The following is a 72089-nucleotide window of genomic DNA, read 5'->3' as shown; positions in this document are numbered from 1 at the left end:
GCACAAAACAATCCTATGATGCAAATTTGCAAAGAAAACACCAAGTGCATCAAAATAAACTATTTCCAGCAGTGCAATTCGAGTTCTAAGCATCCCAGAAACTATTGAGAAAAGTCAAACATGACTTATAAAAACACAGTATAGGCTTTTAAGGCCTACAAGTAAAAAACGACATTTTCCGTGAAAATGATGTCACTTCCGGTTTCGGGCAGGAAATGGCGGACATGCGATAGTTCGTGTTTACCTCTGTTTCAATGTGGGAAGTGTTACGAACAGCTGATTGGATCGGCAAAGCGTGTTTCTGGAATATTATGTTTTTGTTCATGCAAGCGCTTTTTATGCAATTTTTGCAAAGCTTTATGTGGAAGGAAACCGTGACCGAGGACAAGCTGATGGCATAAGATGTAAGTACAACTCCTCCAGTTTCATATGCAAAATAAATTATTGCGCTAGCTTACACGGTTCAGGTTCTACAGGGATTTAAAAATAGTTACACAAAACGGAGAGTGCTGCTCTGACCGGCTTTAAAGGGTTAACAATAACAATGTGTTGAATAATGACTTTAAAAAATAATATAAATAGTGTGCAAATACTGATAACAGTGCAAATGTTTGCAATATAAAAAATAAATCAAAAATGTAAACATCTATGTTTAGTGAGCTTTGCAGTGTTGCTCTGTGGTGCAGCTATGACACTGTAGCAAAGTTTACACACTGTGTCTACTTGATCCACGTCTGACTCCGCCAACCCATAATGTTTCCACACCACTGAAGTTTTTTTTTTCCTCTCTTTTCAACCAACGGCAGTCACTCTCCTCTCCAAATAACTTCTGCTTAGCTTTCCGAGCTTCCCTCGGGTCCTCTTAATTGTTGTGATGCGTGTTCGAAATGCAGAGAGGTGCGCTCGATTTGCCACACGGAGCAGCGCGAAAATAAAGCACGGGGGAGGGGTCAATAAACGGCTCAGTCATTTTTAATGATCGTTGAAAGCCCAGATCGTAATCGTGATTAAAATTCAATTAATTGAGCAGCCCTATGTGTGCGTGTCCATAGTTCAGCTGAGACAGTGTCCTTCGCCCTGCCAGGCTAAGTAAACAGTCTTCCAGCCAACCCAGGTGGCCTTGCATGGAATGGGAAGGAACAGACTAAACACAGTCGTTATCAGGGTGTTTTGTTCAGCGCCGGCCTTGCAGCTGGCTTCAAAGGGGTATCCGCATAAGTGATGGTATTTTTTACTTTAGTGCGAACAGCTCATATGAATTTCAAAGCAGTTCTGCAGTCCAACACTGGTCTCTCAATCTCCCGTTGGAGAGCCGCGAGCTTTGCCATACTTGCGTTCTGTGATGTTGTCATTTCTTGTGCTCAAGGAGCCAATTTCTGAGAACTCACGGCAGTGTACCTCTCCGAGATGTCATCCAATTTGCGCCCAGAGATGTTCTTGCCTGGTTTTAGCAGGAGATTAATGTTTGCAGAATTCATATTTGATGGAAGTCTGTGTCATGGTCCGTGGTCCTGTGTCTGTGGAATGCGTGATGCTCGGGTAGCCACACCCCCGGGCTGGGCCATCACCAGCACACCTGCTCTCCATCCCGGTGATTACACGGAGATCCACTTAATCCGGCGCTGACGGATGCTCCACGCCAGTTCGTAGTCATCCCCACAGTGGTAACCAGACTTCCACGAAAAGTGTGCATTCTCTTCTGCTTGGAACTTTGTTTAACCTGCCTACTTCTGTCCAGGTTTCTACTCGGCGTCTGCTACCTGCCTGTCCTCCGGCTCAACTGGATCTCGCGGTGCTCACCTGGCCCACTCGCCATTCCACGGACTTCCTGCCCCCACGGACTGCCACACTTCCCTCCCGAGCTCCCACGGTTCCGTTCTATCGTAAGCCCCTACTCTAACTCAGTCCTGATATGTTCTCCCCGCTTCCTGGCTCCCTAGTAATCATCTCCCCTTTCTATTGCAGCCCCCCGCCGTCCCGATCCCGGCTTCCTCGTGTCATTGTTTCCCCGGATTTTTAGTTTCTGTTTTGCTCTCTACTTTCCCCGGGTCGCCTTTCGTTGTTTTATTAAAGTGTCTTTTTGTTAGCTCGGAGTCTGCGCCTGGATCCTTTCGTGCCCGCGCACCACGGCGCATGACAGTCTGCCCTTTTCTTTGATTTCCAACAACGTTCTGTAGAAAACTGGTGCTAGAAACGTCCAGAATTCTTTGTGGATTTCTGCAGGAAAGCCGTCTGGACCTGGAGCCTTATTATTGGGCATACTTATCAGGGCTTCCTGGAGTTCACCTGATGTCAGTGGTGAATCCAGTGCCATTGCTTGAGTGTCTAATAATTTTGGAAGAGTTATGTTGTCCAAAAACTGATCAATTTCTTTTTTAGATGGGTTTATTTGTGGTGAATACAACGTTTTATAGAAATCCCTGAAAATGTTGTTTATTTGTATCGGTTCATATATTGTGTTCCCAGATGGATCTTGAACAGCACATATAGTTGTTTTTTCTTTATTTATTTTTAGCTGGTTTGCTAGAAATTGACCGGATTTATTACCATGTTCATAATTTTGTAGGCGTAGTTTTTGTACTAAGAATTTTGTTTTTTTTTATCAATTATCTCATTTAATTCTAGTTTTGTTTTGCGTATTTTGTTCAATGTTTCCTGATCTTGGTGGGACGCGTAGGCTTCTTCTAGTTTGTTGTTTTTTTCTAATTCCTGAATATTTTTGTTTTCTTCTTTCTTTTTATGTGATGAGAAAGAAATTATTTTACCTCTCATCACAGCTTTCCCTGCTTCCCATAGAACAGAAGCTGATGTTTCGGGAGTGTCATTATAGTCTAAATATGAAGTCCACTCTTTTTTAAAATATTTAATAAAGTCTTCATCTTTAACTAGTGATGTATTAAATCTCCAGTTTTTTCTTGGTGTAGTATTATTCTTGTGCATTAGTGTTAAAGATACAGGACCATGATCGCTGACAGCTATAGGATGAATCTCAGTGTCTGAAATGTCGTTCAGCAGTGAGCTACTGACCAAAAAATAATCCAGACGAGAGTAGGAGTGATGGACATGTGAGAAAAAAGTATATTCCTTACTGGTGGGCTGAAGGGAGCGCCATGCATCGCAAAGACCAAAGTCGCTCATATACTGTTTGATTATATTTGTGGACTGCCAATTACGCTGAGTTCCCGCTGTATTGAGCCTATCCATTTCTTCATTTAGTCCAAGGTTGAGGTCACCTCCAAGAACAAGTGTGCCATCTAAGTGTTCAGAGAGTGCACTGAAAAAACCGTGAAAGAATGAGGGATCATCAACATTTGGACCATATACACTTGCAATACACAGCTTTTTATCAAGTATAGATAGTTTAATGATTAAGAATCTTCCCTCTGGATCTATAACTGTATCGAGTACTGTGAAATTAATATTTTTATGTATTCAAATTGCTACTCCCCTTTGTCTAGAATTTAAATTAAATTAATTTAAATGTAAATCCTTTTTTAAAATATTTCTTGAGATTGAGACAGGCATTAGAGCCTCTTAATGCGTGTTTTGTTTGGGTTTCCACCGGCGTGGTATTACCAAAAATAGAGAGGGCATAGCCAAACACAGGGGTCAGCAACCTTTAGGACCCAAAGAGCCATTTGGAGCCGGTTCCCACGCAAAAGAAAACTCTGGGAGCCGCAAATACTTTCTGACATCTAAAATGAAGATAACGCTGTATATATTGTTTTTTACCTTTATGCTTTGTGTGAACAACTAAGATGTGTTGCTTATGAAATCCATGAAGTGTACAGAGAAAATTACATTATATTTATGTAATTAACACATTTTGAACTCTTAAAGAAATATAACAAAAGCAAAGACACCCAGCTGACCTAAAATGATCCATGTAGCAAACAAAAACTGCTGTAAGCCACCCTTATATCGCCTTTGGGCTTTTGGAGCCTTGACCTGACTTTTAAAAAATAATAGAAAAAAAGCACTATGCTGCTGAAAAATGAAAAATTGATATTTGCAAAATTCTGCCTAAATATGTATTTTACCTGGTTAATGTGTGTGGCGGGGCGTGGTCTGCAGCGCCGCTGCAGGGGAGGCGGACACACCTGAGCGGCACCCGCAATCACGCCTCGCCGCCTTTACGTCTGTGCCATCTATGCTGTTGTGTTGTGTTGGTATGTGTTGGGCTGTGAGGCTGAAAAGCTACAGCCGGCTGTATGCGTACAGCAACCGTGTTTTAAAAGTGGTCAATAAAGAGATGCTGAAAAGCGTGTTCATGCAAACATCGTCGGGTCTGCCGTGATATCTTTGTAATGGGACTTCTGCTCCTGAACCTCAGGCGCACAGTGTCTGCAAATCAGGGCTGTACGAAGTCACTTTCATCTTTATGCAGGCAGCTTTACATCTGTCATCTTTGAGGCGCGAGCAGTGTTTTTTTTTAACATAGTTCACGGTGGAGAATAGTTGCTGACATAATGTGGATCCGAAGATCCATAATTGGCCTACCTGGGGTTGAAAGTCTCGATAAATGCATGGTGTTTCGGCGAATATATCGGCTTCTTTGAGTGTGACACTTATTTTGAACGATGAAAAAATAATAGAATATAATTGTATTTTTATATTTCAATATCACAATAATCTTCCAATTTAGAACTACAAGTTAAAAAAGAACTAACATAAATAAAATACACTTCAGCTAAATACTTCTAATTTATTTTCCCAAACCACGCGGAGCCACAGTATACGGACTAAAGAGCCGCATGCGGAGCTGCAGCTTGCCGACCCCTGGCCTAACATATGAAGCAGGAAAAGACTGCTGTGTAATCCCTTTATTTCAACAAAGTAACTGTATTCTAAATACCACCTTTTTAAACGGTAACTGTAACGGAATGCAGTTACTCATGTTTTGTATTTTAAATACGTCACGGCGGTACATGTACTCCATTACTCCCCAACACTGGCTGCAGCTCAGGTAAAGCTAGCAGACAGCTAGCAGCTTAAACATGTGAGTTACAACATCATTCCAGCTGGTATGAAGTTTTTTATGAAGGGGGAACTTATCTATATAGATCAGTTTGTGCATCAGGCTGTAAACATGTCGATGCCTCTGCTGGACGGTAGTGAAACTGCAGGGTTTTTTCAGCCTGGATGCTAATGCTCGGTTTTAAGGTGCGATATGATCGAGTCGACAAACCGAACAGAAAATGTGCAGTTTTTTCAGATCACATCTCTATTTCTAAAAGTCACATTTGAAAAGTCAAACGAGCTTCCAGATGCTCCTTGCTGTGAATTATTCTGCTCCGAGTGCTTCCTCTGACCTGCAGATGTAGGAGGAAGATTTTGGCATCGCCACATAACTCACTCGTAATGGCTGCATGAGCGGCCGGTCCCTTTAGCGTGCTGAGGCTGCAGCGGGGTAATACAACGGATAACGCCGGCCCCTCTGAGCGCTGCAGCAGCAGGTGATTTGTAGCTCGGGGAGACTAATGAAGTGGTCGCTCTGCCACCCAGCTTCTTTTGCAAGATCAATTCGGCGTCAGGGCGCGTACGGCCGCCGCGCTTTATGAATGATGGAAACCTCCTCAGGCCATCCATATACCTGCATCACTATGCACTGCCCTGCTCCCCCTCCAGGCCCCCATGCTCCGGGAGGCAGGGATTCAGCAATCTTTCTTGTTTGGAGAAAAATGCATTACCCTTGGTCTGCATGGCTCTGCGGCCTCTGCCCAGCACACACGCGCTCCTCTCACCTGTCAGGGTCGCCACCATCGGCAGGAACGTTTTGATTGACTTGATGCGAGGCTCTCCGCTGTCCTTTGCCCATTTCTATCACAGGAAAGGTGTTCGTGAGCAGCTTTTAAAGCGTTAATGCATTATGCGATAGATGTTTTAATGAAAATGAGCTAAAGCAGTGAGCCGGGGAGCCGCGCTGGCCTTTGATCCCATCCAGTCTGGCTTTTAAAGCATCTGCTTCCGTAATGAGGAAGAGTTTACCGTCGCTGATGCAGATTCAGGAAATGAATTCAAAAGTTAATGGTGTATTTGTCCCGATGATTAAGAGCTGAGCCTCGTTCTTTATGACACTACTGATGAAACAGCCTCTGTGGAAGCAAAAAAGACATTTATCACAAGTTAGAACAATTATCCTAAAATACCCACAGGCTAATTATGCCTGTTTTAGGTGAGGGGATACTCAGAGCAGGCACTTTTAATGTGGTGGGGCTGATCTGTTATATACTAAAAGTAGATGCTTTTAATGTGGTGGAGCCAGTCTGCTACATACTCAGAGTAGGTGCTTTTAATGTGGCAGGCTGATCAGTATTTCAGCTTGGAAACTGAAAGGGAAAACTCTGGGAATGGGAAATTCTCCACGTTTGCTTCCTGTTTGGATTCAGATGAGGAGCAATGAGACAGCGGAGGATCTGGGAGAGAGGATGGCATTTGCTGTTAACTCCTCTGACTGATTGGTTTCCACTGGTTGTAAATCTGCAGTCAACTTCTTTCATAATAATTCGAGTGTCAATGTGAGGAGAGTCATCCAATTGAAGGTGATCGTTTCTCTCCCTCCTCTTCTTCGGGTCCTGGCTGAGAGGAGGAGATGAGCTGGAGGAGAGGTTAATGTTTTCTCTGAAGGTACAGCAGCTCTTCCACCAATCAGGATCCTCTCAGAATACTCCAGACTGTTGGATCGCTCGTGTCCAGCAGGTGTAAGGTTTTTACCTTAAAATACAAAGCACCTTGATGTGACTGTTGTGGTAGACTTTTTGGGACGTTTTCTCTCTGGTTCTGTTTGAATGATTGGTTTTTAATTACAGTCCATAAACACAAACATTGATTGTTGTATTTGAGATTTCACCATTGTTTCACGTTTAGGAAGTTCTGGATTCCTGTTTGCATTTCTTTATTCTGGAAGTCAGTCTGATTGCTAGTTTCCTTTTTGCCTTCATGGGTTTGCTGGTTTGTGATCCTGTGTTTTCATCCATTGTTATTGTAGATGATGTCTTCAGATGGTTTCTGTTCTGGTTCTGACTCCAGCTGTCACACTCATAACTCCTCACCAGCAGTATTTCGCTCTTCTCTCCACTTGTTGCCTGATTTTTAACCTGATCTGTGTGGTAGTGAGCAGCTCAGGCCTGTTTTTTGATGCTTACCTCTTACTAGGCTTTAAAGTCAAGTCATACTCACCTTCTGCCTTCATTGTTAGAAACTTGCCTGTGCCATTCACTTCTGGAGAAAAACACACCTGCACACAAGAAGCATCCAGGGACACCGAGTCACCTGTTGAGCTGTTTGAGCTCAACTGGTCTGACCTTGAAAGAAAAGTTGGGCTGGAGTGTTTGCAGATTCCTGATGTTTGGATTGGCCTTCCTCGGAGGACAGTCTTGTTATGGTGACTCCTCATCAGTTCCCTCATCTCTGTCTTCATGTTGATCACGAGCTTTCTTGTCTCTGTGTTTCACATTAATCTTTTGGTTATTTTCTGTTTTAGTTTGATTTAACTTCTTGTGTTATGATCCCACCTATGTTCCATTCAGTAATTCCCAGTCTCCATCTTTGCTCACTGTCCCTTTGTTGACAGAACATTTATCTGTGCTCCTCACACTTCTCTGATTTCTGTTTGATTCTGGTTTTAATGACTTTGTTTAATTTTTGGATTTTGAAGCAACAAATAAATGTGTTGCTTTTATTCGTGCCCTGCATTTGGGTCCTCCTCTTCATGTTCCACTTCTAATCTACTGAATACTTCTGCTAAATAAAAGTTTTGACCATCCTCCTCATGAGTTAGTCTCCTTTACTGGTTTATTTGTTTATTTGCTGTTTTTGGCTCATGGGTAATGTTTAATAATCCGCCCTGTGACTAAGGGATGTATTAGGGCCCAAGTGCAAACTGGGAGTTGGTTCCACATAACCCTAACCTTAACCCTTTCTTCCATTTGTGCAACATCTCTAAAGTTAGAAATATCCTGTCTCAGAGTGATGCTGAAAAACTAGTTCATGCATTTATTACTTCCAGGCTGGACGACTGTAATTCATTATTATCAGGAAGTCCAAAAAACTCCCTGAAAAGCCTTCAGCTGATCCAAAATGCTGCAGCAAGAGTCCTGACAGGGACTAGAAAGAGAGAGCAGATTTCTCCTGTTTTGTCTTCCTGTTAAATCCAGAATTCAAAATCCTGCTCCTCACATACAAGGTCTTAAATTATCAGGCCCCATCTTATCTTAATGACCTTGTAGTACCATATCACCCTATTAGAGCACTTCGCTCTCACACTGCAGGCCTACTTGTTGTTCCTAGAGTATTTAAAAGTAGAATGGGAGGCAGTAAATAAATGCATGAACTAGTTTTTCAGCGTCACTCTGAGACAGGATGTTTCTAATTTTAGAGATGTTGCACAAATGGAAGAAAGCAGTCTTACATATTTGTTTAATATGTGCACCGAAGGAATAATTTGGTCAGAAGTGGAACTCCATAATTATCCATCCATCCATCCATCCATCCATCTTCATCCGCTTTATCCGGGGTCGGGTCGCGGGGGCAGCAGCCTAAGCAAAGAGGCCCAGACCTCCCTCTCCCCATCCACCTCCTCCAGCTTATCCGGGGGAATACCAAGGTGTTCCCAGGCCAGCTGAGAGATATAATCTCTCCAGCGTGTCCTGGGTCTGCCCCGGGGCCTCCTCCCGGTGGGACATGCCTGGAACACCTCACCCAGGAGGCGCCCAGGGGGCATCCTTGTCAGATGCCCGAACCACCTCAGCTGGCTCCTTTCGATGTGGAGCAGCAGCTGCTCTACTCTGAGCCCCTCCCGGATGGCCGACCTTCTCACCCTATCTCTAAGGGAGAGGCCAGCCACCCTTCGGAGGAAGCTCATTTCTGCCGCTTGTATCCGCGATCTCGTTCTTTCGGTCACTACCCACAGCTCGTGGCCATAGGTGAGGGTAGGGACGTAGATCGACCGGTAAATTGAGAGCTTCGCTTTTACACTCAGCTCCCTCTTCACCACGACGGACCGGTGCAGCATCCGCATTGCTGCAGCTGCAGCCCCAATCCGTCTGTCGATCTCCGGCTCCCTTCCAGTGGCGTGTCTAGAAAATTTTTGTTGGGGGGGCCAGGTAGGGGCACAGATTTGGAGAAGGGTGGCAGATGTAATTGGCAGATAATGTTTAAAAACAATTCTACCAACCGTTCACCATAATTCAATAACCCCATAAACCTAATAACCGAATGCGCTTTTAACTCTTATTAGAATGAGATTTTAACCACTACGGTGCAAAGTTTTTAGATACTGCGTTGATAAAGTACAAGAGATACAATCAGTGCTTTGTCAGTGTTTACTCAGCATTCAAGGACAGCAATATTTGCATAGTATTTTTACTGACATATAGTGCACATATGTTTTGGGCAAAAACATTTTTTTATATTAAAATACGAACATTTGTAACAAACAATTGACAAATTAGCCAATGCCAATGTAAAACTTTATGTGCCTGTTAAAAAAAGAAGATAATCTTCTCACAAACTGGTGTTTGATTTTGAAACAGGAAAAAAGTGGGGAAACAACTGAAAAGACTAACATTTGAATAAAACCTGAAAGCAAGTAAATACTTTCTATGCTGCCTTATGGTAAACTTTGGTAATATTGATAAAGAACAACACTGGCTGATGATGAAATACAGTCAGCTGGCATGGTGACACTGCCAGTATAACCTGCAGGGCTGGACTGGGACAGAAAATCAGGCATTTTGACTACAGACCGGCCCACCAGGTATTAAAGCCATAAAGCCTTTGAATGAAAACAAATGCTGTTGTGACAGTGATGTACAGTCTTGTTGGTATATGTATGATTTCTATACATTTTACGTCAGATAAAAACTTTAGTTGTAAGATTTAGATAATTATTTAATAAAAACTAGATATTTTAAATGAGAATAAGAAAGAAAAGTATTTCTTTGTGCCCCCCTCTCCCTGTTAATGCCCTACCTGCCCCCCTGGCAAAACTTTGCTAGACCCGCCCCTGCACAGTTACCAGCTGTCAGCTACATAAAAAGGATCCTGGTGTTATTTGTCTCTCAGAAACAGTTCATAACTTCAACTCATTCATGTCACCTAAAAGGTAAACCTGTTCCTCCATCACCTGTTCAGCTCTGATGATTCAGTAAGGACATCTCCTGGTTTCATCTTCATGTTTCCCTCTCACCAGATAACCAAACCGATATCATGACCAGCAGGTTTACAGCTGTGGCTCCAGCAAACATCAGCTGATACTAGAAATTAATATTAAATAAATTCTGACAACAGCTGATCAAGCTTAAACGTGCTGCTGTTGTTTAGTGCGACATCCGCTGGTTTCCTGTTTCTGGTGCAAAGTGGGTGATAAATAAACAAGAGAGACGATCAGCTGATCATTGATCAGTTTCATGATTGAAGTAGCAACAGGAGAGGGAGGGGGAGAGAATGAGAGAAGAAGAGGCAGCTGTGCAGCATAACGACAGAATAAATCCAGCTTTGTGTCTTTTTTCCATTCTAGCTAAAGTCCGGGACAAACTGCGTCTCTTCTCAGCTCAATACAAAACGTGTAATATTTTCTCTGAATGAGGGACCATTCCATTTTTTTAAGGAGCCGTTGGCAACTCTACTAACTAACCTTATGAATAAAATAAAGTTCACTATCAGTAACATCATAGCATCCACCCACCTAAAAACTCCATCAAGCTGGCTAGAACGCAGTACGAGTTATTGTAACTGACGGTAAAAAGTCAGCACAACGAAATAAACTCCACCTAAACTTAGTTTATATCTGACCCAGATAGACTGCAGGTCATAACTTCTTACCTGAAGTTCAGTTCACCTGACACTCGGACTGGCGGCTGCCTCGGGGCTCTCCTCCTGCCTCCCCTTGCCTCATCCACCTTCTGGCCTCTGTGGAAGCTCCCCCATAGCCACCACCAAACAACTGAGTAATTTTTACACATCGACCTGCATCTGGCCAATCCACCACCTCTCATTGTTCATGCCATTACAAAAAAAAAATAAAAAAAATAAGTCACCGGGCATATACCCGGTATGCCCGATGGCCAGTCCAGCTATGTTAACCTGCAACCAAATCTGCAGCTCCATACAGCAATGTTACGACTTCGATTATATCTTATAACTCATAACTCTTATGTTAGCTCCCCTCTGTAGCATACTGTCTGAAATATTCCACGGCTGCAATAATTCTTTAAGTGTTATTTTTTTCCTTGGTATTCTAATTTCACCGAAGTTTACTAAACTCAACAAACTTAATATTACTTACCGGGACATTTATTCTGTCCTTATTTTCTTTCACCGAAAAATTGTTTCCTGCAGTGCCGTCTTTCTGCTTGGCTCTCCTACCTTTGCTAACGTGATGCACATAGCGCAGAAGCCGATGCTGCATTCACTTACACTCGGATATCTGAGCTTCACCGTGAAAACATAATCGTACATTTGATATTTGATTGAATTTTATTGTTTTACCTTTGGGGTGGCACCTGGGGTGGCCAGTCTGGTTGGGGGGGTGGCCTGTGCCCCCCCAGGCCACCCCGCTGGACACGCCATTGCTCCCTTCTCCCATCACTCGCGAACAAGACCCCGAGATACTTGAACTCCTCCACTTGGGGCAGGAACTCATCCCCGACCCGGAGTGGGCACTCCACCCTTTTCCATAATTATCAAAATATCAAATAAAATATCATTCAGGTCTTTATGTCTTTAAGCAGTGGCGGTCCTAGCCTGTTTGGCGCCCCGGGCGAACACTCCCTCTGGCACCCCCCCCCCCTCCCCACACACACACACACACACATAAAACATATTAAGGATTATACATTAACATAAAACTGTTGTTGGAACCATACTGAATTTCGCCAGAGAAACACACACACACACATATAAAGAGAGAGAGAGTATACATTGTATGCAAACGGCTACCAAACAGCCATCATAATTCGTCATACAATGAGAACAGGACAAATCAACAACTGACAATGACTAATTAATATTAAAATCTGTAGCATAATGTTTGGAGTTTAGTCTGTTACTGTTACTATTTTTACCATTTCTTCTTGGAGCAACTGTAACCCACATAATTTCCTCAGGGATTAATAAAGTATTCTGATTCTGATTGTTTCAGGATGACCTGCCATCATCCAATCACGCATCTGCTTACCTGCATCTGTTGCCCGTTTCTCCTCCTCTTCTTTTCTCTTTTTTCTAAACTGAGCAACTGATGACTTTGAACTTTTCTTGTCCATCTTCCATTGGTTTTAATTATGCACTCCAGTATGAACACAAATCCCCTAACTCGAGGATCACCACAACATAACCTAACAGACCTACACCTTAGTTCACAGACTCCCTTTGTCTAAGGTTTATTTCTGGGATTTCACACAACCCAGGACTCAAATCATGAATACATAATGGACTTGGATTTACATCATTATGAATGAAATGCGCTCTATTTGGAAGCAGCCGGCCCCTCCCCTTTCGACGGGTTGTGTGTGAGACTTTAAATCATCAAACTGTAAGTTATAAATTTTCAATTGTTATTGATCCTTTACCCCGAGTCCTAAAGTGTAGATTTATTTTCTTACTCTTCTTATATTTATTGTTTGTTTACTTGCACCGCTGTAACTGCAGCCTCGTCGCCTCGTCTCTCTATATGCTGGACTGTATGTAGCGGAGATGACAATAAAGTTTACTTTGACTTCAGCAGCGCGCAGGCGCACCGAGGGCTCTCGCGTTCACTTTTCACGTATAGAATTTCGAAAAAAAACATCGGTGCAAATTATAAGTCTGTATCATGATGTCGGGTGTTTTCGTGTTTGTTGGTTTGTTTTTATTTTGTTTTATTTTGCGAGTTGGTTATTAGATGCTGCTCCAGCCAGCCAGAGAACCCCCGCCGCCACGCCCTCTCCTCCCTGTGCCGCAAGCAGCAGGCGCACCTCGCAAACGGAGGGCGCCCTTACTACCAGCAAATGGGCGATAGAAAACCGATCGGTGACTGTGACATTCCCAATATGCGCTGGCTGATGTCGGGGCAGCATGAGAACGAGCAATTTTTATTTATTTTTTTTTTTTTTTGCTGATGCCCGTGATGCCGCCCCGGGCAACCGCCCATGTCGCCCGTATCAAAAACCGCTACTGTCTTTAAGACATTCCTGCAGTTTAACTAACTGGTGTGTGTTATCTGGCTTCATGGACAGATAGAGCTGGGTGTCATCTGCATAGCAGTGTAAATGTATGCTATGTCTTCTAATGATGCTGCCTAACGGAAGCATGTATGATGTAAACAGAATTGGTCCTAGCACTGAACCCTGTGGAACTCCATAATTAACCTCAGTGTGTGAAGAGGACTCTCCATTTACATGAACAAACTGGAGTCTATCAGATAGATATGATACAAACCACTGCAGCACAGTACCTGTAATACCTACAGCATGTTCTAATCGCTCTAATAGGATATTATGGTCGACAGTATGGAACGCTGCACTGAGGTCTAGCAGGACAAGCACAGAGATGAGTCCACTGTCAGAGGCCATAAGAAGATCATTTGTAACCTTCACTAAAGCTGTTTCTGTGCTGAGGTTTTGTTTCCAAGTCAGCTAGTAGAGAGACTATGTTACTTACCTTCATGTTGACAGATCCACAATCTGTAAATAAAAGACTGAAGTCAGATTTTGGGAACATCAGGGCTGAATTTTATTTCTCAGATTCTCTCGGAATCAGCATCCTTCCTCAGCACCTGGAGGCTCAGCGAAGTAAGTTCTGCCACCTGCATCCTCCACACTGCCAAGCCTCCTGAGGGGGGTTCATCACCACTGTTGGGCCCCTGTGAGATACCGTTGGCCACACGTTTGACCATCAACCACACCTCACCACCGCTGGCCTCGCAGTCGGCCTACAGACCAGTCTCCCCTGTACCACTGACCTCCGAACTGCTGTTGTTGTGTCTCATCTCCCTTCCCTGTTTATATGTTCCCCTCCTTGTGTCCATTGTCTACTTTCATGTATGTTTTTCCCAACCCGTCTGTCTCCCATTCCATTCAGTTTCCCTGAGCATTGGGGGCGATCGTGGCTCAAGAGTTGGGAGTTCGTCTTGTAATCGGAAGGTTGCTGGTTTGAGCCCCGGCTCGGACAGTCTCAGTCGTTGTGTCCTTGGGCAAGACACTTCACCTGTTGCCTGCTGGTGGTGGTCAGAGGGCCCGGTGGCGCCAGTGTCCGGCAGCCTCGCCTCTGTCAGTGCACCCCAGGGTGGCAATGTCCCGAGTTCTCTCTGACTGTCACTTTGGTGCATTTAAACCCCTGTTCCTCCCTGTCCTCTTCGTCTCCGTTATCAGTCATTATAATTTTACCATCTCTGTGCAAGTCTGCAAATTTCTTTATTAAATCAAAAGATTCTTAAATTCATCAAGTCTCTCTGTGCCTGGGTCCTTGTCACAAAACATGACATCACTCTTTTGTACATTTTAACACCATTTAATCCCCACATTTGTGAAAGAAAAGAAAAACACTTTTTTGAAAAGTCTGTAACAAAACCATCAAATAAATAAAGTTTATTTAAATGCTGCAAGAGAAGAATGGATTGGAATAAAAAAATACATATCCTAACCTGAATTACTAATAATGAATGATGCTCATAGTGAGTAAAAAGTAAACTGAGTGCATTTTTTGGACAGAGATTCACTTTGAATGTGTGTGTTTAATATAATACAGATGCATAAAAAACACTCCAAAACAGAATAAATTATTACAAATAAATTATTACAAAATATTTTTTTAAAAATGTAAAAATGGAGGCAACTTTGCCTGTGGTAGAATGTATACCATGCATGAAAACATCTTTACTGCAGAAACTAATTTTGTGTTGTAAGATTTATGAGTTTCATGCTTTCATGGTGGTCCTTAGGAGAGCTTGACATTTTTCTCAGCTGGTCCACACTGTAAAAAGTTTGAGAAACACTGATAAGTGTGTGTGTGCTTTTGGAAAACATTTAAAGCTGCAGTACAGAATCTTTGAAACAAGCTTAAAAATTTTTAGAAACAGTGCATCTGCTTCTCTTTACAGCTCCTCACTCCACCAGGGCTGTTTGGCTCTTTCTGATAGTGAGCACATGTGATGCACGTACTGCAGCAGTCATACAGACAACTGGACGGTCCAAAAGTTGGCCGACCTGTTACTGGCTGAGGTTTTAGTAGAGCTGTGGCTGAACCCCATTAAAATATATCATTAATTTTAATCTCCCCGATCAATGATAATGTTATGTTGGAATGTTGTTAAAGAGGGTCAAAAAGGTTTCAACCCAGTTTGTTTAGCAGATTCTGTTTAGCAGCTTTAATATAGGGAGAACACAACTTCCAGACTGTGAGTAAAATCAGGTTTTTCTCTTTGTCAGTTTAACAGTTTCTGTTGTGCCTGTCACTGCTCCCTGTCTGTTTGCTTACCTGGTTCTTCCTGACCTTGTACTTTCTCCTCACGTTCCCTCTTTCCTCTCTCCCCCTTTGGACTGACAATCATACACAAATAGATTCAATTAGATGAAAAATTACATTAATATGAAAAAATACTATTAAGATCAATAACAAAAAATCCTCTCTCAGTGTACTTTCAGTCAAAAGGAAAATAACCAAACCACATGAACATCTAATAAAAGATATAAATATTGAAACACTGATCCAACATTATTCTTGATTGACGGATCATTTGATTTTACACTCTTACCTGAATGTGGCTCCTTTTTTGAAAAAACGCCCTTATATCCATTATGAACCTGGCTGTCTCTCTGTACACACACACACACACACACACACACACACACACACACACACACACACACACACAACAGGAGTTATAAGGTTAATGGGCATTCAGTCAGTTAGTATTCATTTCAAACAGGACAGTGGTAACAACAGCAGGCTGCGGACAATTTAAAGTTTTAGATTTTAAACAGGCTGTATACATTTCAATGGGAGCAACAGGACAGTCAAATGTCGCTGAATTTACCACAGAGCAGGACGGATTGTAGGGTAGCAAACAATGTTGGAAAACACATTTTCAACACTGCAGGTTACCTAGTGTAATGTTTTTCAGCTAAAAAGAAACATGTTCTGACTCCTACCTAACTATAAAGAGTAACTGAAGGTTAAATGCAGCTAATATGTCCTGTTTTAAGCCAGGCACTTACACCTCCGCTCTGCTGCGTCTCAGCCACCATGGCAGCAACGGTGCTAGAGCCAGAGCAGGGGAGAGGAGAGCTGGAACAAACCATTTTGGGAGGGGGGTTATCTATACTTTTGTTGTTAAAATGTTACGTCTCAAACAAGTACAGTACTGTATGCTTTTTATATCTTTAGTAGTGTGTCACACAAACAGCAAATATTGTCAAAAAAACGTAGGAAATCTTTGGGGGTGCATAGATTCATTTTGGGGGTGCTGAAAATGAATCTAAGCTGCTGAAGCACTCCCAAAAATGGGCTAAAATCGCAACCAACGGAATTGAGTCAGCTCATTTATCTTTGCTGTCTTATCTGAATAAGAGGAGAATATATTCTCCTAAAAACAAAGAGATTTTTGTTTTTACGAAGCAGTTTCTTTGTAACCGACAAGCAGGGTTTCAAAGGATGTGTGCTATGTTGTGTTTAGTGATTGTGGAGGTCAAAAAAGATTTGAAACATCTCCTGCTGATGTATTCCAGGTGTACTGAATGACCATCTGCCGTGTTTGCATATATTTTCTCTTTCACCATAAGTCTGTCTAATGAGAATGAGTAAAGCAAACTAAAGAGGTCAGTGAACCCTTCTTAAGTTGAATTTATTTGATTTGTAATTTAAACCGTTAGTGTTAGTGTGCCTGTGTGGTGTATGGAGCACGCCAACAAACTGAGCTCTGTGAAACTAAATACTGCTAAATGATTAAAATCCAGGCCTTTGCTGACAAAGGTGATAAAAAGTTTTTCTTTGTTTTTGTTTGACAACAGTTTTTTTAAAAAATATCTATTTTTTTTTATAAATTTATGAAAACAGAAACCCTCATAGAGGAGACAGCCATAAACCAATGAGCAACATGAACAAAATGTGTAACACTGATCCTCTGTGAGGCTAAAACACAAAGGAGTGCTTGTTCTGCCTCCATTACAGTACACTTTATGAAGTTTATTGTCTGAAACAGAGACAGCATTTACTCCCCCTCCCCCAGCTGTGGGACAGGGGGCGCCTCCGAGCTGATAAACTTCCATAGAAATCAGACTGGGGTTAATTATTCCGACTGGATACATCCTGAATAAACTCTGTCACAGTTTGTGTGTGAAGCTGCCTTCGGTGTGAATCCTGAACACACACGAGAACAATGTGGAAACACACTGCGAAGGTTATGCAGCCACGCACACACACACACAGGGGAGAATGTGTGCTCTGAAGCCTCTCTGTGTTCGCCCTGAGTGTTGGACATTTATTTTTCCTTTATATATTATTCAAGTTCTGGTAATTAATTCAGGATATCATGTCAAGATGTAGGAAATCAGTCCGAGCTGTTTCTGGTCTGCGTTTGATTAGGCAGCAGCCCGGACCTGGACGGCTCTTCTCTGAAGACAGACTGAAACACTTACGTGGCATCCCGTCGGCTGGAGAGCATCAGCCCGGCTCTGCTCACCATGCTGAAGCACTTAGGCTGCATCCGATTGGCTGGCTGGAATTATTTCTGTTTAGTGCCGATATAAGAATGAACAACATGAACGCGGAGAGAGAAAGTTGATTGTCTCTGGTTTTAGGGAGAACGACTGAGAGAGCCTCACAGAACTCTTCCTTCTGATCAGATGAAGTCAGATGTTGTTGGAGGAATGATCCTAGGTCGCTTTCCGCCAATCAGCGTTCCCCCTCAGCTCTGTGAGGATCAATAACCTCGGTCGCATGATGGCGAGGAGTCATTTCAGCCCCTTTTAGTCAGATCTGCTCCCATCTTCAGGCGACACAATAAAAATGTCAGTCAGAGCGCCGAGTGCAGCGGGAGAGGGCTGCAGGCAGGTAATGACCGTGTGTGTGTGTGTGTGTGTGTAATTTATTGAAGGAAGTGTTTCTGTATCCTCGCAGAGCCGCGGCGAGGCGGAGATCTCCATCGCAGTGATAATTTGTGGTTGTTAAAGTGACACAGTGTTGGAGGATGGAGGAGACGAGGAATGTGGGGGCCAGACCTGACAATTAAAGCTCCGTATATCACCCCCTCCCTCCGAGGAGGGACGGGGGAGAGGCCAGGACGGCTCAGGACACACACACACACATATATACACACAGTCACACACAGATACACACCCCCTCTTTGACAGGTTTATAAAAACACACTCAGTGACAGTGGAGGACGTCCAAGCACACACACGCCAGACACATGACGTCTTGATGCACGCTCAATCATCCAGGTAAGGAAATTCAGTGGGGGAAATGTTTTGTCACTCATCCAAGTGGCTTCTTTACTCTCAGAGGTGCAAAACTACAATGTTGGGCGGTTGAAGGTAAAACAAAACAAAACAAAATAAGAAGAATGTTTAAAAACGACAGAGAAAAAACGATGAATTTGCACAAAAATATTCAAACCTAAGAATTTTTGAAGTAAAAAAAATTGTAATCTGAAAAATTCAAACTTTCTTTCTCTGAGCATTGCACCCCGTGCCACCCATCCCTCCCGACACACACACCATAAAAAATTTGTTTTCTTTTAAGGGCAGTTGAAAACAGGCAAGGGCTGTGTGCTAACTGAAGCTACACATCTGGGATTATTTGCTCCATCCCAGTTACAGTTGTTTGATGAGAGAGGTTCACCAGTTTTGCTCTATGAGTCGGAGAAACGAGTAGATTCAGACTGAAAAAGACAGCTAAATGTTGAATGATTTATAAATAGCAATAGGAATAAATGATTCTTATGTTTAGCTTTCTAAAAGAATCAATACGATTATTAACGACGGTGCCATACCAAGATAAAGACAATGTTGGATAACACCTCCCACCCACTCCATGACATGTTGGTCAGTCACAGGAGCTCGTTCAGTGAGAGACTGAGATTACCGAAAAGCACCACTGAACGACACAGGAAATCATTCCTGCCTGTGGCCATCTCCCTGTACAACGCATCCACTTAACACACTGTTTGCTGCTACAGCTACACATGTTTCTTTTCCAACTATTTATTTATAAGTGACTTATGTATGTATGTATGTATATATATGTATATATTGTACTATTCTTAGTTAGCGTATTGTCTGTCTTGTCTTAATGTTGGTTTAAAATGGAGCACTGTAACAAAAAATAATTTCCCCCAGGGATCAATAAAGTATTCTGATTCTGATTCTGATTCTGATACCAGACAGTGAACGGCATGAAGCAGCAGCTGAGATAAAAGCCTATAATATATAAATATTATATTATATATATTATTATATTATATTATATTATAGTATAAATTCTATTCATATTCTAATATTTACGTCCAACTGGAAAATTACTTATGTGCTGTTATTTTTGTATTTTGTAATTTGGTAATGAAATTATATTTGGTCATTTGTTAATGTGTTTATGTGGCTTCTTTTTGCTCCTTTTTTTAATGATCATGTGCACTGAATTACCCTCTGCCTTGTTTGTGTATATTTCTCTTTTAGCCCAAGAGGCCGGCAGACAGCGCTCACACTGTGAGTTTCATTTTTTCTCCCTGTCATGAAATTTGACTGAAAAGCTTCACATCTGTCGGGAAGACAAATACTTTCCTCTTTTAACTTAAATGGGTTGATTTTGACATTATTGTAGCTGTGTGATGTACAGGACACAAACCGAGATCTCGGACTCACTGAACATTGGGACATTTTGTGAATTTCTTGTATTAGTTGTTTTAAGCCTTTATAGCCAATGGGAGCGCCCGTCTGTGTAACTATTTTTAAATTTCAGTAGAATTGCAACCAAATACATTAGAATAATAATTCCTTTTTGCACACAAAATGGGAGGAGCCGCACTTACATATCACCCGTTCAATAAATCCCAAGTCACTGTTTCCTTCCACTAATGAGTTTGCGTTCATTGACCTCCAAAGCCTGTCACACCTCCACTGGTGCTGTTGAAAAATCACCTTTGACTTTCTGTGAAGCAGTTTTTGAGACACTGAGAATTTAGATTGTATTGTTGGAAATTGTTTGTTTTCAAATTCAAATTCAAATTCAAATTTTATTTGTCACGTACACAGTCATACACAGTACGATATGTAGTGAAATGCTTGGACAACTGCTCGTGACCTAAAGAAAACAAAAAAGGAAAAGGCTATGAATAAGATAGGAAATAAATATGAAAAATTAAAAAGGGTAAATTTAACTAGGAAGGAATAAAATATAAATTAAGGTTAAAAATGAAATAACTGTACAACACAAATTAGAATGAAGGGTAAATTTAACTGGGAAGAATAAGATAAAATATATAAATTAAAGTTGAAAATAAAATAACTACAACAAAATACACAATATAGAACTATATAAGAATGTATGAAGAAATCTAAATATAAATAAATATATACACAATAACAGCAGCTGTACAAGTATTAACCGGAAATGAAGAATATAGTGACCAGTGTTGTGCAAAACCAAAGTCCAGAAAGTCCAGTGTGTGTGTAAGAACTGTATGTGTGGGTCAGTACTGTGTGGTGGTGTGATTGAGAGACCGTATCGCCTGCGGGAAGAAGCTCCTCCTCAGTCTCTCTGTGTTGGTCTTCAGGGAGCGGAATCGCTTTCCTGACCTCAGCAGAGAGAACAGTCTGTTGTTGGGATGGCTGAGGTCCTTCACCATCTTCCTGGCCTTGGTCCAGCACCGCCTGCTGTAGATTGAGTGCAGGTCAGGGAGCTCGGAGCGGATGGTGCGCTCAGCTGACCGCACAACCCTCTGTAGAGCTCGTCTGTCCTGCATGGTGCTGTTCCCGAACCAGGTTAAGATGTTTCCCGCCAGGATGCTCTCTATGGTGCACGAGTAAAAGTTCCTGAGCACCTTGGAGGGCAGTTGGAAGTCTCTCAAGTCTCTCTCAACTACATCAAGTTTTGATGTAGTTGTTGTTGTTTTTTCAAATTGTACACAGTTATACCAATTTTAATTTTTGCTACAGTTTATAAAAATGAGTATTTCTCAAAAAAATGAAAATATAAAAACGCTCAAAATAAATCTCTGATTTAATGCTATCTCGTGCAACCTTTTTTCATACACTTCAGTATTTCCTGTATCTAGAAAAAATATGTGTTAACAAAACAAATAAGATTTTCAGTGCCTTTGTGGTTTATTGCACTTTTAGTCATTTATGTAGTTACTAATGGACTTACATATATATATTAATAAAATCTGGGACATAAAGGTTGTATTGATGCATAGCAAATTGAAAAGCTCCAAAAAAATAAGCTCTGGCAGACTTTGATGGTTTACAGTATTTCTGTATTCTGCCATCTTTATCATATATATGCACATATGTGTCTGAAAATAAGCAAGGTCACATCTCTTAAATTGAAATTACTTAGTTTGTACTGTGTTAGTGTACCAGTATAGTGTATGGGGCACGCCAACAAACTGAGCTCTGTAAAGCTGTAAATACTATTAATTAAATAAAATCTTGGCCATCCTACCATTACATCACTTCTGCTAAACAGAGGTTGTAAAAGGTGCGGTCTAACCTTAAGGACCTTTGCTCCGGTGGGATTTATGTTCGTCAGCAGAGTTTTTACTGCGACGGTTGCCGAGTGCTCAGATCGGCTTCTTTGGGAACATTTTCTCTTTTCATTTCACATGGTAAATTTTTTTTTTGAGACTACGAGTTTGTGCACATTTTCAAGCAAAAGTGTGAATGGTGTGCTCGAGTCATGTGATTAAAGAACAGAATAGGAGGCGGTTCACTCTCGCCTGGTTGCTGAAACCTATTAAATCAATGACCTGCGGGAGGTCGCTCGGACCGGCAGACAGACTCCTCGTTTCTACTGCTGCAGACTTTCTGCATCAGTGTGTGTTTGACTTGTGTTCTGGATGCGTGTTGAGTGTGTCGGTGCGTTCTGCTCATGTGTAACTGCCGCACCTCTGTAACGCACACACCGTCCAGGAGTGTCAACTCAGGAGAGCTGTTGGCTTCCTCTGACCTTTATAGCTTCCCCTGCTGTGTGTGTGTGTGTGCGTGTGTGTGTGTGTGTGTGTGTGTGTGTGTGTGTGTGTGTGTGTGTGTGTGTGTGTGTGTGTGTGTGTGTGTGTGTGTGCAGCTCCAGTCAGATGCAAACATACATGCAGGCATGTGTTCGCAGCGGATTCTCTGTTTCTTTTATTTGCTGTAATTGGAAAATAATTCAGACCATGTCAGCGAGAATCGATTAATGAAAAGACAGAGGGAGTCATTAAAGGCAATAAAGAGGGAGAGGTTATGATGAAGATGGCATCATGGAGAGACACAGAGGAGACTGTGTGTGTGTGTGTTCATGCTACAGTATTTTAATGTGAAAAGATCAAATAAAGCTGAACAGAAGTGATTGTTTCTCTCTCTGGAAGCAAAGAAACAAAATGCATTTTTAAAGCTTTAAAGACTGACAGAAGTATTTTAATATTTCTTTCTCATAATGTTTGGAGTGAAAAGTGCCCGGCGGCGACGCGCTGAATCATTCGGATCATTCAAAGGCTGATTATACGACAGCGCTGCGCTAAAATACCTGCAGTCCTTTAATAGCACAGGAGCCTACCACTCATCTGAGCACCATAAAGCTGCCACGGGAAACAATACTGCTCCTCTCCTCAGCGCCGAGGTTAATGGCAAATGGGGCTATGGCTGCCGGTGATATTGTTGGATAAATGATTATTGATTAGGTAAAGGTTGAGCTAATCATTAGGCTTCATCCATTTTACGGACTCTCTCCATGACCTTTCTACCGGGCCCTCTTGGATCACCGGGATATCTCCATGCAATGATTTGATAGGGCACAGAGGAGGAGGAGAAGGAGGAGCAGCGCTGATCTGATGGAGGACAGTTACTCCACCTGTTCACCAAACATCCAGCTCCTTAAAGACCTGATATATAAATACAGGACAGGAAATGTGATTTTTACGCAGAGCTGATGCACACTCAGGTTAAATTAATTAATTAATAGAGTTTAGTCTTTATTGTCATTGTCACAGGTACAACGAAACTGAAAGTGTTCTCCGATCAGTGCATCATGCATAAAAATATGAAATTTAAATAAAATCAAAATAAAATACTGTACTAATAAGAATACTATACCTAGACAATGGCCTGAGCCCCATGCACAAACAAACATTCACAAACCTTGGTCAGTGCATAGATCATTTCAAGAGCGGCGTAGTGATCAGTATTTTGTAGCAGCACTCAGACGTGTTTTTGCAGTTGAGTAAAAGCTGTGTTTGAGTGTATTTGTCCTTTCACTGATTGCTCTGTACAAACAGGGAGTGGCTGGGTGTGCGGTGTCTTTTGAGACAGCGTGGGGAGAGGGCAGCCAGTGACCCTCTGGGTGGTGTTAATGACCCTCTGGGGTGCTTTCCTCTAACAATCCTAATTTTTTTTACCTTTCAATAAAGAATTAGTTTACAAAACTGGCACGAACAGCTGGATGTTTGTCTGTTTTTAAATTAAGCAGCTCATTTTTTATCTGGTGTACCTGCAGAGGTGGAAACTGTTTCTCTTTTGAGATGTTTTAATACAGAGTAAAAGTAATATTTAAAATAGTTAAGAGCCTTTTTCTTTTTCATTTTATGCCCTTCTTTAATACCTGACTCTTCACAATAATCTAAAGTATTTGTGCCTCGAGTCCTCGTCGGAGCCACATGTGCAGCTGTGAGTCTGCAGCTGTTCTCCAGTGTTTTCTGCAAGCGTGCAGCTGAGGGGAAAACACCCGACGTGAAACATCCGCTCTGAAACCCCGACATGGTGATGAGGAAATGCTTTGCTCCTAACAGCTCTATTTATTGAATTGAAGCAAATATTCCTGGCAGCGGGATGCTAACGAAAGCCAGAGTTGAGCTCACATCTGCAGCCAATCAGAGCCCTGCGTTCCTTCTTCCTTTCATTTGTCCACAGAGCCGAGCGCCGGGAAACACACTGTTTATTTGAAGTAATACTTAACTGCGACTACTGCATGCAGGGTTTCTTCTCCTGCTCTCATGACTACACCCATGCACATTTATGAAAACGTCACTCTGAGACGCAGGGACTCCAGAACATCAGCGAGTAGAAGAAGAACAGCTGGTTTGTCTTTGATGATGTCACTGTGTACGCAGACATTGAGAACATCCACGAAGACTGGGGCAGTGAGTGGAAGTCAGATTAAAGGTTCCTGAATAATGAACTTGAATATTTGAAGGCGGACACCTCAGTCACAGCACACCTGTCTGGATCCATCCATCACAGATTATTCTGGTACCTCCTGCTGAAGTTACCTGAGATCAGGTGTGGTGTCTGTCAGGTGGCTTCAGCTGTTCTGCAGTAACTGAACCTTTTTTTTGTTCCGTCTCCCTCCCTCCCCTCCCTCTGTCAGCGGGTTCTTCATGTTAAATAGGGAGTTCTTCGTTCCCCACTGTTGCTTGCTCACAGGGGGCTGTCTGTTTGTTTCTCTCTATTGTTGTCTTTACCTTACAACATGAAGCACCTTGAGGCGACTGCTGTTCTGATTTGCATGTGAAGTTGAATAAAGTTGAATGAGCTTCGATCTGCAGTCAGATAAGAATCTGTTTCACGTTGTTGGATATTACGCTTCATTCTATCGCTCACCTGCTCACAGAGAGACAAAATCAGCTCAGTAACGAAGACCTGCAGCTGAGGTCACATGACTGCGGCACACTGCTGACTTACGGTGGGATTTTCCTGCTTTGTCTTTGATCCTGGTTTATAATATTTTCACAGCTTTAAGAAAATAAGAAGATATTTAACTGTGTAAAACACACACACACAGTTTTCAGTAAAGAGGTTTCATTTTATTGTTTTTGATTTTTACTATTCCTGCGCTCAGGGCACGCTCACTAACACAGTCCAGCTTCACTTCCTGATTAATAAACAACTATGAATTATTATCAGATTACTGTTTTTCTGATCTCCTTCAGCCTCGGTTGAAGAGCAGCGGGAAACAGATGAATGTAAACTGCAGCTCAGAGAATAAGGACTTTTATTGTGAGATCATCACGTTACCCCTCACAGGTCCTGATCCTGTCCTCTGAGTAAATGTGCAACTTGACATAAAAACATAACTAATATGAAAAATAAAACTGACCTCCTGTATGACTGTTTGAATCAGCCTACAGACACACAGCTGCAGAGGAGGGCTGCGGCCTGCAGTCGCTCACCTCGAGACGACAAGGGGTCGGTGACGGTTCAGGTCAGGCTGTTTGACCCGTGTGTGCTACAGAGGAACAAGCAGATTTTTAACGCTCCCCTTGGTTCTCCTGTAGCACCTCCACCCAGGCGTATGTGGCGCTCGGCTTCACTGTGACTGCAACGGGAGACGAGGCCAGGCCGTCTGCTGAGTAGTTAATGTTGCTGATCAATTTCAATTTTGTTTAATTTTATTTTTCTGAATCAAGTCAGTCAAAAAAATGTTTATAGTGTGAATAAGAATTTATTTTTTTGATTTCAGACAAACTGATGCTCTTTAAGTGTAGTAGTAGTATTTTAGAGAGTTGCAGTACTACTACATGCACTTTAAATCTGTTACAGACTAAAAAACAATCTTTTTTTTTTTTTTTTTTTTTTTTTTTTTTCTTCTAAATGACATCAGAAACAGCAGTATGCGACATTACGTGATGGCAGAGCTTCAGTTCATCCTTTGTCATTTTTTTTATTTTTTATTTATTTATTTTTTTTTAATAAATAGGACAGGGGGAATGAATGAGAGAAAGAGGGGGAGAGAAAGAAAGAAAACCAAAGGGGAGAAGAGACGGTGAGAAGGGGGGGGGAAGAGAGAGAAAAAAAAAAAGAACTCCTGGGTCACCTGTATGGAGAAAAAAAAAAAACAAACAAAAAAAACAAACAGAGGAGACAGCAAACAACAAAGAGCAACATAATAATAGAGAAAACAAAGCACCATCACAATAAACTAGCTAGTCATAGATATCAATAGTTACTAAATAATAAACGATATTGTGCAGCACGCAAGATAGACAGCGCACAGTGTGCTTTGAGGCAGCAGCCAAGAAAGCTTTAGTCCGCGTCTGTGAATACCCATGTGTGCATACCTGTGTGGATCAGCATGCTTGCATTCCAAAGGTTTCTCCATGTAATGATCTGCTAGGGAGTGTGGGGGGGCCACAGCCCCGTCCTCCAGGGCATGAAGCAGGTATGGAGGAGATCAAAACTCCAGACATCCAGAGGCCCCCAGAACACAAGAGACCAAGGAAGACCAACAGAGGGGCAGCCGCGCCACTGTCCCAGTAAGAGCTAAGGAGAGTCCCAGATGAGGGCTCACTCAGCAGCCGCGGAGCAGAAGTCAGGGGGAGTTGCAGTGACGCGCCCGTGAGCTCCGCCGGCCGCCAGCTGTGCCTGAGTGACCGAGCCCCAGGCCGAGAGGCCGGGGGCACCCCACCTCCAAAGGGGCCCGATCGAGCCCCAGGCCCCAGGCCCCGACAAGCGGCCGCCAAGGAGTGAGCCGGTGTGTACCCGGACGCCCACCCCCAGACACAAAGAACCACCAACACACCGACACCTGAGGGAGTCCGCCACCGGCAGGGGAAGTGGTGGTGGGTGGAGATAGGCCTCCAAACCTTGGAGGGCCTGAGGTGTCCCCAGAGAGGTGGCGTCTGATACCCAACCTGACATATAGACACAGACATACAGGCACACACAGACACAAACATCCATTCCCACCCTCATGCTCTCATATGCACTCACTCCACACTCAACCAACGTGGAGACAGACATAAAGAGACGCTGTACACACAATCACACTCCCCAAGCGTACTCTACAAACCGGGTCTAGGTACCCTTGCCCCTGGAGGGGGGAACTGCACCCAGACCCAGGTGGTGTTACCCTTTTCCCTGCGGTGGGGAGAGGCAGACCACTAAAAAACAATCTTAATAAAGTTATTCTTTGTTTTTTGTTTTCTTTAATGTTAATAAGGACACAATGTTATGCAGAGATGCACGTGTAATAACAACTTTATAGACAAATGATACTATTTACAGTCTCAGGGGGAGTGGGGGAGGGGCGTAACAGGAAGTGTCAAAGTAGCGTCACAAAGGAGCAGCAAGCAGGGGCGGGCCTCGGGCGATGCTACCTGTGATTGGCAGATCTCCACCTCACTTGTCTGGTTTCATAAAACTAAGGTTGACACAATGACAGGACTGCACTTAGGCCCCGCCCATCTTTGGTGCCACGCCAGCTTCCGTACAAGCACCGAGCCCGGGGTCAGAGCCGTTATCCGGTCCATCTGGACTGCAGTGCTGCTGCCTGAAGCTGAAGGGTTCAGACTATCCTCTGATCATTCCAGGACACATTAGTGTGAGCTCATACAGTTATACCTGTGTCTTCAGGCTACACCCGGGTCAAAGCCAATTCATCTGCACTTCCCATCACTTCTCCGAGCCAAGAAAAGAAATCCCTGACACTTGGAGTATTGTTCCTCGGCTCGTTTTTTCTTCTATCACTTACTCCTCATCCTTTCTTCACCTCTCATACCCCTGCCATATTTCATTTAAATATTTCATCTAGTTGTCTTGCGGCTTCTGCGGCTTGCCAAGTGTCATCTGGATCGCAGCGACGACATGAAAGTGGAGCAGAGAACTGCGAGAGCGGGAAGAGCGGCGGCTCGGTCGGCTCTGAAACGTCTGCTGGTGATAAGAAGTGAAAAGGTGGAGAAGACGGGGGAGTGATAACTAATGTACTTCCTGTGTACTTCCTCCTCTCTGCTGTCATCTCCACCCAAACACACACACACTCACTCAGACTGAGAGATTTAACGATGTGTGTGTGAGTCTGATGTGAAAGTGGAGTAGTGCGTGATGCGCGAAAATTCTACTCAGCAAGCAGCAGCGTGTCCACTGGCCTTACAGGTTTGCACGTGTGTGTGCCCTCATACCTCCAGCTGAGGTCTCCCAAATCTGTGCACACCACAGAAGAAGAAGCCAGGGCGGTCCTCGTGCTGTAGTTGAACTGCGAGAAAGACAAACACGCTTCAGCTTTTAACGCCTTTCTCCGCGCTGGCGTGTAGCTTGCCGGACGCCTCGACATGCACCGCCTCCCTTTACAGCGCCATAAAGCGAGGTGTAACAGGGCAGCAGCTGTGTTCCTACAGAGTGTGAATGAAATTCATGTTGCTGCTGCAAGGTGTGTTTCATACACAAGGAAGCAGAACGTGTGTTCAAAGGCAGACGCCCCCTTTATCACCCAAACATGTATTTGTATCAAATAAACGTAGAACAGCTCAAACTGACGTCTTGAGCTTTGACCGAACCGGCGTGCCACTGCCTCCTGAAAACCTGATGATCCAGAATCTCTTTGTTCCTTTTGTTGTTCAGAAACGTCAGGACCAGCTCATTATTGCTTCAGTTTTGTCACAGTGAAGAATTTTCTGCAACATTTCCCGTGAGCATATACGTAAAACCAGTTTGTATCTGAAAAATAAAGTTTTAGATCCAAGGAGACATCAGCTCGTCACTGATGTTTGATTTATAACACACAAGCTGATGTGTCATCCTTACAGAGAAATCATGTTTTCTAATGGTAATATAACAGTAATACCACGCTGTGTGTGTGTGTGTGTGTGTGTGTGTGTGTGTGTGTGTGTGTGTGTGTGTGTGTGTGTGTGTGTGTGTGTGTGTGTGTGTGTGTGTGTGTGGCAAATATAAACACACACACTGTGAGGTTTCTGTTCCGCTTGCCAGGCTGCTCGCTGACCCCCCACAAGTGTGTTTGGCCTTTCAACTTTGCACTTCCCCCTCAGGAGAAAAGCTCTGCTCTCTGCAGAAGCTCTGAACATCCCGACACACACACACACACACTGATCTGGCCTTTGAGTGAGTGGATTTAGCTTTGCGGGGTGACTGCAGTCAGACTTGTGGTCACCGGAGTTACAGATAAAGGGATGTGTCACTGCCTCCGTGTGTGTGTGTGTGCGCGCGCTACTGGACGGACACGTGCACAGAGCTGGCACTGAGCTCCTGAGTCCTCAGCTTAGCACTTGATCCTCTCTCTGGGAGGCTGACACCTCAGACAGAAAGCCTTTACAAACTCCTCTGGACTACACACACACACACACACACACACACACACACACACACACACACACACTGACACACACACACACTGACACACACACACACTGACACACACACACACACACACACACACACACACACTGACACACACACACACTGACACACACACACACTGACACACACACACTCACACACACTCACACACACACACACTCACACACACTCACACACACTCACACACAGCACATCACTGAGCGTGGTCAGAGGCATGATGATGGCGATCTGCTGGTCAGCACATGTCTGCCGTCTCCGCGCTTCGTCGCCGTCTGTCCGCGCAGATCAAACTCAACCTCTGAGCGTTTGAGGAGCAGGCGGCGTACGGAAGCCTCCGCGTTCCTGAACGTGCCAGAGCTACGAGTCCTTGCTCTGTGCTGAAGTGGAAAATCATTTGAGCAGATTGACCTCTCGTCTTCTGGCCCCGGGGCAGGGCACACCGCTGGCCGTTTCAGCCCCAGCGCCAAAGCACTAATTCAGGCAGGCGTGGAGCAGCCGTGACACCGACGTAGATGTCAAAGCAGATAGAAAGCGCAGAGGCCCGAGGGCCCCAGCTGCCCGTCACTGAGGAGAAAGTGTGGCCGGTGCACCCCGGGGTGCCTGCATTTAACACAGAGACAGGGTATCACTTCAGAGTGTGTGTGTGTGTGGGGGGGGGGGGGGGGGGGGGGCAGCAGGCTGACGTGCAGCAGAAGATTTTCTCACTGGCTGAGAAACGCTGTTGATAAATGTGAGGCTGGATTCACTCGGTCTCTTTAAACCTGTCGATATTTATCAGAGGCACCGTGATGAGTCCGTGTCTCACAGCTGTGCTCAGCAGTATTCATAGTTTCCAGTCGTAGATTTCAATCTTGACTTTTTCAAATTTGTGGCATTAAACTGAATTTAAAAAAAACTTTTGTGGGAGCTATATTGCAACCAGTGGTAATTTAACCAGAACTGGGTTTTTTCCCCAATTTATTCTGATCATGTAAAAAATACAGAACAAAAAAGGTTTAAAAACCTTAAACACACTCAGCTGTCTTCAGAGACAGAGCAGAACCTAACACCGTCAGGTGGAGGGAGGAGCGCCGATGTGTTAGGAGCGGAGCGCTCTGCAGTGTTTCAGGTTTTCAGACACATTTCTACAAAATTCATATATTGAAAGATCATCAGTGTTTCCTTCATAATATTGACATTTGTGTCAAAACGAAGCCATTAATATGCCTCAGATCTGCGGGAACACAGTCCCAGCTTACAGCAGTGATTTTTCCTCCATTTACACAAGTTGTAAACACAAGAAAAGTCACCTCTGGATTTAAAGCACGAGTCCCTTCTGAACTCTGTACTGCACTTCACTGGACTCCATTTTCATTATGCTGTAATGATGCTGTCTTCCCTTCAGGAAGTGACTGGTGCCTCTAAACGAGGAGGGAGGGCTGGCTGAGAGTGGCACCACCACCGTCTCATTGAACATAATTAATAAAAGCAGCCTGTTCCAGTTTAAGAGGCTGATTAATGCCACAGTTACACGACAGCACAGAGTGCACACACAGTATGTGCCTTAACTGCCATAATGTAATAATAAGAATAACTGTATTTGTACAGCACTGTTACAAAGTGTTTCACAGTTTGACAAAAATTACACATTAAAATTAAGCGTACACAATCAAACATACAACACACATGGTCTAATACACATTCTCATGCACACACACACACAAACATTAGAAGAGCCAAAAAGCTAAGAAGCTAATGTAAGAATAGGTTTTCAGAGGTCGTTTAAAAGATTCGACCTGAATGGGGTGAGGAAGGCTGCTCTAAGGATCAGGAGCTACAGACTGAAAGTGTGATCACCTCTGGATTTAAAACCACAGTGCGAGACAGTCAGGAGACCTGATCAGAAGATCGGAGAGGCCCGCTGGTGTTTAATGACATACAAAGTCCATGAAGAGCTTGTTATGTCATTAATAACAGTGTGACACGATCGTGCAGGGAGGTGAAGAAAGAGGAGGGGCGATGCCATGAAGGCCAGAATTCTGTGATGTTTCTTGAATGATATGAAAAAAAGACTGGATGAGCTTTGAGATGTGAGATTTCAGACGCTGGTCAGAAATAATGCTGAGGTTCTGCGCAGATGATCAGTCCTGACTGACCTCCTTGGAGAAGCTCTGAGGGCTGAGTACAAGAACTTCAGCTTACCAGGACTGAGATGGAGGAAATCTCCAGGCAGACCCGGACCACCGGCACAGAGGTCAGAGGTCACTGTCACAGTCCTTTCGGAGACCCAAAGAGTAGCCAGGTGTCATGTTCCTGGGTCATGCGACCCAGTGTTTCTGAGTTTCATGTTGTGTTGTTATTTCATCTGTATTCCAGTTTCTTTTCAGTTATCTAGTTATTCAGCCATGTTTAGTTTGCAGTTTAGTTCATGGTTTATCAGGTTCCCCTGTGTGTCATGTCTACGTCTCCATGTTTCCTGTTTTACTTTGAAAGAATCCAGTATGTTCTTTGTTCATTGTATTTAGTTTCCCTTCCCCTGCCCTGTCATTAGGTTCATGTGTGTCAGTGGTGTTCCCGTGTGTTAAAGTTCCCATTGTTGTTTATTGTGTCTTGTGCAGTGTTGGTCAAGTTACTTGAAAAAAGTAATCAGTAACTAATTACTGATTACTTCCCCAAAAAGTAATCCCGTTACTTTAATGATTACTTATTTTCAAAAGTAATTAATTACTTAGTTACTTAGTTACTTTTTAAAAACACGATTTACAACCTGAATAGGTGATAAAGCGATAGATCTTTCAGCCCAATTCTACTTTTTCTACATAATCCATCATACTAGGGCTGCTCGATTATGGCAAAAATGATAATCACGATTATTTTCACTGAAATTGAGATGACGATTATTTGATGATATTTATTTAACCCTTTAGGACCTACTATACAAACAAGTCCGCCAGAGCTTATATTATTTTTTTACATGTTGTAGTGCCATTTGTGGGAGCATTTCAAGTTGCTATACATCAATACAACTTTTATAGCCCATATTTTAATAATATGTATGCATTAAGTCCATAGTAACTACATTAATTGCAAAAAAGTGCAATAAACTACAAAAAAATTAAAAATTGTTTTGTTTTTTTTTTTACATATATCTCTACTTGGAGAAATTTAAGAGGTTTATCCCTCAACACTTTAAATACAAAAAAGTTGCAAAAAATAGTTTACAACAACAGGAAATTTATTTTGAGTGTCTTCATAGTTTTATTTTGGAGATACAGCAATTTTTATATACTGCAGGAAAAACAAAAAACAATCCTATGATGCAAATTTGCAAAGAAAACAGTAGGTGCATCAAAATAAACTATTTCCAGCAGTGCAATTTGAGTTCTAAGCATCCCAGAAACTATTGAGAAAAGTCAAACATGACTTATAAAAGCACCAGTATAGGCTTTTAAGGCCTACAAGTAAAAAACTACATTTTCCGCGAAAATGACGTCACTTCCGGTTTCGGGCAGGAAATGGCGGACATGTGCGAAGTGTTACGAACAGCTGATCGGATCGGCAAAACGTGTTTCTGGAATATTATGTTTTTGTTCATGCAAGCGCTTTTTATGCAATTTTTGCAAAGCTATATGTGGAAGGAAACCATGACCTAGGACAAGCTGATGGCATAAGATGTAAGTACAACTCCTCCAGTTTCATATGCAAAAAAAATATTGCGCTAGCTTACGCGGTTCAGGTTCTACAGGGATTTAAAAATAGTTACACAAAACGGAGAGTGCTGCTCTGACCGGCTTTAAAGGGTTAATAATAACAATGTATTGAATAATGACTTTTAAAAATAATATAAAATAGTGTGCAACACCACTGAAGTTTTTTTTTACCTCTCTTTTCAACCAACGGCAGTCACTCTCCTCTCCAAATAACTTCTGCTTAACTTTCCGAGCTTCCCTTGGGTCCTCTTAATCAGCGGTCTCCAACCTTTTTTGTGCCACGGACCGGTTTATGCCCGACAATATTTTCACGGACCGGCCTTTAAGGTGTCGCGGATAAATACAACAAAATAAAACTAGTACCGGTACCGTAAAAAAGAAGATTTGTTCATAACACAGGTGAAAAGACCCAGGAAAACCGACTTAACAATCAAAACGATAACAAAATAACGCTGAAAACCGATAAAAACCCTGAAAACCAGACATTTCATACCTGAGCCTCAACTCTCGCGGCCCGATACCAAACGACTCACGGACTGGTACCGGTCCAAGGCCCGGGGATTGGGGACCGCTGCTCTTAATTGTTGTGACACGTGTTCGAAATGCAGAGAGGTGCGCTCGATTTGCCACACGAAGCAGCGCGAGAGTAAAGCATGAGGGAGGGGCTAATAATCGGCTCTGTCATTTTTAATGATCGTTGAAAGCCCAGATTGTAACCGTGATTAAAATTCGATTAATTGAGCAGCCCTAATGTGTGTATGTGTTAGTCCCCATAGGGAAATAGTTCCTCTGCATTTAACCCATTCACCCAGTGAAGCAGTGGGCAGCCATCAATGCAGCGCCCGGGGAGCAGTGTGTAGGGACGGTACCCTGCTCAGGGGCACCTCAGGGTAGCCATTCAGTGGAGTCGAACCCCCGACCTTCCGATCATGGGGCCACCACGCTTCCTACGGAGCTATCCGTCATGCTGGCCTCCACCAGCATGATGGGCAGCATCATGCTGGTGGAGGCCAGCATGACTGTTGGCTTCACCCTCAACTCTTCAACCACCCTCGTCTTTTCTCCCCTTTTCTTTTTCTATTCCTCTGCTTTTTTGCATAATGCAGGTAATAATGTGAATAAACAAATAAATAAATACAGTGCTCATACTGTCAAAGCTGATGTGCTTGGCACAACAAAGCATGCGGACCATGATTCTGCTTCCAAACGTGCCGGACAAAAAGAGATGACATTTGGATGACATCATTATGTCGTTAGATGCTTTATGAAGCAATCTGTGGTATCTTAGGTCTTCTGTATCTGTTTGTATCACCCAATATGTGCAGAGATGATCGTTATATCATACTTAATATTAGCGATGGCTAGGGATGGGTACCGGTATCCGTTGCCATTATGGCACTGGTTCTGACATAAACGGTAGTAACCAGACCGAAAAGCAGCGCACATTTCGGTGCTTTATTTCGGTGCTTTTTTTTTCCAGTGATGTCATACACTTTGGATTCTAGCCAATCATTTTACCTTTTCAAGGATAGTAGGCGGGCCCAGGTACGTACGTTCTTTTAGAGCAGAGCTACAGATTAAAAATGCCCAAAGCGAAGCGGTCAAAGTCTGGCTGTACTTCACAGCAAAAGATGCAAACTCAGCAGCAACAAGTGCTTTAAGGTGATACTGTGCAAAGGAGGTAACTCCTTGAATATGATGAAACACCTGGCGACGCATAGCGTTTTTTTAAAAGCCAAGAAATACACCGTATGTGATAGCTTGCTGCGAGACCTCACACCGTGCACATCTACTGCGCTTGTGGTGCCTGTTATTGGACCCGGAGTTAGCAACATCTCCCAAGAACCCAAAGAGGAGAGTCCTTGCCCCTAGCCCTGCCAGTGTAGCAGAAATGATGAGGATGATGATGCAGCAGCAGCCGTTCCTCTCTGCGTGAGTAGCTTAATGTTGTTTGTGTGTAATTTACGTTGAGTAGGCTAACCACGTTATTACATTAATGCATGTAAGGTGAACTAGCAAACATCATCATAGCTACATGCGGCTGTCTTCTTGTTTGATGGCAGATACTCCCTTCACCCTGGCCAAAAAGGCTAAAATGACCAAAGAAAAAGTGGAAAAAAGCTAAATATGAGAGGTTTTTGGACAAAGTTTGTGTTTTTTCCATTGATTAAGCACTGCTTCCAGCCAAGAGTGATACTATATAACCCCTATAGCTGCAGAAAAGGCTAACATTATTATCTTTTTACAAAAAAACAGCTACACATGAGAGGTTTTTGGACAAAGTTTGTGTTCTCCATTCTTTAAGCACCGGTTCGAGCACCATTTAAGCACCGACACCATTTCAAAAGTACCGGTTTGGCACTGGTATCAGATAAAACCTAAACAATACCCATCCCTAGAGATGGCTGGTGAATATTAAGTATGACAGTGGGAATAGTGCACTCAGTGTTGTCGAAGGCTGCACCAGCTGTAAGCAGTTGATGGGCCACAGTTTTCTCTGGGATTTAAGAAACGAGTTGAAGTTTGCAAAAGGACCTGCAATTAGTAATGATCTAAACCAGCGGATCACCCAGATGATCGTGACTGACTGATAACGGAGAAGTCAGGGGAGATGACCAGTAGAAACTCATGAAGAGCTCTGGGAGGAATAGTGTCCAAGGGGCAGGAAACAAGCAGAGTAGGTTGAGCCACACTGAACCTGTACGCACTGAGGAATGTAAACTCAAAATAAATAAGTATCTTACGTCTGCCTTTAAAGCCCTTAAAATGAATCAAATCTAAGTGTGTGCGGATGGTCAATGGATGTTTGATAGTTGGTCAATGGATGTTCGATAGTTGGTCAATGGATGGTCGATAGATGGTAGATGGACAGTCGATGGATGGTCGATGTATGTTCAATAGATGGTTGATGGACGGTCAATGGATGGTTGATGGATGATGGACAGTTGATGAATGGTAGATGGACGGTTGATGGTAGATAGATGGATGAGTGATGGATGGTTGATGGATGATGTATGTTCAATAGATGGTAGATGGACGGTCAATGGATGGTTGATGGATGTTCAATGGATGGTTGATGGATGCTCGATGGATGGTCAATGGATGGGCGATGTATGTTCAATAGATGGTTGATGGACGGTCAATGGATGGTTGATGGATGGTCGATGGACGAGTGATGGATGGTTGATGGACAGTCAATGGATGGTCGATGTATGTATGTACATCTTTCAGAGCAGTTTTTAAAACCTTAAACCTGGTCTCGTGGTTTGCCCAGACACTGAACGTTTTAGGGAAGAATGCTTCTTCTCATTTCATTTTCAAACACTTAAAATGAAACGAGAAAAATTTTGACGTAGACATGGCTAACCCACATCAGATCTAAGAGGCAGACAGTGTTTGATGGGAGGCGTTTGGGAGGAAGAGATTTCCTTTCACCTGTCAGCCACACTGGGTATTTGAGTTTTTCATTAAATTGAAAATTGAAACATTCAGCTGGAAAAGTTTAATCAGGGAGGGACGCTGCAGTATCTGAACATCTCTTCATCGCATGTATGAAAAATAATCTCTCTGCATTGAACTCCTAACATCCACCTGGTCAGCAAATGGAAAGACTGTGTACAGGTGTACGAGAAACAGTAAATGGTTTTTAAATAATCTGCTTGTTTAGTGAGCGGACAAAACCAGCCAAACCAAATGGTTACTGAAAGCTGGAGTAAGTTATTGTGTTACACTCACTCAAAAAATTATTATATATTTTTACCCCTCAGTAAACATGTGAGTAAAATGCAACTGAAATATATAATATCAAAGTTTATTTATTCCAGTAATTAATCATTAAAGTTTATTTGATATAAACTGACTGCACACTAGTCAAGGAAATTTATTTTACCACGATTCATTCAAAGGAAATTTTTTCTCAGTACTTTTACATGTAATTAAATTACCAAAAGCCAGGGTTTTGGGCAGATTTTTTTGTGCTGTGGCCTAAATCACCCTGATATATTAGAATTAGAGAAAGACCTGAACTGTTTTAGCAAACATCTGAGCTTTTTTTGACGCATGTGAGACAGAGTGAATATTTCCTGTTTTGCAAAATGAATATATTTAATAATAAAAATGAATTATCCGGGTTAGTCTTCGGATTTTGGTCGTGTTGTGTCTAACGGCGACTGAGACCTCAGGGGGTTCATTTAGGCCTGTGATGGAGCCCCGGTGGTCCCTGAGCATGGCTTTGAGAAACCCCCCATGTTTGCAAGCGGCTCAGTAATGGAGCGCAGTGGCCTGAAGTCTGTCCTAATGACTGTAACACATGTGCGTCTGGCTCTCAGCCCTCTCATTAACGTCACTGGACACTGTATACTCTGACTGTGTGTGGATGATCTCATCTCCTCTCAGAGTGCTCCGCCCGTGGCTGTGGATGTGTCTGTATTTACGTGCGCACCCACTCACGGCACTGGTGCGGACGCTGTGTCGAGGAGGCCGCTCGTACCCGGAGACAGCGATCGCGTCTCCTGCAGGAGCTCCATTCATGTTTTAATGTTTTTCTCAGTGTTCCACTCCACAGTGAAAGGAAACAGAAATGTTTCTGTTTCCTTTTGTTTTGCTTACAGATGTTGAAGCTCCACTTTATGAATATGTGTGTGTGTGTGTGTGTGTGTGTGTGTGTGTGTGTGTGTGTGTGTGTGTGTGTGTGTGTGTGTGTGTGTGTGTGTGTGTGGTAAACAGGGTGGCTTGCTCTGTGGAAGAAGGAATTTCCCCCAGCAGTCCCCATCAGTAATAGTGCCTGTAATGAGCTGCAGCTGTCAGCCTGGTTTCTGCACACACACACACTTCCACAGAAAACACACACTCGCAGTGAGGAGGAAGCAGTGAGTCACTCAGCGGTGCGCCGTCTTACTGTACGCTGATAAAAACAAAGTCATCAGACACACAAACACTTCCTGAGAAATACCTGCAGCCAAAAATATCCTCACCGCACTGCCGTAAAAACACACATTTTCCTGCCTGTTCTCCATTGTGTGTGTTTGTGTGTTAAATGTTTTAACGTCGCTTCATTTTTTTACCTTTTAGCGTGAGCGTTAGAGGAGTCAGAGTGACGGCTCGGCGGCTGCAAGGACACAAAGAAACGCTTCAGATGATTTTCCTCCTCTAACGATCCTCGTGCAGCGAGCAGATTCTCATTTCACTAAATTTTTAATTCTCCGTCCTGCCAGAAAAAAACCCAGCACAGCTGACTGAAACGTGCTCTGAAGCAAGGACGCGTCTCTGCTCGGCCGACAGGAAATCTGAATGAACGCGTCCCGTCCTCTCTGAGTTTCAATCGAGTCCAGTTTATCCAGTTTGATTTTTTTAAAAACAAGTCAAAATTTGAAAAAAAAAACAAATGCACCTCTGCCACCAATAAACCAGAGACAAACAACGAACAATATCACTTTTAAATATTTGTTAATATGAAAATACAGTTTTTCTCTCATATGTCTGGCAAGCAGGAGGCTGAGACTGGTGGTGTATTTTTCTGACTGGTTTCCAGTTAGAGCAGGGAGAGAATCCCGGGAACACAGATCCATATGACACGAGCAGTAACCTCTGACCCCTGTCCACGACTGAGAGGGACACCCAGCTTCATCCTCAAGACCTGCTGCCTCATTTTTATCACTTTTCTTTGCATTCATAAAAATTCATGTTCCTGGGGGAGGAACCCTCCGCCCAGCAGCAGTTGTGAAGCTGAGATGTGGAACGGCGAGGAGCTTTTAAAAGCTGCCGAGGGGTTTAACAAGTTCCCAGTTTGTTTCTGATCAGGTCTGTTAGAAAAAGCCTCTCTGAGCGCCGCTCGAGCATGCTTCCCCCGATCGTGGGGAGCATTTTTTCTGTTCTCAATGCCGAGTTCACAGTTTGGATTTGTGGGGAATCATCTGAAGGCTTCAGCCTGACCTGCACCCTCCCCCCAACAAACCAACATAAAGATGATGAAGACGATGAAGACGATGAAGACAACGATAAAACTTCGAGCGGCGACTTTGTGTTCCCGCTGAGCCTCGGCTCGGTTTGCGACCTACCCGGCCCTCCGTCTGTGACCTCTGCCGGGTTTTATCTGGTTCCAGTTGAACGTTGGAGATCAGACTTTAATTTTGAAGGCGCAGCGCGGGACAGTGATGAATAGGCTGCATCAAGGAGGGCTTAAATTACCCCACTCCCTGGTGGCAGCACTGACCAGAGGAGAGCAGAGGGGTGTGTGTGTGTGTGTGTGGTGACCTAATAACAGCAGACAGAGAAAGAAAGAGGGCTGGTCAGCACTTGCCCCCTCAACCCTGCTAGCTCCGCAACTCACCCACAGAGGAAGAGGAGGAGTGAGGACAGTGTGGGTGGGGGTGTCTGTGTGTGTGTGTGTGTGTGGGGGGGGGGGGGGGGGGGGGGGGGGCTACCTGCCCCTTCAGCTCCTTCTGTGGGAGTTAGGGAGCTCTCAGGTGGAGAGCCTGTCCTGTTTTGGTTTCATGCAAATGTGATTTTTTTCTCTTCTCTGTAAAATAAAAGCACAAGCTTGCCAGGTTTCTTTTTTTTGTCTTTTATTTTGGAGGCGGCGGCCGAGACGGTGGGATGAAGCAGCTGGTCTCAGACTGCGAGGGGCCTGCAGAGATTATTGGTCTCATTTTTAGGAACAGATAACGAGAGAAATTCCATCTGTGCTGAATTTAAGTTTCCTGATTTTTAACCATTTTACTGGAAAAATGTTTGCAAATGGATCTACCAGAAACTGATCAGTTTACTAGAAGATCATTAATAAACTGATCAATTTGATTTCTGTGTGAACATTAAAATTATTTTCAGTCTTTAAAAATATCAACAAACTGTGTTTGAGTCATTTTAAACTGTGAATACTAAAAAACTGCTGAGAGTTTTGATTTTGGATGTCAGTTTAAGTGAGCTCAGAGCTCCGTGAACACTTTCGTCCGTTGTTTTTATTCATGTATCATTTTCACCCAGCTCACAAATCTGTGTGTGTGTGTGTGTGTGCGCGCGCGCGCGCGTGAATTAACAAAACAAACCCATAAAAACGTCACCTCCATCAGTGACCCCGGACAGGTTTCTGAGTTTTTGCGTTGTTTTAAAAAAAGAACAAACTGGAATCTGCGCAAAAACTGCGTAAAATCCGACCCGTACACACACGCGCACGCAGTAAGGCGTGTGTGTCGGTTTTCCCCGCATGCTTAAAAAACCATTAAAAAACTTTTCTGTCTCTAACTTTGAAAATCATTTCCTGTTTTCCAAATAACTGCGGATGTTCCGCACATTTATGCCGCATTTTTTCAGAATAAATCTGTCACGTGCACGCGCAGCAGAAAAGGCTGCGGACATCTGACGTTTCCTCACAGATGAACCCGCCGCGATACATGTCCTCACCCCCCCCTCCACAACAACAATAGTAATGATTATTATCATTATTATTATTATAGTTATAATTATTATCATTAATATATTTAATAATAACTATTATTCTAATAATAATTATTATTATATCAATAATTATAATTATTTTATACTGACATTATTACTAATATTATGAATAATTTTAGTATAACAATAATTATTGTGATTGTTTGTATTATTGTAATATGTAATTAATATTATTCTTTTTTTTTGTTGTTGTAGAGAGAGGAGCAGGCAGGCGGCTGGCGCGCGCTGATGTTTTCACGTGAAACAAAAAGTTTAAACCAAATTAAAAATAAATAAAAGTCCAAATTTAAATGAAGCTGCTGAGAAACTTTAAAATCAGAAGAAAAACAATCTGAAAAAATTACTTTGATTTCAACATCTCACACACACACACAGTGCACAGAATCAGCTAACATCTGTGTGCACATCTGCCGCAGTTTGACTTGCAGACTAAAAGTACCTTTAAAAGTGTTAAGGCTACGCTTTCTACAAACACACAGCTGATCGGAGTAATCAGATTACTCTCAAACATGTGAAATATCTTTGAATAAAATCTAAAAATGTGTTTGTTCGCTTTCAGTTTGGTCACGTGAGGGTTAAACTTTGTTTCCCTCATAAACACGCGCGTGTTTAGTGAGTGTGTGCGTGTGTGTGTGTGTGTCCTCTCCGCGTGGCTCCGTGTTTCTCTGATTCACAGAAGAAGAAACGCAGCTTTGATTTCCCAAAGTGGACCGTGTCAGTCAGCGCGTGCGCGTAGTGGGAGTGGTGTGTGTGTGTGTGTGTGTGTGTGTGTGTGTGTGTGTGTGTGTGTGTGTGTGTGTGTGACACTGATGGATGCGCCAATGGAGAGACGGACAGATGCTGGGGCGGATCTAACGGAGCAGCAGCAGCTCGCGCTCAGTCCGACACACACTCGGAGCGCGAGCCGCGGAGAGCGCGCGGGCACACACGGGACACTCACCGGGTCTGCGCGAAGATCCGAGCGCCGGAAAACCTCCTCCTCCAAACTTTGCTCTCGTCCGCGAGCGGCTCCGCGCCTCCTCACCGTGGCCTCACCTGAGGGAGCTCACCTGCGCGCGGACACGGCTCCTTGTTCTAGCAGGAGCGCAGAGGGAGGCGCTCCTGGGCAGAAGGAGCAAGGCTCAACGGCAGCCCGAGCCTCCTCCTCCTCATGCACATTATTGCAAGCAGGGAGATCCAATCAAGCACGCATCTCATCGATTCACGCGCACACGGTGAGTGAGGGACTTGTCTTCAGCGGATTTTTCAAAGCGGACAAACACCTCCTCCGGTCCTCCGCTCCACCGCTCCCGGTGCAGAAGCAGTTTTCTCTGGATGTTTGTTCCCGCTCTGAAGAAGTGCGCGTGATCACCGGGAGGCACGCGGCGAAGTCCCAGCCCGCAAAGTAAGTGTGTGTGTGTGTGTGTGTGTGTGTGTGTGTGTGTGAGAGAGAGAGAGAGAGAGAGAGAGAGAGAGAGAGGGAGAGAGGAGGTCGGGAGGAGGGAGCTACGTGACGCCGCTCAGCGCGGAGCTTGAACCGGAGACGAAGCGCCGCTCAGTGCGCGCGCGGCAGGTTTGCGGACTTTGACTGACGCAGTCCTCCGGTCTGTCCTCCGGTTTTGTCCCCGCAGCTCGCCTGTTGCAGCTCGGACTCATCGGCGACTCAAGAGGCGGAGCTGCTCCTCCTGCTGCTGCCGGAGCGGCGCGCCGAGGCTCGGCCACGGACCGGGACTCCCGCCGGTCTTCCGTCACCTCTTTAAATCTCCTTTCTGCAGTTTTTGCCCCCCCCCCCCCCCCGCTCCCCACGCACCCTCCCCGCTCTATGCGGGAGTCCTGAGAGCAGCGGGGGGGCACATTGCCGGAGCTCCGCGGAGCCCCCGGGCTGCCTCGGATCAGCGCCGACTCAGAGCGACTCTCCGCCGGACTCCTGAGCCGACATGCCGCGGAGGAAGCAGCAAGCGCCGCGGCGCGCCGCAGGTAAGCCCCGCTGTTTGCCCCCCTCCGCTAAGCAGCTACTTTTCATTAATATTTCCCCACTCTCTCACACACACTCGTTCTCTCACACACACACACTCCAAACACAAACACACACACTGTCATACACACACACTCTCACACACACGCGCTCTCACGCACACACAGCATCTCTAGTTAAAAACAGACAGCTGGATTTATTTTTCAGATTTTTACCGTTTTAACCCAACGTGTGTTTGGAGTGTGTGAGAGTTTATTTTGAGTAAAATATTTTTATTTTGACACACACACACACACACACACACACACACCTGTAGGCTGCATGTTCGATGAAGTGAATTTTCAGAATAAACCTTCAGCTCTTCACACATGTGACCATCAGCTTCCAGCAGAGGTCAAAGGTCAGTATGAGCTCTAGGAAAAGGTTTGGTCGGGCTCAGTGTGGACCCAGCACCTTGGGTCTGCCGACTCCAATGGGTTTTTTGAGGATTACCAAATAACCGACAGAAAACAAAGTCAGATTTATCTTGTTCTTTTTAGTTGATGGATTTTTAAAACATTTTTCTCATTTTTAGTGTCGTCATATTTCTGAGTTTCTCGTTGTTCCTCCGGCCGTCGATTTATCCTCGATAATCGGGGGCCGGTCATTCCCGGCCCTCAGATTTTTCCACCTCTGTTTTCTTTCCCTCCTCTTTCAGTTTCTGGGAAAGACTTCTCTCCCCAAGTAAAGATTAGTTCACGGGCTGCAGAGCGAGGAGGGAGTGATGCTGGAAAAGAGCTTAATGGACAGTCGCCATCTTTGATTTGACGCCTGATTGATCACCCGTCACCCGACCGGGCTTTTGATCTGTTCATTCCCAATAATCTCCTCCTCCTCCTCCTCCCCCCAGTCACGTCGACCTCACAAACTTCAGCGCTCACCTCGTTCTGTTGTTAGCGCTCAGCTTAACATCTTGCTGAATCACAGATCATTTTACGATGACCTTTAACCTTTGGTGTTTGGCTTTAACTGGAGGATTGCTGAGCGCGCACACACACTGTGGTGTTACAGATGTGAGGCTTTGCTTCATATTTGATTCAATCGTCTGAACGCTGACAGCCACATTCATCAGAGGCTCTTATGGTCAATCAGTGCTGGGGGGTGGGGGGGGGTAATGGACATGCCGGGAGGGGTTAAAGCCGCGGATGGATGCAGAAGCTAAACGATGGATTTCTTTCTTGAGAATAAACGTGCCTGCTGAAGGAGGAGCTTCATTTCAAACTAGCAGCCACGTCCTATTTTTTCTCCTCCTCTCCTCTCCTCCTCTCCTCGTCCTGCAGCTGCGAGCTGAGCAGTTTTGGAAGATTGAGTTTGAGAGGGTGATGTCAAACTGGTTGCCGTGTGGTGACAGAGTTCTGGGAGGATGATTCGGAGTTTTGGGCCGAGGAGCCTGCTTTTCCTTCGGCGTGTTCCGCCGTGATGCTGATCTGTTTCCTGAGCAGCACGTGTGCTCAGGACACGCTTGTCTGAGGTGAAAGTTTGGTCGTGCACGCCACAGCAAGCTCACAGCACGTGCTCCACATGCGCAGACTGTTTTTACTGGACGCCATGTTTCTCATCTAAAAGCACATTTGTGTGTTTCCGTGTCAGTGTGAGGATGTTCAGAGGATTGTTCCTGCAGGCCAGGGCGGCGCGGTGGCGCAGCAGTTAGCGGCGTGGCCTCACAGTGAGGAGGTGAATCTGATGCTCCTTCTCTCACTCACATTTTCTCTTTGTAACCAAACCTTGCCGTTTTCTTGGCGTTTACATTTTTGAGTCTCTGCTGAGCTCTTCTGAACATTAGACCCGTTTCTTCTCCCCTTCACCACCCGACACACACACACACACGCTTCCTGCCGTGGTGACGGAGCGCGCTCAGCTGTCTTAAGAGGAGTTGTTTTGCCAGCTTCATTAGCGTTGTGCTAATTAGCCGAGCAGCTGATGGATCTGTGACAGGCCTAATGATTGGAGATGACAAGCTCCGCACATTGTCACGCTCGCCAATTAGCTCTCCACCATCGCTGGATTTAATCAACATGATCGTACGCCGTCCTCGTTTGCCTCCCGTCCACCCCGCCGCCGGTGAGGGTTCATTCGAGGTGACCGTCCTGAGCAGGAGGCTTTATTTTTTCCGAGCTCGTGACATCAGCGGGCTTTTGTCCCCAAGCTTCAAAGTCACACTTCATTGTTCTCACACAGGAAGTTCCACCATCAAACAGCACAGCGCCGTTATTTATCCCCAAACAAAAAAACGCCATCATCAGTGAGGCGCCTGCACGTCTTACATTTGAATTACAAGTCCTCACACACACACACACACTCGTGTGAGGACAACAAGTCTTAGTTCATAGGAGTGTGTGTGCGTGAGTGTGTCATTGTCTCCGTGATGTAACGAGATCCATCGTTAAAGTTCAGCTGGTTGAGTTTGTTTAAAGTTTTAATGATTATCTTCCAAACTGCAGCTTTTCATCATAATTCGGTAAAATCAGGTGACGATGAGGCTGAAGATCATGTGACTCGTGATGTTATGGGTGAGCTGATCACTGTGAGGCTCAAACGGAGGGAAGGTTGGCGCTTTCCTCGGTGTGCGACGTCTTTCAGTAGAAACGATTCAGAGACTTTTTGAGCTCCAAAAGTCACGTCAAGGTTTGTCAGATGATCTTTGAGCTCTGGTTAGTCGTAGAAACATGCCACTCGTCTCTGATTTATTTCACCTGTTAGTGAACAGCACACACACGCACACAGACGCACACACAGACACACACACATGGCTGCTGAAGACGCTCAGGTATCAGAGGTCGGCCTTTTTCCTCGGGTTAAGGCGATGTTCACGAAGAACCCCGCGCCGTTTTCGTGCCCATGCGCTCAGCTGCTGCATGTTCGGTCGCCGGTGAACCAACACGGGCCACACGCACGTTTTCCCTTCAAACGAAGCTGCTCCGGGTCTCTTCATCTCTGGAACCGCTGATGACTGTTTTCTTCTTTTGACTTTGTTAAAATTAGATTTTAAGCAAAAAAATTGAAAATGCCAGACGTATACCACGACTCGGATGTTCGGCGTCCTCGACGGCTCGGCGGACGACTGCAGCAGTTAGAATAATAAAGTGTTGCGTTCTCAAACACAAACTGTTGAGCTGGTTTTTTGCAGGTCTTAGAAAACAATGTGAGGAAGGAAGCCTGTCTCCAGCTGAGCGGCACTTTCCTGATGTCACAGAGTTAAAGTGGGAGTGGCTTCCACCGCCTGCTCCAACATGGCCGATCTGCAGCAGCTTCAAAAAAGGCCGTAAAAGGATTTTTAAGAAAACACGATCTGATCACGAACCAGCGTTATTCTGGTGACTCGATATCTGAGGGTCTTTTTCACGTCCGGCCTGCCCTAATCAGGCGGTAACCACGGTAACAATGCTAAAAACTGCTACATATGGACATTTGATCGCTGTTTCACAGTCGTTACGATGTTTCCACGTCATTATTTGTTTGACTCGCACACTGTGATTGGTTCCTTAAAGCTGTGATATTATTGGTTCCCCAGCCTGCAGGGCGCTCACTCGTACGTAACCTCGTCTACAAACCGTTCGATTCAAATCTCAACAACAGTCACCTGAAGGTGTTTATAAAGTAAAGACCTGGCAATCAGAAATGGGAAGCAAAGAGACATCCATCAGAACAAGGATCATGGGAATCCCCCGGCAGCCTACGTCTATTGCAGCATAACTAAGGGAGGATTCAGGGTCACCTGGTCCAGCCCTAACTATATGCTTTAGCAAAAAGGAAAGTTTCAATCTTAAAGGCAGAGATAGTGTCTGTCTTATGGTGAATGTGAGTGGATCTCAGCTGAGAGGACACATCTGAAACCAAACAGGAAGTGTCACCATCGTGACACCATCAGTTTCAGGCGGAGAACTTAGAAGTTTACCTGAAAAATAAAAAGCACATTTCCGGAAAAATAAGGAAATGATGTGTTGTGCACAAAGAGAAGGACCCAAAGCAAAGCAGGTTTGGTGTTTTTGTGGTTCTCAGACTCAGAGACGTAGCCCTAAAATTTGATCTTTATCTGGAGTAAATATATGAGGTCAGATGAGCTGTGAGGTCAGAGACGTGTACGGGAATACGCCACGGTCTCTGAAGCTCGTTCAGCGTGAGGCTGGAACACCAAGGCCGTCGTCTGTGACCCGCTGCGGTTAAACTCGGCCCCTTAATGAAGCGTTTGAAGCTGGCGGATGCTGTGATTGTACCGTAGTTAAATATTGGATCACAAGGACGGACAGGAAGCCATTGACACTGTAAAGCAGATTATGCGCACAGGCGGGAGGAAGCAGAAAGGAACGAAGAAGCCGGCGAGCAGACAAACGACAGTCACGGGGGGTCCCCCCCATTCCTCCAGGATAAGTGGCTGATGGTTTCTAAACAGTGTTTCTTCTCCTTCTCTCTCACAATCCTCCGTCACGGCTCCCATTAGGTTGACAGCTGTCAATTAGCCTCCCTTGGTCTGGCGCTCTGCACTTTATTGCCGGCAGTTGATGCTGTCATTCGCTCCCAGTTTCGCCTTGAGCGTTATCACGAGCGCTCAAACAGTCGATAGCTGATGCATCAGCAGTTATTTCTTAAATTGGCTCACAAGGCTGCATCCGCTCCTCCTCATTTCTTCTCCCCCCTCTCCTCTGTCTGTCTGCTCCCTGCTCACCTCCTCTTCCTCTCCAAACACCCTGGTGTGTGTGTGTGGGGGGGGGGGGGGGGGAGTCAGAACAACAGCAGCTAAAACATCAGCAGTGTGTGTTTAAAGGGAAATCGTTTTCATTCTTGAAGCGACACAGAGAAGACGTGACGGAGGGAAGAATGGCAGGTGTGTGTGTTCAGGATAAACAAGGTTTCTGTGACACACACACACACACACACACACTGGTCTCACAGATTATTACTGAGACAGCTACACAGCCTGCTTTGAGATTTTCTTTGCTCCCACGCTCTTCATCACAGAGGGTTCCTAATCATCGTCATCATTTCCCTCAAACTCTGAATGATGCTTTGAGTCTCTTTAAGAAGCTCGGCCGTTCCTCTCCAACTGCTGCCTTTATTTTTACGGCCCGTTAGACTTCCTGTCATGCTCAGGAGATACATCGAGAGACGAGAGGCCCAGTTGGAGGATGAGTTAGTGTTGAGACAAGGTGTGTGTGTGTGTGTGTGTGTGTGTGTGTGTGTGTGTGTGTGTGTGTGTGTGTGTGTGTGTGTGTGTGTGTGTGTGTGTCTGTTTTGAGTGTCATCTGGGCTCAGCTCCAGGTCTGGTTTCTTCTTACCCTCAGTGGGGGTTCCCTTTATGTCTGCGAAATGTGTGTGTCCTTCGCTTTCCCACGGAGGCTTTGGCCTAACCCAGACGAGACTGGCAGCCATCAGTCTGTGTGTGCGTGCGTGCGTGAGTGTGATGAAAGGCAGGAGAGCCGGCAGCGAGGACCCGTCTGAAGGTCTGGTAATCAGGGCCAGCCTAAGCTGACATCCTCCTCAGGCTGACAGGGCCTTCCTCTTCAGTCCACAGACACACACAGATCAGAGCCTCTGAAAGTTTTGATCTGAGTGCCGTGTTTGTGAGCCAGCACTGAGCTGAAAGCAGGCAGGAAAAGTGCAGCAGAACTTTATTTAACTTTAAACTTATTAATATATCAAATTTATTGAGCTTTAACCTGCAATCAGGTCAGAGGGCAAAGGTGAACCTGCTGCGAGTTTTACTTTCTTACCTTGTTGGAGGGCTTTGATCCTCCATCAAACAGAAATCTGTACTCTTTCAGATTTCGTCCCAGAACAGATCAGCAGCTGTGGAGGACGTCCGATCATTGTTATTCCAGTTTCGTCCCTTTAAGAGTGATTCCAGGCTGTGGATACAGTTTCTTTGTCCGACAGTGTCTCCACCACGCAGTGTTTCGCATCCTCTCTGAGGATGAAGCTTGGGTCGTTCACAGACGGCCAGTTTTGGTCCAGAGTAGCTGATCACTTCCTGTTTGCGGGTTTGTCTTCGGGCTCTGCTTCTTTTTTTTTTTTAGTTTTTAACCATTCAACATCCCAGAAAACCCCACTGTACGCTCAGAGCGCCACACACAACGATCTGCATGGAGCAGATGAGTGTGTGTGTGTGCGTGTGCGTGCGTGCGTGTGTGTGTGTTTGTGTTTGTGTGTGTGTGTGTGTGTGCGTGCGTGCGTGCGTGTGTGTGTGTGTGTGTGTGTGTGTGAGTGAGTGGAGGCAGGTGAGAGAGAGAGAGTCGTCCATGCTGAACGCAGGGAGGGGGCGAGGAGGAGGAAGGCTGTTTTATTTTCTACTGTGAGGGCCTGTTGCTAATTAATGTTTCTTGGTCGGTTTCTGTCGGAGCTGAGTAATGTTTTTGATCTTTATGCCTGATAACTGCATACCTAATGAGATTTCAAAGCTGGTGGAGATGGGAGTTGCTGCTCCCTGCAATTATTGACAGATGCCTTTTCTCCGCCACTGGCTGCCGCGCCATAAATCCTTCCTCAGTAATGAGCTTGAGAAGTGCCACCCTGCCAGTGAGCTAATGAAACCGAGCAAGGGGGGCCGTGTGTGTGTGGGGGGGGGTGCAAAAGAGTGCATCACACTCCTCTGACACATTTTTTTCTCTTTAAATGCACTCTGCAGATGTCAGCCACCTCGGCTGCCAGAGAGAAAAGAGGCAGGGGGAAGACGGCGAGCCAGGAAAAAAGCGAGACAAAGCCAGAGTTTGGGTTCAGGTTACAGCCCCGTGTTCAGGCCATTTGTCTGCGTTTGCCTGTTTTATTTGAAATACTAGCATCTCTGTTGCCAAACAGGACTGTGATTGATACCCCCACCCCCTCCCCGCCTGCGATTGATACCCCCCTACCCCGCCTGCCTGCCCACATCCACCAGCAGCTTCTCCACCTTTAATTCTCAATGAACTCTTCTTCTTCTTCTTCTTCTTCTTCTTCTTCTGTGTCAATGAAAAAAAAAGTCAGCTGCATAGATAAACACCTGATACAACCAGCAGCCCCCCACCCCACACACACGTGATGCTGGGCTTCAACTGAATGCTGGAAAACCAGCTTCACAAAAACTGCAGACGTGTTGGCCATGCTCGGTTTGTAGAAGTCAAATGTGACTTTTAGTCTTGAATATTTTCGTCACCCTTGGATTCACTAACCCTAAATCCAGCGCCCAGTGTTCAAATCCAGTGAAACCAAATCCAGAAATCTGGTCGTTCACAGGAAGACCAGGATTATGTGATCGTAGAAGATCAAACTGGATCCAGTCGGAGTTGTTCTCTGCGTTTCAGCAGGATCAGGATTAATATCAGTCCTGATCCCAGCAGAGGACTGGATCCAGACTACGTAACAGGAAAAATGAAATAAAAACTGGAAGTGTATCAAACGACTTTGTACATGATAACTGTTTTCATACATTTGTCAGTTTATTTATGATGCTCTGTACTTACAGTTCATAGATAAATGTAAGATACCACAAACTGTGAGCTGTATGGTAAAATCAAGGTTATGAAGTAAGAGTTTAAATGTGATCACAGCAGTTGAGTTTGATACCCACATAGCAGACATAATGACTGTACAGGGTGGGCCATTTATATGGATACACCGTAATAACATGGGAATGGTTGGTGATATTAAAGTCCTGTTTGTGGCACATTAGTATATGTGAGGGGGCAAACTCCTCAAGATGGGTGGTGACCATGGTGGCCATTTAGAAGTCGGCCATCTTGGATACAACTTTCGTTTTTTCAATAGGAAGAGGGCCATGTGACACATCACACTTATTGGTAATGTCACAAGAAAAACAATGGTGTGCTTGGTTTTATAATTTATAATTCATTTTGTTAGTTTTGGTGCCATTGGCATTGAAAGTACAGATGATCCAGATTTCTTGAATCCTTAAAGTCTGTACCTGGGGCAGATTGACTCTTTGAGCAATCGTGGCTCAAGAGTTGGGAGTTCGCCTTGTAATTGGAAGGTTGCCGGTTCGAGCCCCGGCTCGGACAGTCTCGGTCGTTGTGTCCTTGGGCAAGACACTTCACCCGTTGCCTACTGGTGGTGGTCAGAGGGCCCGGTGGCGCCAGTGTCCGGCAGCCTCGCCTCTGTCAGTGCGCCCCAGGGTGGCTGTGGCTACAATGTAGCTGCCATCACCTGTGTGTGAATGTGTGTGTGAATGGGTGAATGACTGAATGTAGTGTAAAGTGCTTTGGGGTCCATTGGGACTAAGTAAAGCACTATACAAATACAGGCCATTTACCATTTGACGTTTTCCATGGAAGCATCATTTTTATCCGGATTACACCTGAACAGTTGCGTCCTGGACTGCCAGCACTGGATGGTGCTGACTAAAGGTAGCGTGGTCTGTGGCATCAGCAGCTACTTTCAGACACACATAAATCTGCATGTGAATAATCAGGGTGCATCATGGGTAAAATTCAGTCGGGTCCAAAGTGTTTCTCTGGTTCTGAAATGATGCAAACTTAGATTTCAGCTTAAAACACAGAGACCGTGTACAGGTATGTGTGTGTGTGTGTGTGTGTGTGTGTGTGTGTGTGTGTGTGTGTGTGTGTGTGTGTGTGTGTGTGTGTGTGTGTTGCATGTATTCGGAGGCCTCTGAGAGCCGAGTGGTGTGTCGCTGCCAAACAGTCGATTTCCCCCTCTCGTCGTCCGCTCCATACATCACAGACCCGCCCTTCTCTCCTGACACAGTGACGTGTGTCATTTATCAAACACGGCCTTGCCAGGCCTCGTGTGTGTGTGTTAGAGTAGGGCGGAGATCTCCTCCAGGAGAGGAGGAGGAGGGTTTGATTCCTCTTGTGGTGATCAGAGAGGAAACAGAAACGTTAAACGCTGTTTTACGTGCTTGTGTTCTTATTGAACATCATGAATAATTACAGCTTGTAGCTATGTAAACCTCTGTGTGTGTGTGTGTGTGTGTGTGTGTGTGTGTGTGTGTGTGTGTGTGTGTGTGTGTGTGTGTGTGTGTGTGTGTGTGTGTGTGTGTGAGTGTCCAACACACACACACAGAGCCTGTCCTCTGATTCAAAGGGAGGCCTTACAGGAAGAAGATGGATGCTCCTTAAAAAGAGCCTGTTGATGGATATGAATCTGGCCCCTCATTCATCACTGTTACATTATTTAGACTGGATCCCTGCAGAGCTGTAACCCGACACGCGGGGGTGGGGGTGTGTATATGAACTACAGGAAGAGCGAGATTAAAGGTGTGAGCAACCACAGCAGTCACGATTGTGATTGGACACTGCGACCTAATGCTAGGCTGCATGTTCTCCACGTGGCGGTTCTCTGGGTTCTCCGACTTCCAGTCCAAACACGAGCTGGGTGGGTTAGCTGGAGACTGTGAAGCTGCTAATGGACGAGAGCTAGATAAAGAGCTTGAAGTGAATGTCAGTCTAAAGTGCTTTGACTGGTGGGTGATTCACTTGTTACTGGGGTATATCGCCACGGTCACATGGATACTGCAGACTTGAGCTACTCTGGAGCGGGAGGACAGAAGCACCAGCAGGCCCATTTGAGTGTGTGTGTTTCCAATCCTGGATGCCTGGCTGTATTGTTTGCGTCCTGTCTCTGTAGGCTCTGATTGGTCCCCGGGTTCAGGCTGTGGGCTCGGCCACCTCCTGGCCGCTTCTGTAGATTCACCGCTAACCCCACGAGAGTTTTCGGTGAGAGAGGAAGTCAGCACGTAGCCTCCGTGGATCCTCCTCGCTGCTCCTTCCAGTGTTTTTTGGAGCGCCGCCTCCTCCCCTGCCCTCCGTCACTCCCTCTCCTCCCAGGTTTCTATAGCACCGAGGCAGACGTGCTGATTTATTGTGGCCATCCGTCTCTGCTCCTCATCCATCACGGGCCGTTGCTAGGCGATCATGGCAGCAGCTGTTTGCTTTAGAGTTCAACAGAGGGGCCGTCAGTCAGCGGCGGCAGGTGAAAAGCATTACCGACGTGCTGTTGTCACGGCGAATAATTAATCAAAGGCGGCAAAGATAATTAAAAAGATATGACCCTTGCTGCTGCCGCTTGGTCCCAGGTTTGTCCAGGAAAGAGGAGTAAAAAAGAAAAGGTGAGAGGAAGAGGAGGACTCCTCATCACTGCTATCGCTCAGTAGTTCTTTAAGATTCCTCCTGCTCTCGCGTGACCCCCCCTCCTCCTCCCTCAGACGAGTGGAGTGAGTGAATGCTGATAAAACAGGCTCTCCTGCTCTTATTAATTAGGAGGAGATGGGCTGGAAAAACCAGAGAAAGGGTTTAAAAAGGCTTCACGGAGGGATGGAGAGTGCTCTCAGAGTGCTGAAGATCCATCCGTCACCTCCGGTTCAGAGAGCCAACTGAGAGTTAGTCGCTCTGCTCAGAAAAACATGATGTTTGCATTTAAAGATGGAGTCACGTGACCCAGTTGATTTATGTGGATTCGCTGTGAAGGTGTCTGCGTCTGCAGGTCTTCTGTCTGCTGCTCGTTTTGTTCTTCGTTAAATCCTCAGAGCCCGTTTGTATCTGCAGGCAGCAGAGCAGAAACGTCCACCGTGAAGCGAGATCACCTCGGAACATCTGGAAGCACATCTGCCGTCCGAAGACGAGCCGTTTGGTTCTGAGTCTGCTAGGTTTCCAGAAAATCAAGAACCTTCGCTTTTCAGCGTCAACCTCCGCCATACTCAGAGGACCCGTGCAGAAACGGCGCTTTGCGTCCACTTTCAGACGTTTCTGTGCAAATTATTCTTTAACTGTTTAACAGCCAAAAAGCTTCCAAACATGCACACCTGCGGGCTGTGGGAGGAAACTCACCTGAACCTGAGAGACCTGAATTTGTCAAATGTGTTCAAAGTTTTAGCTTCATTTACCTGATCTGTTATTTATTCCAACACACACGGCGTGGAGCGCCCACAGTTTTGTTGTACATGTACAATAGCAGGCTTTTCTATTCAGTTAATATTCAACCTCATTTCTATTTGTATTTATTTTCTGATACTGAACTTTAAAGCTAGAGGAAGCTACTGTAAGTACTATGTGTACCTTGTTGTACCAGTGTAGGGGTGATACAGCCTTAAAATCAGAGCTGTGTAAGTAAAAGATGGCGGTTTGCTTCCCTCTCTCCGCCAAGCTGCTGTCACTGATGACGCTTCCTAATTTGAATCTGCTGAAATGAGGATCCTCCGTGCAGCAGTCCTGACTCAGCACGCATCAAATGTGAGCGCAGAAGTAGCCTCACTAGCTTTTATTCCCCCTGGAAATTCAAAAAGCACAAAATAATATAAAAATAAGTTTAACAGGAAGTAAAGTCAGTGGATGTGCAGTTTCAGTAACAACTCACAGCTTTAAGCAACAGTTCCTGCCACCATAGCAAGTATGATGCAAACTAAAATGATTATTTCCGTTATTTCATGGTTCAGGCTCTGCAGGTCACATCGAAGGTCCGGATTTGTGTTTCGTGCACGTTTAGGGACAGACATGAAGCCTTTCCCTGAGCGTGTGGGCTCACTCATCTGGAAACGTCACTCCGTCACCGTACACATGAAAACCAGTAACAATGGAAATGAATCGAATCATTCAATGTTTGAATGTGAACGTTTCCCTCAGTGTGACCTGAGAGGAAAACATTAGTCTGATTTTAGGCTAGGGCTGAACGATTATGGAAAATAATCTAATTGCGATTTTTTGCCACAATATTGCGATTGCGATGCGATATGCGATTATTTTTTAAGGTCTTTGTCTTCTGTATTATTAAACAAAGACAAGCAATACATCATATAGTATGGCCAATACTATATTACATTAATTTTAAACTGTTCTTTCCTGGAAGACAGACCTCTGTTATGATGACATGAGGTGATGCATGAATTGATGACTGACATTTTTATTTAACTTCTTCAATCACAACAGTATATTTGAACATACACAATAGTTTATTTTTAGCTTACAAACATCTGAGCATAAAGTGCTGACAAGGAACCCTGGTGTAAACATTAAAATGAAAGTCAGTACAATGTGCAGATTGCAGAAATATACATAAACAAAATCAGTGGCTTTACCACACTCAGTTTTTCAACATCTGTGAACTACTAGACAGTCATTCAATTAAAAAATAATATTAAATAAATAAAACTAATAAATAAAAAATACACACATCTTACTGATCTCTGCAGTCAGTAACATTACACATAAAGTGCAAACATAATAGCAATTGTATAAACACACACACAAACACGCCTTTAAAGTTTAAAGGCGTGAAATTGGACGGTCTAGTTCTGATCAGCGTCACCGCTGTCTCGGTGGAGTTTAATAAACTCGGCCGTCTGCTTCTTGCTATCTAAAATATAACCAGACACTGGTGTAAATTCTCGACTGTCTCATACTTCTGTTTAATAAGTTTTCTGTTTGACGTTTAGTCAGCTGTGTGAAAACCAAGGAGGAACCCACCCGGGGGATTAATAAAGTTTTATTTTATCTAATCTAATAACTTTAATCTCAGCCAAACCGATTTACTCACGAACAAACAAAACACTGAAAAAAGCCCAACAATAACATTTTTAGGTTGTCTAAGTGACTTATATATCACGTTTAACCCGAGCAGCGAAACTCCGCGGTGATTTGAAAATGATGTGCCGGGAGTTGTGCTGTTCTCGGCCGCATCAGTAACCCTCGAGCTCCCGGCTAGCTGTCGAGCTGGTGGGTAGCAGACGCCTCTGAAAACGTCGAAGCACTTTTGCAAATATGGGATATCTTGATAAACCGAGCAGATATTTGATGTTTACACAACTACTTTCTCGCCTGAAAATATGTTAAAAGTTTATTTTGTGACCCAGAAAGATTAGTATGAGTAATTTTAAAACTTAGTAGCGGCCGCCATTGTTGGAAACTGGAGTTTGGCTGGGCCGCGCTATGAATTCTGGGATATGGTAGTAATTTGGACAGCCTTCGGCGCGTCGCTGTGACGTAATCGGTCTACAAATGCGGCCTCAGGAGGATGCAGCCCATGAATTTGGACATGTCCAGAGTATAATCGCAGCCTTTGCGGTTAGAAAATTGCACTTGATCATGTCGCGATATTATCGCAAATGCGATATATCGTTCAGCCCTAATTGCTGGTCTTTGTGTTGTTTCCGTCGGAGCTGACGTGTCCGTGTCAGGTCTGTGATCGGCGTTTCCACAGTGTGACGGGAACCCCCGGGGTGTGTTCGTGTCTGAAAGAGATTTTGGGTTGACTGAAAGTGTTTCGTGGAGTAAAGTCAACAGACTGTAACAAAGTGGGTGAATAGATGTTCACAGTGGGCTGGACAATAACTCAGAATTAAAGTTATGATTTGTTGTATCTTCATCCGTAGAAGCTCAAACTAAGATGGCCTTCATTCAGAAAGGTGGATGTAGAAGATCGGGAGGTTTTGTGTAAGTGAGCCTGAGGCTCGTCACTGAGACGGGAACGAGCTGCCGCCTTAACAACAGGGTCGTCCACCGCAGACGCACCCACTACTCTGACTCAAGCACAAGCCTGCGTCCTGCCACGTAGTTTTTTTAAAGGTATTTCAGTTTTATTACATTTTGAACTGTGTTTGAGCTAGAGGTGAATGCTCTATAAGAAGTGGTCACATCAGCAGGTGACCTCTCTGAGAAGGTACTGCTGTGTCATGGGTGGGACTTTGTGGCCTCGAGGTGAACCCTCTGCACAGCAGCGTGTGATTTTCTGCTTGCAGTCAGTCCTTCCTTCTGATCCCGCCAGCCTGCTGCCACGAGTCAGGCAGACGTGGTTCATGTTAGCTCAGCAGCGAACACGTGTCAGTAAAAATCCTACAGCAGATCTTCTTCATATGCAATCACAAACCTGTCTTTGTGCAATAAAATCTTATCGGCTTCAGGCAAAACGCCCGTGTTTGGAACGTTTGTGGGAGGTTCCTGTGACCTTGCAGACAGAGGCCGGGAGGCGGGGTTAGAGCCGAGCGGCACACGCTCACACAGGAAGCCCAGAGAGCACGTGTAGAAATGCAGCGAGTGGCAGAGGTGGATGTCAGTTGCCGAGCTTCAGTCAGTGTTTAACGTTTTGCTTCCTGCCTTTCTGTAACTCCACCAGGAATGATTTCGCCTCGAGCTTCGCCCTGGGTGCTACTCGGTGTCAGTGAACGCCACACACACAGAAATGACAGTCTGCTCTGCTTTACTTAGATGAGCACAACCCAGTCAAAGGACACTTGATTGATTAACGAGCAGCCATTGAGTTATTGATCAATCGTTGGGTGTCTCCACATGCGGCTGGTTCTGTCTGAACACTGAAAAAATCTAATCTGGACTGAACCCAAACCAGGAATGTTTCTCAGGAATTACTGAACAATTCTTATCATATAGTTCAAATTACCGCTGGTCCTGTCACATCTTGAACCGGGGGTATGCGGTGAGCTGGTGTCGGTCCAGTCCTCAGTCCACGGCATGGATGAAGCTAAGCGTTACTTGGTTTTTCACGCTTGGGCACTGTCAGGTTTTCTTGTTTGAATCACAAACTGTGGTCAGAGTGTGTGGACTCGCCACCGACGATGCTTCCCGCGTGGGCTCGTTTCACTAACGTGTGGATTGGTGTTATGGTGGGCACGATCTGATATCCTCGTGTCGGTGTTGTTCCCACATCATCATAATAAATGTTGTTCCAGGTTCAACATTGCAAGTGACCAATCGCATTGTTGTGACGTCATACTTTTGCGACTTCGGAAAAAAGCGCCGTAAAAAAAAAAATCTACTTAACTTGCGAGAAACCACCTCTGTCCGCCGATCCAGCAATTTGAATTCTTTGCATTTCAGGATGCTGTTCTTTAATAAACGGTAAGCATTATGCATATTGTCCTTGCAACACTGGAATTTCATAAATGAATGAATGGCTTGGCTTGCAAAAGTACATCACAACAATGTGATTGGTCACTTGCAATGTTGAACCTGGAACAACATTTATTATGATGATGTGGGAACAACACCGACACGAGGATATCAGATCATCTGTTATGGTGAGGAGGTGCGCAAGAAAAACTCCCACACTAAGCTCCAATCACACACATTTGTTTTGGCGTCTCTGTGTTTTCCTGCTCGTCTGTTTCTTTCTTCCTGTTAAAAGAGAGTTTTTGCTTCCTTCTCTTGCTGAGTGCTCAAAGGGTTGTTGGGGTTTCTCTTAAAGCTGTGGGGTTACAGCGACTTAAAGGCGAGCAAGCCCTGATGATTCAGACCAAACCAACAGCATATTTTGGGTTAAACTGATTTGGTTTGTCAGATACACAAACTTTAGAGGTTTTGGTGGAGCATATGACCAACATGTGACCACCTGGTGCTGAAGGTGGTTAAAACCCACCCTCATGAGAGGGCAGGTACGGCGCTTGTTTTCCTTCTGTGTGACATCTGTCAGCAGTAATCTGATTGATCGTCTACTCTGACATCCAGCGGGAGAAACATTGGAGTTACGGAGCATCTGGAGGCTTTAAGGCCTCATAACTTCACACTGGATGTAAATATTTGTATATAAAAATTAATGAGCATCGTGGAGGAGATGGTTTTGTTTGGTAGAGCACAAAGCATAAAATTAAAACTACTTACAGCAGTCTTTTTCCTGTAAATGAAGTCCAGCTTTTCAGTGAAACGTCTCATTCATCAGCATCACAGACACCAAATTAATGATGCCGTTTCTTCAGTTTGAGCACAGATCGTCTCCTGATGGTGCAAATTTAAAAATCTCTGCATCCTCTGGACAAATGTGACCCAGTGTCCCGAGGTGCAGTTCGATGTGGACGAGCCTGTGAAAGCTCTTTTCTCCTTTTTAGGACACCACAGCAGCAGGGTTTGGTGAAAGAGAAGGGATTTCAAGGGAGGGGAAGCATTAATGCTGGCGCCGATATATCACAAACACATCGGCGTGGCTGTGGCAGGTCAGTTGTTTTTCAGATATTAAGTAATCCCACGGTAGCAACGTTCAGACAGAGAAGCCTGCAGTCACCTGACTGCAGGAGCGATCATCGTCCTGACAGTGGAACGTTGGACCGAGGCCTCCACGTGAGCGGATGTGTTCATCGTAGACGGCGTTTTGTTTTCACGTGGTGCTCGGTTTAATTCGTATGGAGCTCTGCAGGAACAGGTCCGAACACCTTAGGCAGCTCCCCTGTCCCTCACCTAGATTTCTGAAGTCAGGTCTTTGTTTAACACGAGCCATAGAAACAGTAACTCTGAATGTTAAAGCTTGTGTTGCTAACATGGGGCTAACTCAGAGACAGAGGCTCCGCAGTTCAGAAGTCTAACTTCCTGTCAGCTCTCTGAAGGTGAGCCACAGATGGTTTTCTGAAGACTTGTGGTCACGGAGAGACAAGGACGTCAAGCCCAGCTCACCATTTCTCACAGCTGTGTGTTACTGCTTCACCTGCAGCCTGGTCTCTCTCTCTCACACACACACACACTCTGGTCCCACTCTGACATCATCTGTGTGACATTAAAGCACTCGGTCTGGTGTTTTCTGGTCTTCGGGGTCTCATTACATGATTAAAAATGGCGCTCTGCTTCCTGACATCATTCATGGCTGTCTGTGTATTTACCACCACGCTGGAAACTACACACACACACGCACACACACAGCGCTTTGAAACTGAAACCTCACACACACACACTGATGAAGAGGGGCAGCGTGGACCGGAGATCCATCACATGGGATGTTAACAACATGCTAACGTGTTTTTAAAGCCGCAGCTCAGGTTTCTTTTTAATTGCTGCATACGATGAAGGTGTCAGTGAACAGATCTGTTAATGTTCTGATCAGCAGGTGAAATCGTTTCAGTTTGACGGCCTCCATGTGTTTCCATCCTGCAGAGGAAAGCTGCAGATTCAGAGAGAAACTTGAGAAATCCGAGCGGATTCAGCAGTTCGTCCTCCTCTGAGACTCACCACCAACTGTAACGTGGCCCCAGCTGCTCTCTGCTGGGGTAGCTTTGCATGACTTACAGTTCAGAATAAGATGATGTCTGATTTCAGCTGATCATAAACATACAGCAGCCATGCTTCGGTTTCTGCCTGAGAACAGGAAGCTCACTTTCTGGTGACTCATGGTGGCTTTAGTTTCCTTTGAATCACAGGGACACGTGTGTGACAGACGTGTGAGAGTAAAATGAGTTGCACAGCTGATGTGAGTGATGGAGATGTTGTTTAGTCCGTATCGATGGCGTCAGGAACTCATGTGTAGAACAATGTGTAGCACAGACTTTTCTAAAGGAAACATGTTGGAGCTGAAACATAATCAGCGTTCGTAATCATGGCGCCTGTTTGTTGCTTTGAGTCATAGCAATGATGTGTCAACATGTCTGCAGCTCGGAGAGGAGCACAGCGTGAACCTGAACTGTATCTGCAGACACCTGCAGAGCTGGAGGAGTTAAACTCAGGAGAACAGAAGAACATCAGAACCCGTCACGATCAGGGAAACGAGCTGGGACCAGATCAGTCTCCCACATTATCTGCACAAACCAAACTGCTGGAAAATCAGCTGTAAATTCAACGTTAGGATGACGTTTAATCATGCGCTGCCCTGTCGCTCATGCACACATTCACATGCATGACCCTGTGTCTGTCATATCAAAGATGGACCTTCCACCATGGTGTCACCTCCTAGTAGCGAAGCCTCCGTTTGTTTTTGGGGTGAAGAGCTTAGCTCTCCCCTGATGCTTGCTAGCTTAGCCATAAAATCCTAAAACTAGAGCTCCGTCTTCTTGGATGGTCTGTTAGTCCAGTGACCTCACAGCAGCCATGTTATTGGTCACATGATGTCATTAAAAATGCTACAAAAGCTCCAACAGCATAAACGCTCTGACTAGGAGCAACAGCCACCTGTGTCACCATCTGCCTGTCAGTCAGAGAGGCCACGCCCCTAATAATGCAAACTGACCACACTGTCTCTGTAACAGGCTCTAAATGTTTCTGCTTTAACATGAGGACCTGCTCACTGCTGCCTCTGCAGAGAATTAGAGGAACTGCAGGCTCATGTGTCAGCCCTGGAGGTCGATGGCTGTCAGCTCCAGCAAACCCCTTTTTTTCCACACTACGTCACGAACACGTACGATTCTGTAATGTGCGTAATTTTCTTTCCTGGTCAGATTTAAAATTATCTCTGTTGTTTCACAGTGTGTGTGTGTGTGTGTGTGTGTGTGTGTGTGTGTGTGTGTGTGTGTGTGTGTGTGTGTGTCGGCTTCACTAAATAAGCCCGTACACGGCGTGATGCTGTAAACATGCTAATATTTCTTAATGGCACACTCCTACATTGATATGCATGTAAACTGTAGACCGTTAACCCCCTCCTCCTCACACACACACACACACACACACACACACACACACACACACACACACACACACACACACACGTTGCTTGGCTCTCTGTTTTTCATTAATATCAAGTGATTGAGCGTAACATTAGCAGATAAAGCGCAGACTAAGATGACACGTAAGCCGCGGACGGAGGAATTAAAGTCTAATATAATCAGTCGGCCTGCGTGAGGAAAAGCCATCAGTCGTCACACGGCTGACATTTTGATTTCCGACGTTTCTGCAGAGCGAGCGCGTTGGATGGAGACGGATTTCTCTTTTAAGTAAAGAGATGCATACGTGATTGTTCAAAGGGTTTTCTCGCACGGCTTTAAAGTCACACACATACGTGCAGAGTATCGATCTCTCAGGTGTTTGCGTGTCCGTCTCGCTGGTTATTTTCAGAGCACGTCACTTTTTATTAGCTTAATAAATCACATTTGTTGTCAATCAAGCAGCAGAGAATAATTGGATATGGTTGAAGCCTTGCGTGATGGATTATAAATCATTCAAGATTAAATTAAAAGATAATGCACAAACTTAATGGTTTGTGTTTTGCAGTCTAAATTGCCTCGGAGCAGAGCTGTTTTCCAGTTTTATTGCGCACCGTTTTTCTTTTCTCCCAAACTCGGCACATTTTACACCTTTTATTGCCTCCGTGGAACTTCTTTCAGCCTCTTTACATCCACGTTTGCCGCGCAGATTCATTCGAAGGACTTCTTTTGTTTCATGCCCACATTCAGGAAGATGTCATTCTGTGTGTTTACATCCAGCCTGTAAGTCGAGCTCTACTGAGCACCAGAGAAAGGCATTATTTCTGCGAGGCGAGGAGGACTAAAGAAGAGCGGCGGACGCGGAGAACAAGCTCCGCCGTGGGTGCGATCCCACGCCCGCTGAATTTAAGTGTGTCCGTTTGCATTGGAACAGAGCGGGCGTTATCATAATCGCCTCCTGCCTACTTGACAGAACCTTAAAGTGATCCTGTCATTTTGTTTACACCCAGGCCTCGCTGTGATTTACTCGGCAACACACACACACGTGCACGCACGCTCCCCCGGCGAGCCGGGTCGAGTGGACTGGATGACATCTTTTGATCAGAGCTGTCCAAAGAGATCAGAGCAGACTGGCAGGTAATAGATACCAAGCAACTTCCCACACTCGCTGTGTGCACGTTTCCACTCGGAATGCAAAGCTCTGAGATCACCGCTGAACCGAGAGCACGTTAGCTACACAGCTTTATCAGCTGTGCTGTCGTCATGGCAATAGTCAGCTGTGAAACCTCCCAAGCTGACGTCCATGCAGGTGAACGCTGTCGCCAATGCTGCTCCAGACTGCTAGCAGCTATGAGGCCACACGCCTCATAGCTAGAGGAACTACAGCACCCTGAGTGCACGTGCAGAAGGGCTATCCCACCAATTTGTCTGTGCATTTCAAATCACTATAATTAAGCGTTATTGATCGTGGATTCAATTAACTTCATTAACGTGGCTGCTCTGCTGACTGCGGAGGGACAGACGTGAGGCAGGGAGAGGACGTGATCATCATGAAGCAGCGCTCCCCGAGCCGTGTCTCGTTACCGTGTCGTTAGGTGGTATTGTTCACTGAGAGACAACACTCCATGTCAGGAGGCTAGAGGGGGCTAAACGTGCGGCTGGATCAGTTTTAGGCATTAAAGCCGCTCGACGTGCTTCAGGAAAAGATGGTTAAAGTTCCACCCTCACCACATTAACCTCCTAAGACCCGAACTCTTCCACGGCAGCATTTTTAATTTCTCTTTGATATTTTGGCTAATTGGGGCCCGATGAATGTAAAAACAAAGAATTACCAGATTTTTTTTTACCTTATTTTTGTTTTTAAGAAAAATGAGAGCCACATATGAGGATATTTGTTTAAAATTTTGATAGAACAGCAGCAGTATAATGTCCTGAAAAACTGGAAAAAAATTTGTATTTTTTCTCCTCTCAGATCAAACCAGCTTCTCCACCCTGCTGATCCTTCATCTGCAGCTTGCTCTACTAATTAAAAGAGCACCTGCATACCTGGTGTGTTTGACCCTGCCTCCTCGTACTGCAGCGTGGTATAAGTGTGTACGCGTGCGTACTGATCTCAGTATCCTGGGTCACAATCGAGCCCGAGCCAGCAGCGTTGGGGATCATCTCAGCGTGTGTGTCCTCATTTTTTACTTCACTCCTCCCCCCTCATCCTCCCTCCTCCTCCCTCCTCTCTGGTGTACATGGCTAATTCACCTGCAGTAAAATCAGAGCTGCAGGATTTTTGACCCCTCACACATGCCGTACACACGATGAAAATATTACAGTGTGATGTCACAGAGAAGCAGAGTGACTGGAAAAGTCTTTCTCAGTATACATGAGGAAGTTTTCAGATGCTGCATTTAAACTTTGGTCTTCTTAAGAAAGGTGAAGGTCTTTGTGAAGGTGAAGGCCTGAAGGACTTTGGATAGTACAAATCTGAATCGACGTCATGTCTTTAAACATCTCCTGCTGAGAAATTTAGAGAAGTTCATAATTCACTTCCTGCCACTGAGATGATGTATCATCTTAGAGCTGCTCGCCTGTCTCCAGCCTTTTCATCAGAGCACAGACTCAGCTAACTCATCAGAGGTGCTGCACGAGAACATCTGGACCTCCTGCAGGCTGCGTGTTAGGATAAAACTCGGGCTGACAGACTGAGGGACTGCTCAGAGACTCCAGGAGAATCCAGGAGGAACCGTTGGAAGAACCACAAACATTAGCAACACAAAGCCTTTAAACGAGGAAGAACCACTGATCTTCAAATCTCATTGCCTTTGTTGCAGTTCTGCTCTTTGTTCCACACTTTCACCACTAAAACGTGGTTTCCAATAAAAGCTGTGTACTTTACAGAGACGTGGATTCTCTCAGAGGCGGCTCGCCGTAATGTGGTTTCACGTGCTCACGTTTGGCCTCGATGAGCGCTCTGGGCTGCTGTGGCTCTGCACGGTTCTCTTACACAGCTGTCGTTTGGGCTGATTCACAGCAGATGGTGAGTGCTCGTATGCACGGGTGGCGGCTCGAGACAGACGGAGGGAGAGCCAAGGAGGCTGAGAGACGAAACGCATTCAGATACACAGCTGCTTTATTGCAACAAAGGGCGCCGTTACCGCACGTAGTGTCGGTGAGAGGTCAGATGACCGTACGGGTTTAAAGCGCTCGCCGTGACGCGTTTAAAGCTTTTCAGGTGGACCCTGAAAACAAACTCCAGAGATCGCCTCGAGGCACAGAGCTGTTACACTGCAGTGCATACAGTACATACAGGAAGTGTGTGTGTGCGCGTGATGGCTCGGGGATATCTGTGTCTCTCTACATCTGTTTATCCCACGGCAGTGTCGTATCATCGCCGACGGCAAACAGGAGCCTGACAATGACAAAGACTCCTCTCTCCGTTTCACTGCTGATGCAGTACACACACGTACATTACAGACACACACATACACACACATGATGCCAGCAGGTCGTGCAGGTATTCCAGGCAGGAAGTTTTGTTTGTGTCACTTTGCTCCGGTTTCAGTGGTTTTTTTCCTGCTCAACAAAAACCTGTTAAAACCATCTGAGCTATGGCAAGATTCGGTTAAAGCACGACCGACCTCTCAGCGTCATTCCCCCACTGTGTCCAGTCTTTGCCGAACAGACAGCATGGGGACGTAACCTTATTGGCTAGAATAATCAGCTCAGAGACAGTGGGACCAGACCTCTGACGGTGTCTGCGGCAGCTCGTTTCTTTGGCCACATTCACGCTGCAGGTCTTAATGCTCCATTCCGATTTTTTTCATCAAATCCGATTTTTTTGTCTGCTCGTTCACACTACAAACAAAATGCGACAGCCAACGCGCTCTAGTGTGAACCCTCAAAGTGGCCGCATGCGCAAAAGAAGACGTCACACACAACGCGCTCTGTTTACACCCAGAGCAAACAGTATGTTTGACTGATGGCCTTAATATAAAGACTTCGGACTTTACGTTTCCCAACTTTGCTTTAAGTTATAAAGTTATTGTGTTATCTACATTTGTCCTAATAATGATCCTTACTGCTGTTTTAGAGGAGCGGTGCTTCAGAGGATAGCTGCAGATTTCTGTCAGAATCTGCAGATTATACAGTACAAATAAAATGTTCACGTTTCTCCAACGTTGTCTTCCCAACAGTTGTACTGGATGGAAGCGTTCGTGATGTCTTCTCCGGCGCTGATAATTGGCGTCTGTATTGTGTCAGTGACATAAAAGATGGATTTAATGCGACATGACCATCAAACAGCAGTCCCTTTCTAAAACATCAGATATGTATTGGATTCAGGACCACATACGAAAGTGACCCAGATCGGATTTAAAAATATCGGATTTGTGCCGTTCACACTGTCACACCATGATCGGATATGGGTCGCAGAAGGTCAAAAAAGTCGCTTTCGCCTGCAGTGTGAACGTAGCCTTTGTGTCTGTGAAAGCGGTGGATTGTGGTTACAGATGCATTTCCTGTGCTTACACGCCAGGTCAGATGGGCGAGTGACAGCCCGTTACACACACACACACACCCTCTCCTTCTGTATCTGTTGCATGTGCGCGTGCGAGCACGCTCAGCTCGACGTGCACAGCGCGAGCGTTGCTCATCTGCTTCCCCTCTGATGGACTTATTAACCAAAGAAAACATTGGTAGTTGCACGGAGAGGCGACAGTGTGATTTGTCTTGATGCATCTCTTCTCTGTGTGATTTCCACTGTATTCTTCTTAAACTGGAGGGATTTGAATATAAATGGAGATCCTCGAGCCGTCTCCCTGCAGCTAAACTGTAAATAATAACTCTAAACTTTTTTCTAATCTTCTGTAATTGAAGCAAATGGGTTTTGCGGGGAGAGATTTGTCGCAGGGAAACGTACATACATTTTTTTTATTTACGAGGAGGCGAGGGCTGAGCGGTGTAATGAGTGAACATGCATGCTTAATTTAAATGGCGAGTGTGTCTGTTAGGGAATGCATTAGAGTCTGCAGAAGAAGCGTAAGACATATTAATTGACAGACAGGAACCGCTGTCTCCGAGGTTGATACAAGTAATTTATTACTTCAGAAACGAATGCCACCGCCAGAATGTGCTTCATTAATTTCAAATTTAGTTTTAATTTCAAGCTGTTGCCCCTTGAGAAGAATAAGGTGGCAAGTTGTGTTTGAAGAGACATTTTTCGCCTCTCCCTCACTTCATCTTTCTCTTCCCATCCTCAGTCTCTCTCTCCGCCTGTCTCCCGCTGATTTTGTGCAGAACAAAGACCTGAGGGAGGAGGGGCGGGGTGCTGACTCGGTTCCAATGAGAAAACAATGTCAGTGCGAGCACGAGTCCCGTTTATGGGAGTAAATCCTTCATCTGTGAACGATTGCACAAAGTGTGAAGCCCGTGCCGTCGGCTCATGCTGCCTCTCAACAGGTTCAGAAGATGTCCTGAAGATCGAGGCTGTTTCACTCACAGATACGCTGCATTTATTTGTTTGCTGCTTCAGAGAAAGCAGTCAGGCCATGTACACGATGCAAACATTTCATTTATCCTTATTCAAAGCAACACGCGCCCGTCATGATGCATGTGCCCCTCACACACACTAAAGCAGGGGTGTCAAACTCCAGTCCTCGAGGGCCGCTGTCCTGCAACGTTTCCATGCATCCCTGCTGCAACACACCTGAATAAAACTGACTGCATGCTGGTGTGGCAACCCCCAACCTGCTCATTTAAATAAATGTGTTTGGAAAAATCTACTTCTAAAAGTACTTTTACTGCACCATGTTCATTCACTCGTGAGCTGCTGTAACATGAATCAAGTGGCTGAACTGCCACCTCAGCATGCAGTCAAGTTCGTTAGAGTCTTGCTAATGACGTACTAATTTTATTCAGGTGTGCTGCAGCAGTGATACATGGAAAAGATTCAGGACAGCGGCCGCCGAGGACTGGAGTTTGATCCTTTAGCTGTTCAGGGAAATATTAGCAACATGTTTCAAAAATCACATTAGTCAGAAGAGTTTTCATCATGATGAATCAACTCTGAGACTAATACAATCCTCCTCCTGTGGTAGGTCTAACCGATCTCTCTCTGTCTTTGTTCTTCATTTCGCAGCATACGTCCCTGAAGATGAGAAGGAAGCAGCTATGTTGGATGAAGACCTGGATGGAGACGACTCGGCCCAGGACGGGGAAGAGCCCGCTGCCAAACTCCTGTGTCCAGACAAGGACTTCCTCTTCAAGGACCGGCCGGGCTTCCGTGACTCCCCCAACGCCACTGACTTCTCTGGTCAGGAGCTGGACAGCGAGTCCCATCTGAGCGAAACCAGTGACAGAATGTCTGACTTTGATAGCTCCTCACTTAAAAATGAGGACGAGATCCTCCATTCTAAAGATCCCTCCAATGCCCTGTCGCCGTCCTCCTCCTCTACCATGATGGCCGCCGCCAACGCTGCCGCCACTGTCGCTGGCGAAGAGGCCATATTAGCAGCAACAGGCTCTGTTGCTGACAGCCTGGAGAAGATGAAGGCCATTTACACCTCTTTTCTGACCAATTCCTATTGGTCCACCCTAAACCTGAACCTGAGCCAGCCCCCAGCGGAGAAGCCCCCCCGCAGCCACAGCAGCAGCAGCAGCAGCAGCAGTAGCAGCAGCTGTGGGAGCGGAGGCTACGACTGGCATCAGACAGCCATGGCTAAAACCCTCCAGCAGGTCTCCCAGAACCACCACAACAGGATGGCGCTGGTCCAACATCCTACAGTGGCCGTGAGCACCCCATCAACAGAACCCAACCTCTTCAGTACCGTCCAGCTCTACCGGCAGAGCTCCAAGCTCTATGGCTCCATATTCACTGGTGCCAGCAAATTCCGCTGTAAGGACTGCAGCGCAGCATACGACACGCTGGTGGAGCTCACGGTGCACATGAATGAGACGGGCCACTACCGTGATGATAACCACGAGACGGATGGCGAGGGAGCTAAACGGTGGTCCAAACCTAGGAAACGATCTTTGCTGGAGATGGAAGGGAAGGAGGACGCGCAGAAGGTTCTGAAGTGCATGTACTGTGGACACTCTTTTGAATCCCTTCAGGACCTGAGTGTCCACATGATTAAGACGAAACACTACCAGAAAGTGCCTCTGAAAGAGCCTGTCACACCTGTGACAGCTAAGATTATCTCTTCTGCTCGAAAGAGAGCCCCTCTTGACCTGGACATCCCCAGCTCGCCAGACTCTAATGGAGGCGCCACACCAAAGCCCACCTCCCTCAGTGACTCTGGCGATATACTCCAAAAGGTCACCAACCCTTACATCACGCCCAACAACCGCTATGGACACCAAAATGGTGCCAGCTATGCCTGGCAGTTCGAATCCAGGAAGTCACAGATCCTCAAATGCATGGAGTGCGGCAGCTCTCACGACACGCTGCAGGAGCTCACGGCTCACATGATGGTGACAGGACATTTCATCAAAGTCACCAACTCTGCGATTAAGAAAGGCAAACCGATCATAGAGGCATCCGCCCAGGCACCGAGGTCAAACTCAGCAGCTGAAGAGAAGGTGCAGTCGGTCCCCCTGGCTGCTACCACCTTCTCCCCTCCACCTGCCCCGGTGCCTCCTCCGACCAGCATCTCCCCCACTCCTATGGTTGTGGAGATAAAGAAGGAGGCGAAGGAGGAGGAGTGCACTGCAGAGTCCATTCTGAATAATGTTAACAATGTGAGCAAGGAGAAGAAGGCCGTAGGTGAGGAGGAGGTTGAGGAAAAGTTTGATATCACTTCAAAGTATAGCTATCTGACTGAGGAGGATCTGGAGGAAAGTCCAAAGGGGGGTCTTGATATCCTCAAGTCCTTGGAGAACACAGTGACCTCAGCCATCAACAAGGCCCAGAATGGAGCTCCCAGCTGGGGAGGATATCCCAGCATCCACGCTGCCTACCAGCTACCAAACATCATGAAGCTTTCACTGGGTACCTCTGGAAAGAGCTCCCCACTGAAATATATGTTCCCCGGAGGGGAGATCCTCTCCCCCACTGCCAAGAACCAGCCGCTGATCTCGCCTCCTAGCTGCCAGACCTCTCCACTACCTAAAAACAACTTCCATGCTATGGAGGAACTCGTCAAGAAAGTGACAGAGAAGGTGGCCAAGGTGGAGGAGAAAATGAGGGAGCCGGCTGCTGTTGTGAGGGGCTCTCCTCTGAGGCGCACCACCCCTTCACCGTGCAACAGCGAGGCAGAGGAGTCAGCCCGAGGAGAGTCCCCCAAAGAAAGCCAACCAGGAGGCAGTAAGACCCCTGAGAATGCAAGTGCAGAAGAAGAAAATGGACCCAACCACAGAGATGCAAACGGGGATGTCTCTACAAAGAAGACGGCAGAGAATGGTGTAGAGTCTGCTGCCGTGACCTCACCCCCACCCACCTCTGCGTGTGGCAGCACAGCCATCATCACTGATCACCCGCCTCCAGAACAGCCGTTTGTGAACCCTCTGAGTGCGCTGCAGTCCGTCATGAACGTGCACCTGGGGAAGGCCGCCAAGCCGGCCCTGCCCTCCTTGGACCCAATGAGCATGCTGTTCAAGATGAGCAACAGCTTGGCTGAGAAAGCAGCAGTGGCCGCTTCTACACCACCAGCACAGACCAAAAAGACCGGTAGCGAGCACCTCGAGCGATATTTCTACCAGCAGCATCTGAACAACGACCAACCCATAGACCTTACCAAAGGAAAAAATGCAGACAAAAGCAGCAACTCTTTGGGGTCGACATCTCTCTCCTCCCCCACTTCCACCCCATCCTCGGTGTCTCCCTCCTCCACCATCAGCATGACCAAAGCCTCAGCTGCAGTAGCTTCCTTCATGTCCACATCACCTCTGAGAGAAAACGCCCTCTCAGATATCTCAGACATGTTGAGGAACCTGACAGAAAGCCAGGCTGTGTCCAAGTCCTCCACGCCCACCAGCCAGTCCGAGCGCTCTGATATCGACGGCGTCACGCAGGAAGAGACCGAAGATGTTTCGCCTGCCCAGAAGCGTAAAGGCCGCCAGTCCAACTGGAACCCTCAGCACCTCCTCATCCTACAGGCCCAGTTTGCTTCCAGTCTCAGACAAACAAATGACGGCAAGTACATGATGTCGGACCTGAGCCCACAGGAAAGAATGCATATCTCCCGCTTTACGGGTCTCTCCATGACAACCATATCCCATTGGCTGGCAAATGTCAAGTACCAGCTGAGGAGAACCGGTGGCACAAAGTTCTTGAAGAACCTGGATTCTGGTCACCCTGTGTTTTTCTGCAGTGACTGCGCCTCTCAGATTCGCTCGCCGTCCACCTACGTCAGCCACCTGGAATCCCACCTGGGCTTTCGCCTGCGAGACCTGGCGAAGCTTTCTGGGGAGCAGCTGCTCAGCCAGATCTCCCAGCAACACCACCACCAACGCCATACCAAAGGACTGTCTGAGAAACTGTTCTCCAACCTCCACCCGTCCAGCCACCCTTTGCCGTCCTCACTCCCCACATCCATCCCGTCCTCCTTACCCATCTCCCTGTCCTCATCCTTAACCACATCTCTGCCCTCCTCCGAATCGCCGTTGCCCTCTCCCGAGGACGACGACAGCGGCGCCCTTTATCAGTGCAAACTGTGTAATCGGACATTTGCGAGCAAGCACGCGGTCAAGCTTCACCTGAGTAAGACTCATGGGAAGTCGCCAGAGGATCACCTCATGTATGTGTGCGAGCTGGACAAACAGTAGCACCGGCTTGCTCGCCGTCTCTGACAGATGAGAAACGATGACGAAGGACGCCTTAAGCGTTAGGACTGCACAAAGATGCCATGCAACTACTGCTCTGAGTTTCGGCACATGGTTTTACATTTTGTGTTGTAGAAGATTTTTAATTTTATTATGTATGATGTAGACTGACTTTTCACGCAGACGTTCATTTTTTTTTAAGGGCGGGGATTGGGTGGGGGCTGATGGGGCAGTATATGAAGTAAAAAAAAAGAGCTCTAAAACAAAGTGTTTGTATTTTGAGATTTGTGTAAATGGATTTCTGTTGTTTTTATATTTTGGCATCACTGAGGTGTGATAAGCTGCATGCATAAAAAAACAAAGTTTAGTTGAACCTTCTGGAGCTAAACCTGGTGCCCTTTTCATGGTTTGTTTTCTCTTTTCACTCCTGACTGCTCTGTCTTCTGTTTCATTGTTTTTGGTGCTGAGGCAGCATTTAAAATTTAACCCTCTGAGTACGTCAAAGCATTTCTGCACCGGACATCCAAACACTGTCGACTTGAGATTAGAGATTGGAAATTTATCGAGGCCCTCGTGAAAATTAGACACGCGTCACGTCCCAAGCAGAGAAAATGTCGAGTCAAGCAGATCCTCCGCCCGATGCGGGATCCTCGTCTCACAGGATGTGACACAAATATCGCAGCTTTGTGAATAAAAGGGAAAAAAAAAGATTTACTTTCATTGATCAGGGGCCGCTATTAATTCAGGTCTGTGTAAAATATGTACATAAGACATATGACTTATCCTGTCTAAATTATGCATTGTTTCTATATTTTTAATTTAAAGGACTATGACTATCTGCTGGTGCACAGTATATGAAGACATAAATAAATTGTTTTGCACAATAGTTTTATAAATGTGTTATTTAATCAAAGGATACAGAAACAAAGGGAGAAAGCAAACGAAGGACAACAGGTGAATCTTTTTATTCCTGACTCGTGCTCAAAGGGTTAAAGACTCTTTTTATCCGACACGTGAACGAACAGTGAGAAGATATTTGAGGCTGTACAAAAAGATGTTCCTTTATGAAGATGTTTCACATGTAAACTGTTATTTATAAGCACTCTGGGTTGTTTCATATCGCTGAATGCCTTTTCTTTTTTCCTTTTTTTTCTGTCTAATTAGTCGGCCATGATTCCTCTGCAGCTTTATCTTTTTGGGATATGAAAGGTAACCATGGCTACGCTAACCTCCTGAGTGACAGGTTCGGCTGCATTTTTGGCAGTTAATTTGCTGAAGTAACTGACAGCTGCCAGAGTGGAGAGAGAAGAAGAAAAAATACTTATGTGTAAAATATGGGCATGTAAACAGCACAGACACCGTTATGCATTCTGTGCCGGTCGTCTTTTCACTTCCTTCTGTTGTTTTTTGTTGTTGTTGTTCTTGACAATGAACCCCATTATATGACTTCATATAACCTTGTTTTCTACTGCAGCATTAAAAACGGAAACTGTTTTTTGCAATAATGCGCGTGTGTGTGTGCACTGTGTGTGTCGTGGCTATCAATTATGTGTGTGCTGTGCAGTCCCTAATGAGCACATTAGACCGGGAGTGTGTCAGCGTCTGTCTGTGACGAACTGCAGACTAGTTTACAGTGAGTGGCAGCAGCGGGCGTGTGGGAGACAAACACACAC

At 45.3% G+C, this 72089-nt stretch overlaps 1 protein-coding gene and 1 long non-coding RNA gene across 4 annotated transcripts; both read left to right on the top strand.

The window, feature by feature from the left end:
- Positions 1 to 1500: 1500 nt before the first annotated feature.
- On the top strand, positions 1501 to 2086 carry LOC113026312 (uncharacterized). Its single transcript, XR_003272903.1, has 3 exons — positions 1501 to 1664; positions 1739 to 1883; positions 1966 to 2086. It is a non-coding gene; the product is annotated as an uncharacterized LOC113026312 (long non-coding RNA).
- A 38863-nt stretch (positions 2087 to 40949) lies between these two features.
- tshz3b (teashirt zinc finger homeobox 3b) lies at positions 40950 to 70618 on the top strand. Of its 3 annotated transcripts, XM_026177580.1 has the most exons (3): positions 40950 to 41780; positions 42007 to 42352; positions 66794 to 70618. In XM_026177580.1, exons 2-3 carry the CDS (start codon positions 42313 to 42315, stop codon positions 70417 to 70419), a joined length of 3666 nt encoding a protein of 1221 aa, XP_026033365.1. In that variant the 5' UTR covers positions 40950 to 41780; positions 42007 to 42312; the 3' UTR covers positions 70420 to 70618. The 3 variants fall into 3 exon arrangements, with proteins under 3 accessions (XP_026033365.1, XP_026033375.1, XP_026033360.1); XM_026177590.1 differs by lacking the exon at positions 40950 to 41780 and having other exon boundaries at positions 41873 to 42352; XM_026177575.1 differs by lacking the exons at positions 40950 to 41780; positions 42007 to 42352 and adding an exon at positions 57521 to 58263.
- Positions 70619 to 72089: the final 1471 nt, after the last annotated feature.

Source organism: Astatotilapia calliptera, chromosome 1 (genome assembly GCF_900246225.1).
Source record: "Astatotilapia calliptera chromosome 1, fAstCal1.2, whole genome shotgun sequence".
Classification (NCBI taxonomy): Eukaryota; Metazoa; Chordata; class Actinopteri; order Cichliformes; family Cichlidae; genus Astatotilapia; species Astatotilapia calliptera.
Note: the sequence above shows the minus strand (reverse complement) of the source record. Positions and strands in the feature narration are given on the sequence as shown.

Excerpts from the sequence above, each read along its gene's own strand:
- tshz3b (XM_026177575.1), top strand. The coding sequence starts at position 58,218 with ATGCTGGCGCCGATATATCACAAACACATCGGCGTGGCTGTGGCAG. Across the intron at positions 58,264-66,793 it reads CATCGGCGTGGCTGTGGCAG|CATACGTCCCTGAAGATGAG; the intron begins GTCAGTTGTTTT and ends TTCATTTCGCAG.